Consider the following 63678-nt stretch of genomic DNA (forward strand, 5'->3'; position numbering starts at 1 on the left):
AAAAAATCATCGAACTTGACTGAGAATAACCCGTAACACTAATCTAGAGATGAAGAGAATATCGACACATAAATAGACTAAAAAAGATGAAGCCCTTTATAAAAAAAATGAAATAGATTGGAAATATGAATACCGTTGTTACCCATTTTGATATTTATTACTCGTATTTCCAAATTTACTATAGTTGCAGGTTGTTGCATATGTTAAGAAAGAACGAAAAATAAGTGAGTACTTGTATACTTGTAGCTCTTGGCATTATTTTTGGTGCTTTAAATTAGGACTCAGAGAAAATGTGTACAGCTTTCATGTTGACTCTTCTTTGGACTTTTGTCAAACTATTTAATGTTACATACTGGACTTTACAGTATGGTCTTCAGATCTCATCAACCTTACATATGCTTATGATTTTATTTATTTATTTTTTTATTTTTGAAATTAGCCACTAGATCAATACGATTTACAAATGGTTGGACGGATTTTATATAGACGTGCGTGTCGTACAGACTATCAATGTTAATCATTCGGCTAAGACCTCATTGTGACATTAATTAGCATTATATCGTGAATAACTTGTGACATTTTATTCTTTTATAAAATTGTTACTTAATATTTTTTTTAGGAAGGTGATCAATTGGGAATTATTATATATTTTAATTCTTTGAAGACATGAAGATAGCTAGCAGTTGTGATATATACTTACTCATCATATCAGAGTGCCTTCTATTTTAATCGGTATTTTAATATTTTATTTATTTAATTTTTTTGTTACAAAAGAGCTATCAAATAAATGGAAAATAAACAAATATGACAATATCTGTCAATGAAAAGCTAAAACAAAAATACAACTGATGACGTCGGGCACAACCAGCTAACCAGTGAGGCGGAGTAACCAGGGATCGGTATTTTAAGTTGTTATTTCTTGCATAACTTATAGTCAATTAGTCTAGTTAAATTAATGGAGGTAAAAGTATGTAAGAAGTAGTTTTCTGTTGGTGTAGGTTTTTGATTTTGCTAGCAAATCAATGTGAGCGAGGGCTGAGGGTATTGAGGATATATTTTGGGTAGATATATTTGTTTCTATCTTTTATATTGTTTCCTTATTTCTAGTAACCTAATTAAGGTAACACTAGGAATAAGAGTTGTATATATATGTTTTGCCCCAATTAATGAAGGTTAAGCCGTAAGTTTATACAATTCTACATGGTATCGGAGCAAGGTTAAATTTTTTTTTCTCTGTTTTCCTTTTCGTCAGTTCGACAATGCCAGGAGAAGATGGAACGCCTCCATTGCCTCCAACCAAAATTGAACCTAATTCACCGTTTTACCTTGGATCGCAAGATCGGCCAGGGGATTACATTACCTCACAACGTTTGAAACTTGACAATTTTCATGAGTGGTCTCATGCTGTACGAATTTCTTTGTCCTCCCGGAGGAAGTTCGGTTTTCCTAATGGTACCATCACCTCCTTCTCCCCGCCGTGCACGAAGGATGATTGGATTACAATTCATTGTATGCTCGTTTCTTGGCTCATGAACACCATCGACCCCGAGGTAAAATCAATGCTTTCTCAATATGATAATGCTAAGCAATTGTGGGATGATTTACATGAACAATTTTGCTTAGTTAATGGTCCAAGAATACAACAATTAAAATCGGATATTAATCGTTGTGAGCAAACAAAGAACATGATTGTGGCTGTGTATTATAGCAAATTGGCAGTGTTGTGGGATGAACTTGATAAATTGGAACCTTTAATTGCTTGCACTTGTGGAAAGTGTACATGTAATGTTGGCCGCCAGCATGCTGATCGGCGTGATGGAGATCGTCTCCAACAGTTTTTGCTCGGATTATATTCCGAGTACTATGCCCCTGTTCGATCCAATTTGCTTTCTCAGGACCCCTTTCCCTCCTTGCTTAGGGCGTTTCAGCAGGTGTCTCAAGAGGAAAAGGTACGGGGCATGTCTCGGCAGAAGGAGGATCCTCCTGCTCTCGGTTTTGCTGTGCGAACCGGTGCCGGAAGGGGTCGTGGTGGAGGCTCTGACCGTCCACTGCCGGTGTGTGAAAAGTGTAAGAAAGTGGGACATGAAACCTCGAGGTGCTGGTCTGACAGGGTAAAGTCGTATCCCCTAATCAAAAATAATTACCTAAATCACTAACTACAGTAGATAGGGAAGTAGGGTCGAACTCCACAGGGAAACAAGTCTTTTTAATTCTAATTAATTATTATAAACTAAATTATCCAAGTAACCAATATTTTTAGGTATGAATTCTATACTACGAAGAATAAGTTTAGGGAGAAAAGAATCAATAATAAGGAAACCTAGGGTCACAGGTTCACCAATAATTAATATTCCGGGATAGAACGAAGTAATTAATAATTAACAATGCACAGATAACATGATTAACAGGCTCTCGCAATTTATTAATCAACATAGATCTAACAGGCTCTCGCAATTTACTAGACCTAAGTTCCTATTAAAATTAGCCTTTAATATTAAACCAACATCTGCCCGATTCATCAATTCAATATTGCTAAACATTCACAATCAAATTACATCTGCTCGATTCATAATCTAATTGCAAAGAATTAAAACAATTCAATAGGAAATTATCATGCAATATCAATAATCAATAATAACAAACTATCCCTTCATATTAATTATGGATCCTCATAAACCCTAGAATTAAACTACCCAGACATAATTAAATCTAAACTAAACAAAGTAATTAAAGGAGACATGATAAAGAGCAAGAATTAAGAGAAAGAGAATAGTAGTATTAAAGTAACAAGGAAACAAAATAATAAAATTGATAGAGTAGAGATAGAAAGAAAAAAAACTAAAAGAAACTAAATTAATCTAAAAAACTAAAACTAAGAAAAACTTCCGTAAAAATTAAAGAACTAAAATCATAGAAATCTTCCCCCCACTCCCCCCTAATACTCTATCCTTTTTATAAGGAAAAATAACCCAAAAGCTGTGTGAATCTCAAGGCCACTAAAGTCAGAAGCCGACTTAAGGAAAGCTGGAGTAAGGTCCAAGGAATTCGAGCCCATCAGCTTAAACGTGCCTCATCTAACCCAGCCAGTTGCTGCCCGATTGGGCCCATCCGTTTATCACGCCCAACAGGTTTCAACTTGGGCTTTTAGAGTTTATTAGCCCATTTTTCTTCACTTGCTTGGTCCGTAATAATAACTTGTATAATCTTGTAAAATCTTGGACCTCTTCATATATCGAGCCCTTAATCACCGAACTAAATTTCTTTAACTCGGTCTTGGGCATTAAATATACGGTCATAAAATACGCTCCGATTCTAATATCTTCGTAGTGGTTCAATTAGCTCGGAAATTATCATAATTTTGCAAATTCCTACAAAATAATACCAACTCTACAAAAACACTAGAAAACGTATATTAGTAATAAAAATAGCTCCGTAGAGCTCAAATAAGCACAAATATGACCGTGGGACGGGGAATAAAAATATATATAAAATAGACTTATCATGGTCCGATAAAATTTGCAATTTTTGTAAAAAACGTGGGCATGAAGAATCTCGTTGCTATGACAAGCATGGGTGGCCGGAAGGGGCTGCTAGCAGTCAGGGGGAGCAGCCTCCTGCTGGCCGTGGTCGTGGAGGTCCGGTGAAGGCTAACGCGGTGGTTGGTGTTGGTTCAAGCTCGGATGACTCGACCACTTTTGCTTCGGGTCGCTTATTCACAAGTGAACAGTGGAAAACGATTACGGGATTGATGGGTAATGCAACAATTTCCGATAATCGGTTGAGTGGTAAGTTTGATGATACCTCTTGGATTATTGACACAGGAGCTACTCATCATGTGACCGGAGAAAAACATTGGCTTTTTGATACTAAGAGCTTTGAATGTCCGGTTGGATTGCCTAATGGAGAGACGGTGTCGGCATCTCTTATTGGCTCTGTTTGTTTATCGGACAAGATTACTCTCACCGGAGTACTCTATGTTCCTAATTTGAGTTGTAACTAGATTTCTGTTTCGCAACTCAATGATGATCTTAATTGTACTGTCCAATTTAACTCTTATATTTGTGCTATACAGGACCAAACGAAGGAGCTGATTGGAACGGGAACTAGGAGGGACGGATTGTTTTACTTTAGCAAAACGGACTTGGCGCATCATGTGAGCGTTGCAAATTCAGAGTTGGAGTTGTGGCATCGTCGTATGGGTCATCCTTCCGAGAAAGTAGTTAAGTTACTTCCCATAGTTAGTAATAAAGCTTGTTTAGATAAAGGATGTGAAGTATGTATGCGTGCTAAGCATCCTAGAGATAGTTTTTCTTTGAGTGATAATAAAGCATCTAGGATTTTTGAGAAAATTCACTGTGATTTGTGGGGCCCGTATAGACATGTTTCCTCATGCGGAGCTCGTTATTTTTTGACAATAGTTGATGATTATTCTAGAGCCGTTTGGATTTATTTATTGAATGATAAAACAGAGGTTTTCCGTATGTTTTTGATATTTGTAGCTATGGTGGAAAGACAATTTTCTCAAACCATAAAAATTGTGCAAAGTGATAATGGCACTGAGTTTAACTGTTTGCGTGATTTTTTTTATACTACGGGTATTATCTTCCAAACTTCTTGTGTGGGCACTCCGCAACAAAACGGGAGGGTTGAGAGAAAACATAAGCATATTCTGTCTGTTGGGAGAGCTTTGAGATTTCAAGCCAAATTACCTATTTATTTTTGGGGTGAGTGTGTCCTTGCCGCGGCTCATCTAATTAACCGTACTCCCACCCCCTTGCTACAAAATAAAACCCCATTCGAAATCCTATTTGATAAGCCCCCTAAGTTTGATGCCATTCGTACTTTTGGGTGTTTATGTTTTGCACATAATCAGAAAACTAATGGGGATAAGTTTGCAAGTAGAAGTCGGAAGTGTGTTTTTGTGGGCTATCCTTTTGGGTAGAAAGGGTGGCGCTTGTATGATCTTGAATCTAAGGTTTTTTTTGTGTCTCGGGATGTTAAGTTCATTGAAAATGTATTTCCGTTTGCTACTCCGGATGATGTGAATATAGCGCCTCAAAACTTTGATTCGGGATGTGAGGTTCATGATGATTTTATTGAGTTTGAGGATTCTAATGATGTTATGGTGGCATATGGGCATAATGGTGAGGTTGACAGAGGCACAGGCTTAAACCCACAGGTGAAACCCGCGGGCGCGGGGGTGCAGAATGCCCAGCAGCACCATGATTCTGCCTCCCTGTAGGTGGAAGCTGCGGACGCGGGGTTGCAGGCTGCCCAGCAGCATAAAGTTTCTGCCTCCCCGCAGGAGGAAGCCGCGGGCGCGGGTTTGGATGCCGCGGGCGCGGGGTACACAGATCAGCCCGAGTCTGATTCTGCCTCCCCGCAGGAGGAAGCCGTGGGCGCGGGCGCGGGTTTGGATGCCGCGGGCGCGGGGTACACAGATCAGCCCCCGTCTGATTCTGCTGCTAGCCTTCGATGCGACAATAACAGTGATACAGGGGCAACAGCTCCACAGCTCTTGGGGCGTGGTTTTCGAGAAAAAATACCGAATGTCCGACACCGAGATTATGTGACTCACTCCGTTTTTGCTAACAATCCGGCTTCCTCCACTCCGTTCTCCAACACTCCTTCAGGTACTCCTTATCCTCTAGCACATTATATAAATTGTGACAAGTTTTCTGTGAATTATTGTAAGTTTCTGGCAGCTATTGTTGGTGGTCATGATCCGAAATCATTTAAAGAGGCCATGAAGCATGAAGGTTGGAGGAAATCTATGCAAGAGGAAATAAGGGCTTTGGAAGATAACGGTACATGGACCTTAGTGCATCTTCCTCCCAGTAAACGTGCACTAGGGAGTCAATGGGTATTTAAGACAAAATATTTGTCTAACGGTGATATTGAACGACTTAAATCCCGTTTAGTTGTTTTTGGTAATCATCAACAGGAAGACATAGATTATGGTGAAACGTTTGCTCCAATTGCAAAGATGACAACGGTTCGGGCTTTTCTTGCAATTGCAGCTTCAAAAAATTGGGAACTACATCAGATGGATGTGCATAATGCTTTATTGCATGGTGATCTTGATGAGGAGGTATAAATGAAATTACCTCCCGGGTTTGAAAGTGAAGATCCTACATTAGTGTGTCGATTGGACAAGTCCTTGTATGGGTTGAAGCAAGCACCGAGGTGTTGGTTTGCAAAGCTAACTCAGGCTTTGAAAGGGTATGGCTTCATTCAATCTTACTCTGATTATTCTCTTTTCACGTATACTAAAGGCAAAGTTCAAATTAATGTCTTGGTATATGTTGATGATCTTATAATTTCTGGTAATCATTCTGTTGCACTAGTTGGTTTCAAGGCTTATCTCAGTGATTGTTTCAAGATGAAGGACCTAGGTCCTTTGAAATATTTTTTGGGCATAGAGGTTGCTCGTAGTGCTTCAGGATTATTTTTATGCCAACGTAAATCTTCGTTGGATATTATTTCTGAGGCAGGTTTGTTAGGGGCAAAGCCGAGTGGTTTTCCCATGGAGCAAAACCACAAGCTCGGTCGTGCTACAGGTGCGCTTCTAGGGGATCTGGAAGCATATCGTAGGTTGGTTGGTCGTTTGATTTACCTAGGGGTAACTAGACCAGATCTAGCATACTCCGTTCATATTTTGTCTCAGTTTATGAAGGAGTCGCGCATTGAGCATTGGGAAGCAGCTCTCCGTGTTGTTCGTTATTTGAAAGGCACCCCGGGTCAGGGTATCTTGTTGAGTGCTACTAGTGATCTCACTCTGGAGGGTTGGTGTGATTCAGACTGGGCGGCTTGTCCACTGACTCGTCGCTCTGTCACAAGTTGGTTGGTGTTTTTGGGTCATTCACCCATCTCATGGAAGACTAAAAAGCAACCAACTGTGGCGACATCTTCTTGTGATGCCGAGTACAGGTCTATGTATGCTGCTACTTGTGAGCTAAAATGGCTTAAGGGGTTGTTGCTAAGTTTGGGTGTGCAACATCCTAAGGCAGTCAAATTGTTTTGTGATAGTCAATTTGCTTTGCACATAGCGAAGAATCCAGTCTTTCATGAAAGGACAAAACATATCGAAGTCGATTGTCACTTTATTCGAGATGCAATTATAGACGGCTTGATTTCTCCTTCGTATGTTCCTACGACTACTCAATTGGCCGACATCTTCACGAAGTCTCTTGGGAAGTCACAATTTGCCAGTATTTTGTCCAAGTTGGGCACTTATGATCCTAGTGCTCCAACTTGAGGGGGGGTATTGAGGATATATTTTGGGTAGATATATTTGTTTCTATCTTTTATATTGTTTCCTTATTTCTAGTAACCTAATTAAGGTAACACTAGGAATAAGAGTTGTATATATATGTTTTGCCCCAATTAATGAAGGTTAAGCCGTAAGTTTATACAATTCTACAAAGGGGTATATATGTACGTCCAAGTGTCCAACCCTTATAGGAAGTTCAATTATTTTCCAGAAGTTTACTAAGGCTCTATCCATGATGTAACGTTAGTTTTGCAATCAAATTAAGTAGAATAATTATTTTGTCAAAAAAAAAAAAAGTAGAATGATTATCCTTATATAGTTTAATTGTTCTATAATATTTAGTACTCCTTGCTAGTATCATTTTAAAGGTTTTTTTAATTATTAAAATCTTGGTTATGCGTTGGATTAATTATATTACTATTATGCTTAGGATTTTATTAATAATTGTGTAGTATCATGTTTAAGATGCTTTGATTTGCCTGTTAAGTTGCTTCCTATATCATTGTGTACGTTTATTTGTTATTATGATCACCCATGTTTTAATCAGGATTTATAATTATATTGAAATCACGCTTAATAAGTTACCAAGTAATCATTTTGCTAAATTCAATTGATCATGATTTAGTAATATTTTTTTTGTGCATTACTAATAAGCTGACTAATTAGCATAGTTAATTAGTTTGGGGCAAATTAAACCTTTAGTTTGTTTGTACTATAAGAATCTAGTAAAGGCTAACACGGGCGGAATTGTATTTCGTGACCATATGGAATTATCAATACCCGTATCCTCCTGTTGTATTTGGTGACCATATGGAATTATCAATAATTCAATCTCAAGAATTGTGAATGGATATAACCTTCATAGGTCATCAATTGTTGCCTTTCAATTTGTCCCATTTTGTGGTTGTGTTAAATGATCCACGAAAAGTTTACAAAGTTCGTTCTTTAAAAACTTGTAGTGGCTCCGTACTTTATTGCCCCTTATCGTATTATGTTAATTCCAACTTCTTATGTAGTCAACTAAGCATATTCACGTGTGCTAAACTTGTTAGTGGCTTCGTACTTTAATATCCCTTATCATATTATGTCACTTCCAACTTCTTATGTTGTCAATTAAACATATTCACGTGTGCTAAGGTAATCACACTTCATATGACGCCTACAATATTAATAAAAAAAAAAGTTACCAAAATTATTTGATTTGGAAAATACACATTAATGTGAATCTGACGAAATTTTAATTAATATGTCTTTTAGATTAGTTGTAACACTAAGGGCCTGTTCTCTTACGTTGAAATTCAGTTCAGTTCCTAATTTTCTTTCTCTTATAAAATATTCGGTTCAGTTTAGCTCATTGCAGTTCAGTTCAGTTCAGTTCAGCTGAGTTCAGTCAATGAGAATAGGCCCTAAGTTTAACATATAGATAGCTTAAGAAAAAGTATTGGGTGAGAAGACAAGAACCAAAATGATAACTTCCCTACCTTATAAAAAGTACAAAAGAACTCTTATGAATAGTGCGATGGCTTTTTTACCCCTAAAATTGTTTATTTACCCGTATATCCTTTTATGTCATATTAACTCTAATGCTTCCGTATTTATTTCTCTTATCTTCTTTAGTCACTACTACAAAAATGGGCAAAGGAACCTATAATAAAAGACCTGTTGGTTAATACAACGGGTCTCTTTAATATAAGGGATCTAATATTAGTGGAAACGGGTCTCTTATGTATCAAAGGGCCGACAATAGTTTTGGGAAGATGGAGGGAAAAAAAAAAGAGACCCGTGGTTTGACCTAACAGGTCTCTTATGTGTGCATGGGCCCACCAGTCAAACCAACTTTTTTTTTGGGTTGAGAACAAAACCCTACTTCTCTTCTTATTCCCCTATTCGGTCTTCCTTCCCTTCCAACTTCCATCCTTCTCCTCTCTTTTAAACCCCCCTTTCTCTCTCCTTCCTCCTTTACTTCCCTACTCTCTTTCTCTCCTCCATTAAAGCGAAGGAGCCCTCCATTAAAGCACCTACCGAGCTAGGCCACATGAAGAAGAGGAAGAGAAAAATTAAAGGAGAAGGAGGAGGAGAAAATTGCTGATTTTAATGGCAAAACTATTTAACGTGAAAATAATCCTCTTCAAAGGGTGGGGGAATAGTCTGGATATAACCTACTTTGTTACTATTTTCTTTAAAACAAACAAACACACACACACACACACACAAACCCACTGAATTTAATTACCTAATCATCTAATTAGACATTTTTCTTTTGAATGTTTTTCCGTTAAATTTTTAGTTGTAACATTTTAACTTTCACACTTGTCAATACATAATTTCAATCTCTTGTATCTCTAATTATAGACATATAAATAATCTAAAGATTAAATATTTAAAACATATATATAAATCGAAATGAATCTAATAAGATCCCACATGACTATTTTGCCTAACAAAAAAAGTCAAAAAAATAAAGATCAATTAATTATTTAAAAAAATGAAAAATTGTTATGAAAATATTGTGTGGATATCCATTATCCTTATATCAAGTTTATTGTTATCTAAGCAAACCCGATTTATAATAAAAAGTATGGTTGGTGTGACCGTGGTGGTATATAGTTCGTTATTGTAAGCGAGAGAGAGAAATTAAATAACCAAAAATTAGTGAAATATGAAATAATGAAGAATCCTTATGAAATAAATAATATCACAACTAATTTGAAATAAATGAAATATGAAATATGGTAATTTAAGAAATGGAGGGAGTAGTATTTTTTTTTTCTTAAGGGTTAGTGAATGAATAAGGCCCTGTTCTCTTCACCTTAAAAAAAATAATACGTAGTATTAAGTAAAAATAATTTCAGTTCAGTGAAAATAAGTCCAGTTTAGAAAAATTCAATTTTCTTAAAGAAGAATCATAATAGAAAATCAATAAAAATAATTTCAGTTCAGCAAAAATAATTTCAGTTCAGTAAATTAATTTAAGTTCAATAAAAATAATTTAAATTCAGCAAATATAATTTTGTTTCAGTAAAAATAATTCCATTTCATTTAAAATAAGGTGAAAAGAACGCAACCTAAGGCTAATCTAGTAAAATTCGTGTTAAAGCTTATTTCAAAAATAATTATATTAGATCTGACCAAATAAAGTTAGGGAAAAAATACATTTGCAAATTATTAATTATCTTTAATCTTATAGTACAAAAAAAATAATACAGTATATATATGACAAATTATTATTTGAAAACCTCTTTCAAAAAAAAAAATTATTATTTGAAGACATTTATATGAATCTATATATTGACATGACAAGAATTTGATACGAGTATAACGAAAAACAGAGTTAGAAAGTTATATGGAGAATTCAGTATTGCATATATGCATACACTGATATACACTGGACTAGGTGTCTAGGTGTTGATTGATTGGGCCTTCATTCCTTAACACTTAGCCATTATACTTTTCCTTTATTTTTAAAATTTACCTTTTTGGTTTTTTTAGTTGCATAATTTTTGTAATTGTGTAATCTTGGACAATTTTTCAAGTAGAGAGAGAGAGCTCATAAAAAAGGGGAGATGATGTGAAAATTTATTAACTAAAAGGAAAAGTGATGCATTAAAATTGAAGCTTCTATTTTTTTAAAAGTGATGCATCTAATAAAAAACGAAGAAAGTGATTCATTTACAATAACAATATACAAAAATATGAGTTCATATATGCAAATTGTAACCACTTAAAGTTGGTATTTTGCAATTGCAGCCCAAAATTTCTTATAAATTGTAAATTGCAATCCAATTCAATTTTTTCATCCGTTTACGTGTCGAAAAATATTCGGTTAAGGTTTTAGGGGCCATTTTATTTCTAAAAATTGAGCTCGGAATTAGCAAAAAAATAACGTAAGTGCCTCGTTTTTATAGCTAAAAATAGCTGCCCACAAATCGATATATATATTTTTTATGCAAAATGAGGAGCTTAAGTTATTTTTTTTTGCTAATTCCGAGCTCAATTCGGACCCTTAAGAGCTAAAATATCCCTAAAACATTAATCGACTCGTTTTCGACACGTAAATCGATGAAAAAGTTGGATCGGGCTGCAGTTTACAATTTATAAGAATTTTTGTGCTGCAATTTGCACTTTTTTTTAAATGACTACAATTTACAAAATACAAACTTTAAATGGCTACAATAAGCAAATTTTCCTTTTTTTCTTCCCTTCTCATCTTAATAAAATGAGAAAAAAAAAAAGAACAATGAATCAACTTTGAGTACATAACATCTATGTACACCCGGGTGTATATAAAAAATTTTGCGACTTTATTGGGGTTAAATATTTGCTTAGCGCCATTTTCAATTTAAGGGACCCACCTCTATGACTCTTTCTTAAGTGAAGTTAATTAGGTTAATTGACTTGAAATTCTTTATGATTAGTACCAAGTGGTGATCAGACTAATTGATTAGTGTCTAAACGTATGTTTTACACTATATATGTAAACACTGTCTAAACACTCCAACATTATGGAGTAAAAATCATTTTTATTATTAAAGATATTGTTTTTTTTCAAGCAATCACTAAAAAGAATGAGTAACTTGCGGCTTCAATTTACAAACTTAATTAGATTAAAAATGTGGGCATTAGTTGACTTAATAAGGTACATAATTGATATTTAGTCAATTATTATACATACCCTAAATTCCAGGGGTAACGACAAAAGGAATATAGGAAATTTGCAAGTCGTTGAATTCTGCCTGAATGAATGCAACAAACACGTCTTTGTGAATTATCTAATTACATTAATTAGCCAAATAATTGTGTTTACAAGGTATTGGTATCATATGGACATGCCCATTTTACACCCCTTTCTAAGGGTGCACATATATCTCAATGCATCCGGGTATATGTACGAATTTGTACCCACCTCGAGAAAAAATTAAATAAGAAGTAATTCGTATATGCATATTCTACTGTACTTTAGGAGAAACTCGTAATGACATTCCTTGAGAAGGGAGAGGGAGCGGATCCATAACAATAGGTTCATTTGGTTGAACTAAAGACCAATTATAATTAGTCACAGCCAAATGCACGAAGATGAGAATATTCATCTTAGCCAATTGATAGCCCGCACACACCCTTGGACCTCCTCCAAATGCAACAAATATATAAGGTGATATGGGCTCTTCGAATCTGTTTGGATCAAATTTCATGGGATCTTTAAAATAATCTTCACTGAAATGCGTCCCGTAAGCTGTCCACAATACCTACATTATATCAAGAGCAAAAGTTTTAGTTTCACTTTTCATAACTATACTTATTAAACATGTCAAATAGTTGGGTCGAGTCAAATTGGGTTACAGTCTTTGTTATCTCAAAAATTGATTAGTCAAATTGGTTACATTAAAATTGGATGTGGTATAGATCGATTTTTCGATCTCATTTGGCTCAAATTAGGTTTTAGATACATGAATTATTTTGAGATCAATCAAGTTTGAGGTCCTGAAATCGTGTTTAAGATCCTAAAATTTCAAATGGAGTTATACACTACTTAATACGCGATAATAATATGAAGGTTGTAAATGAATACATTGTTTTGTTTGGTTAGCAAGAACAAACCTTCCATCCTTGAGGAATTGTGAATCCATCGAAATCTATATCCGAAGTGGCTCTTCTAAAAGACCCGAAAATTGGAGGGAAAAGGCGTACGCTTTCACGGGCTACTTGCCATGTATAATTCATCTTCATAACATCCTCCATTGTCAAATCTTCACCTTCCTTTGTTTTGTTGGTGCTAATATTAGAATGCTCTGCCATTGAGAAGAGTACAAAATGTTAATAACTTAAATCATTTGATGAGTAATGAGACTTCTTGACATATGACAACTTTATCGTTATACAATAATCATAAAGCGCACAGAAAAACATAAATTGATAACCAATGGTGTTCATCAATTGAACCACTATATAAATCTTTTATTTTTACTTTTACGTAATTCAGGGTGATTAAAAATGTTGTATACAATGCATGTAGTAACTCGCTATGTTAAAATATAGTGACATACCTTGAAGCAAAGAGGAATAGCAACTTTGGTGTTGAGCCAACATCTTGAAAGTCATAGCAATTGCAAAGGAGGAAGTATCATGAGCAGCAAAGATGAGCAGAACAATGTTATCAACAACTTCAACCTCTGTGATTTCGCCTCGAATCATGGCACTCACTAGTCTCGACAGCAACGTTCGTGTTTCTTCAGCTGCAGCACCTCCTGCTGCTTGTTCTTCTTCTATGACTTTCCTCTTTTGCCTCACTAATTTAACCAATATCTTCTCAATCTCAGCCCTTGCTCGTTTCGCTCTCCAAAAACTCGTTCCTGGAAGATTCACAAGGGGTGAAAAAATCCCTTCTAGGACCTTCTCAAAGCACTCGAAAAGCTCCTCCTCCGCTTCCATCTCCAACTGACACTCACACATTATTCTGAAGGACAGAAATTTCGCAGTTTTATATAATGAAATAATCCTTTCTTCTTGAGGCTTATCACCCCAATTCTTCTCCAAATGATCCTTGACAACTTTACAAATCTTAGGAACTAAACCTTCTAGTCCCTTGTTACTTAAACAACTAGTCAAAATCGATCGAACAACACGGTGTTGTTCTCCTGACTTCTCCATAATAGAGTTCTTTCCCATGAGCTGAACTGATGATGCAGGCCAAGAACTGACAACGAGCTTAAACTCGTTCGACAGGAAAAACCTGTTGGCTTCGGCGCCATTTACTATGACAGTCGGACTCCCCATCAACCTCGTCTTGAAGGTCTTTCCGTGAGCTTTGATCCTTGGAGCAATGAAGTCCTCGAAAAGTCTGTTCTTTTGTAAGGCTCTGTAGAAATCCAGAGTCTCGCCGATCCAGGGGATCCCCATCTCCCCTGGTGGCATCAGTTTCTCATAAGCCCTTGCTTTTCTACGATGCTTTCGTAGCATAAACAGAACTAGAATGCCAATCAATGATGCTAGAAATGTATGCAGAAGGCCTGTTACGGCGAAATTGATATAGTCAGCCATATAATCAGGAACTGGTGCAATATTATGTTTGTAAGAGTTTCAGGATTAGTATATCAAAGGTTCTGTTTTCAGCTGTTTGTTACTAATATACTGTAATATAAACTATTGCATAAAAAATACAGCTAGATAACAGAGATCTGGAATTTATACAAGTATATAACTTTATAAAATCAATCACCTTGTTAAGAAGTCAACTAGAGTTGCCACTACTTTGCTCACCAAAGATCCAACAAATGGAATCAAAGTGGAAAAAAATAACGGTATTTAGGATGTAAGGCATTACGTAGTGCTTAGTTTTTATATAGTTTCTTGATTCTAGTTGGTTGTTCGTTATGAAAGAGAATAGAATTTGACGTTGCAAAACATGCGTTTGCACAATTGCACTAAACTATGTATATAATTAATTGCTACTTCATTTTCAAATGATAATAATGATCATATTCATTCTCTACTCCATAGATTATTAATTGATAGAGTTAGGCACATGCCGGGTTGTGCAATTAAGCCAATGTGTCGTGCCAGTAGGTATTGTGTTAAAGGACCAATTCTGCTAATTAAAAGCTTAAGCTAATGGTTGAGGTCAGAAATATGTTTTATACTCTATCACACCCCCTCACACGAGAGCCCATTGGGCGTGAAGTGTGGATGCAGCATGGGCCCTCCGCAAATAATTTCACTTGAAAGTAGAGGGTGGATGAGATTTGAATCTGTGACCTTTGTGTCACGTTGGTTTAATTTTGTCGTTTTAATACCATGTCACATGACCAACTTAACCAAAAACTTAAGCTGACGGTTGATGCCTCGAAATATGTTTTACACTGTATCATCTTGCACTCAAGTGAGTCGTCCATGCATGGTTTGGTTCACATATTGTGTCATTTCGGGTCGTGTTGTATCAATGAGATTATTTCCTTATTAAAATGAACATGGAATTTTCTTGCAAAATTACATGTAAATTATTCACTCTCGCAACTTGTGACAGCTTATCAAACATGTCATTAGCGTTCGTTAAGATCTAGGATTAGGCCATCGAAAAAAGGAGATCAAGACAATCAATGCATAATTCGAGTAAAGTTTCACTCAATCACCCTAACATGATATGATAATAGGAAGAGTATGTAGCCCATTAATCATACATGCATGCTTGCTTTTTTGTCACAAATCATAATATTGTGGGAAACACCTCTACGTGACAACGGCCTCCACCACCACAAGAGACTTGTTTCCACCACAGTACATTCACAACATCTAGTTAATGCACCATGTCTTCGAATCATGCTAAGCAACAAACAAATCTTTTCGCTTCGTTGCTTGCAAGAAGGGTATGTGCTACATACCACTCCTCTATCACATGTTTTTGCTTTAACTAGGGTCACCCTGCCTTTATAGAGCACTATACAAATGTACAACGTACACCTCTAGAGACGATCAAATTCAAGTTAAGTGAGGTTTCATCGTAAAATTAAACCATGCATATTAGTTGTTAAAGTACTAGCCATAGACAATAAGCCAATTCATGATTATGTATCAAGCAAAAGTAATGTAAACATCATTCACAGATATTGCATATTACAGTTCAACCATTAATTTAAACAAAAAGGCATTTTAATTTGAACATTTGTTTTACACTCGTTAATATTCGATTAATTGCGAGTGATCATAGTAAGTGTTATTAGCTGTCTAGCTAGATTTGCCAGCTTTGAACGAGGTGGTTTTGTATGTAAGAGAGTCAAATAGATGTTAGTGATTGCAATTAATTTAAAGTTTGTGTCATTAAGAGTATATTCCATAGTTTAGAACAACCAATCCTAAAACTCGTTGGAGTATATCTTTTGTAATTGTCTTGTTTACCATGGAAAAATTACAAAAAGGTTAAATCATCGTTACATTTTTCCATATAACACATTTATATTCCTTCTCGAGCCTTTGGGTATTCCGTATTCGAGGAATTGAGAGTGATCATGAATTCTTTTACACTTCTCCCTTAATTACTTCCAACTTCATACGAGTGACCCTTTTATTCTTTTATAGATTAACGATGTCACATTGTCACTTTATAGTACAGATCAGAGCTGTTAAAAACTGATTTGAATGACCCATCTAGCCTGAACCAATTTGAACAAAACCTGATTCAGATTTCGATTTGTATGAATACAATAATTTAACATGACTTAAATTTGATATTGACTTAACACGATCTTATCGAATCCGACAAAATTATCTAGATTGACACCTAAGCTCTAACCACACTAGTGATGTGATACATAAAAGGTCATGTATATCAAGGGGGTCGATAGTTGTGAGTCCATAATTTATGCACACTATATGACTTGGTGAGCGAAGTAACCCTTCATGCAAGCTAAGGATCGCACGATTATTCTCCACATAATTTACAGTTGCTTAAAGTCCTATTATGTCTACCTCATTTAATTTCCTTTTTATTTAGAATATATAATAAGAAGTTCAAATTGAATAAATTGATATCACTTGAAAAAAATAAACTTTTGATAAAGATTATTAAATAAGGGTTATATAAATTCAATTTATAACTAAATAAGTTCAAACATTTTCAATCAAGTTATGATGATTTCATGTAAATGAAAGTTAAGGTGAATATATATAATGCACTCTTTCTTCGTCATACTTTAATTGTTAAATTATTGTAGTAAGCTAAGTATTCCTTGAGAAAAAATAACTGTTGACGGAGGTAGTATAATAAATTCAAATTGAATAAATTGATATCACTTGGGAAAAAAATAAACTTTTGATACAGATTATTAAATAAGGGTTATATAAATTCAATTTATAATTAAATAAGTTCAAACATTGTCAATCGAGTTTAGATAATTTTATATAATTAAAAATTAAGGTGGATATAACACACTCTTTCTTGAGCATACTTTAATTGTTAAATTATTGTACTAAGCTAAGTATTCCTTAACATATGGCAGTTAAGGTGGCTTAACGAATGAGATAACTTCACATTTTTCATCCGTAATCACATGCTAAAGATGGGATCCCACTTCTCCCTCTTCCACAAATAATATATAGTCAATTATATGTACATATATATGTATGGTTGAAGTTAGTTGGTTTTAGTCATATTTTTGGATTTTTAAAAAAAAAATTCTAGAAACATTAGAAATTTTATTCCCTTTCCTTGGAATCGAAGAACATATTAACTAATCATAGTTGACTTGTCTGCCAACTAGCTAGCTTAGCTACAATTATGTAAACTTAAATCTTATAATTCCTTCTATTATTGGAAAGTCTATGGTAATCCTTGATTCGTGGGCAACCACTCGTTTTATTTTGTATTTTTATGACGTTTTAATTTATATGTTAGTAACATTTTATTAATACGTGCAATGTTCGGGTTGTTTATTGAATTTTAAGATAAATTTTTAATTTATATGTCAAATTTTAAATATATCATTGATACAAAATTAGTTAGGAATTGATGTGCTTTTGCAACGATTTGCTATCTAGTAGTCATGTAATGACTAATAATAATGTTGGTGGAAATGTTTGATTTAATTCAATACATTAAAAATAAAAAAATTAGCAAACAAAATAAATATTCAAAGCCCATTTAGTTAACACGAGCCCAAAACTTTGGGTAAGGGTTAAACATTTCTTGACTCGTAACATGAAATGACCCAATCCGAGAAGATTCATGACTCGACCCTAGCTAATTGATAGGTCTACATAATAATAAAATTCTATTGGATTGTGAAGTATATTATTTTATGGATTAATATATATTATAAATGGATGTTTTACGCTTTAAACTACTTCCTTCGCTCAAAAAAATATAATGATATTAAAAATAAATTTTTATGATAATTTTTTAGAATTATAATCTAATAATTTTTTTAAATAAAATTATAATTCAATTTGTACATATGAAAATGTTGGTATTTTATCGAAAATAAAACTCTAAATTAACAATTTTATCCTAAAATTTTATCCAAACAGAATTCTAAACTAATTTTTTTTTATCTTATGAAGTCTATTTAAATCAATCTAACGTGGCGCGACACTTGGCGAAAAGTTAGAATGTCAAATGGCACTGCGTCGTGACCTGGTTAAAAGTTTAGCTTTATATATTAGTTACTAGTTTTCTGCCCGTGCGATGCCCGGATTGTTTATTAAATTTAAAGATATATTTTAATCTATATGTCAAATTTTAAAACATATCATTGATACAAAATTAGTTAGGAATTGACGTGTTTTTGTGACGATTTAAACTTGTAGACATGTAATGACAAATAATAATAATATTGGTGATTTTTTTTTTGACCTTGTCTGAAATGACTCGTGACCCGACCTGATTGACAGGTCTACACACAGTAATAAAATTATATTAGATTGTGAAGTATATTATTTTAATTGATTAGAATATATTATAAATCATGGATGTGGTACATTTTGAACTAATTCCTTTGCTCCAAAAAAATATTATGATACAAAAAATAAATTTATATGATAATTTATGACAGTAATAATCTATTTTTTTTAATAAAATTATAATTCAATTTGTACATATGAAATATTGGTACTTTATCAAAAAAAAAAAACTCTAAATTAACAATTTTATCCTAAAATTCTATCCAAATTTGATTGAAAAAAAAATTCTAAACTATCTTTTTTATCCTACAAATTGAATTCTATATAATTCTATCCTACGTGGCACGACACTTGGCGAAAAGTTGGAACGCTAAGTGTCACTATCTCGTCGCCTGGCTAAAAGTTTAGCTTTATATTTTCTATCCAAATTTGATTGAAAATAAATTTCTAAACTACCTTTTTTATCCTACAAATTGAATTCTATATAATTCTATCCTACGTGGCACGACACTTGGCGAAAAGTTGGAACGCCAAGTGTCGCTGTCTCGTCGCCTGGCTAAAAGTTTAGCTTTATATATTAGTTATATGATGATATGATATGATATGATTTCTTTAGAATTTTATTCATAGAAAATTGTAAAAATAATATACGAGCAAGAACATTGTGAGAATTCATACATATGGAGTGAAATAAGTACCTATTGAACGCATCATAATTTGGTGGATCATCACCATGTATGTATTGACATTATTGAATTATGTATTTTGTGCAACAAAGGCCTTGACATATATAGCTCATACGCAAAATTTGTTTCTGAGTGTAAAAGGGATAGAGAAAGATAAAATGCACGTGAATATTTAGTGTGGAGGGACATTAAATTTAAAATTTAAAATAAATAAATAAAATTCTTGTACGAAGATTTGAACATTAGACATTCAACTCAAACTCCCACACTTTATCTCTATGGTTAATGAATTACCACTATGACAAAGCTATTATTATTTCTTACATTGAAATTGTATTACCTATAAATTTACACTATTACATAAATAATTTTTTTTTTTTTAAAAAAAACAATTTTTGGTGGGGTCGGTGCCAAACAGGCCCCTTAATAGAAGAGGTGATAAAAATCTAGGCTAGGCCGGGCTTTACTAATAAAACTCATGTCCAAACCCGACCCTTTAAAAAGTATCTGGCTTGTCGGGCCTAAATGGGCTTTTTAGCCGGATTGAGATTTTTTAAAAACTAAAATCGTGTTTTTTAGCTTGCCCAAACCCGCCCGTTTTTTAGGCGGATCAGGTTGAGCTTGCGGGTTGGGCCATAGTTGATCACACGTACTTAATAGATCAGCCCTTGCATGTGATGAGGAGAGAGATAAGAGAAACACTAACTTTAAAAGAAAGGAAAATTTGCGAGAAAAGACCTTTTACAGTAAGTTGTTTGTGTGTGTGTGTGTGTATATATATATATATATATATATCGAAAACCACCACCACCTTGCCTAAATCCCACATCGACCCCTAACAACCACCTCCACCTCACTCAAATAATCCTACATCGAACCCCCTGAATGTAACACCCTAGAAATTCCTTTCTTTCAAAATACATGTTTTGTCCTGTTTAAAAATTTAAATAGGAATATCTAAGATATTACCGCCACCGTGAAAACGGCTAAGGCAACCATCAAAGACACACAGCGGAAGACTAACTTCAAAACCGTTCAAAACAAGTCAACTTGAAAAGTCAACCAACGAAAGTAAAGTCAAAACCAAAGTCAAACGAAGTAAAATAATACCATCCTACAACTTGGAACCATTGTAGGCCCTTATTAAAACCAAACCGACTTTAAAACTTTTGCGTTAGTCATGCATGATAATAATATCATAAATAATTAAAGCGTTAAACACATCATATACTTATAGAAACTAGCATGATTCGCTCTTCACCCATGCCCATTCATGAATATGCTTCATCACCTGAAAACCTCCTCTCTACTTGTCCCCACTACTCGCCATTAGAAAATGGGTCGTCGTAGGGCCAAAGTAAAGACATAGCCAAACACACAAACACACACAATCAGGAAAGCTGAGTACATAAGCGTAATTAAACACACTAACATGCTTTCACCTATCAACATACACTTATCTCATTGCACCTGTTTACAAGCACACACAACAATCAACAAGACACAATGACTAGACACTATTAATTCATTTAGCGTTGATTACGCATCGAACGGGTTTCCTCCTCCTAACCTCCCCCAAATAAATTGAGGTTAACTGACACGGGAGCTAACCGTGCCAGCGACAAAACCACTCAAAGGTGGCGGAATTCCCGCGCATAATAATAAATAAAAAGGAATGTACAGCGTCCTGTATTCCATTAGAAGTTATGGTTAAATATGAAACCCCATAACTCCCCCCATTGTTCATACTCAAGGTATATACGTTCCAAGAGTTTTGGTGCGTAATCTCTTTCACTTTACGTTATTTACCTTTTATTGGACTTGGTGATGACTCTCAAAGCATCAGAAAACAATCAACAATAATTATTCAATCAACCGAACATACCAAATTAATTCTTGAACACTTAGTGACCACACATTATTTAATGTTGAACCCTTTTTAATTCTACCTCAGTGTCAAAGACACCTTAAACGCATAATGCGCCAAAAATCCTATCCCTCGGTGTTAAAAACACCTTAAGTGCACAAAGGCACCAACATACAATTTATTCCTTGTGTACATAGACACTTATATAGCTCCTTCCTCATGCTTAAAGCATCAATAAAAATTATTTGAACCATAATAAAATTCCTTTTCAATATTCCTAACATAATTAAACATGTAGTTTAATTAATCATGCCTTCTAACATGCCATAAATAAAAATGTGGTTCAAACACAAAATGCCCAAAATATAATTTTCCAATCCATAACCATCACAAATAATTCATGCTTCACAATTCAATCACAAACACCATAAATTCACAATTCACAATTCAATCAAACCTAGCATGATTCTACATCACCAAAATATGCTAAGTACGCGTACGTACCTCAAATAAGCTCTTAAAATAACCGAGTACTCTACAACAATTCTCGAACCAAGTCTCCTACATAAAGGGACAATAATACTATATTAATTACCCTTGTATACACAATTTCCAGCAACTTAAACTCACTTTAAATAACTTATAATAATATGAAAATTATTTTAAAAACCCCTAATTAAACTCATTTTTAATGGATAATCACACCCTTTTATTAAAAATCACAATTATACTACTTTAAATAAAATTCCAACATTTTAAACTAATCAAAAATCCTTTAAAACTTCATCAAAATACATCTTTATACTTAAATTATCCATAGAAACATTAAATTATCTCTTACCCCTTTTAAACTCAAAGATAAAATTTAAAGTATAAAAAAAAACTTCGTTAAAAATCAAAAACTGCTCGAAAATCGTATTTAGAGGCTGAATTTGGCCACGAGAGGGTGGTACTCACTACCAAAGGTAGTGAGTATTTCTTAAAACGTTGTTTCCACTCGAAAAATACTACTTTTTTTTATCAAAATCGGAGGAGTTTAGAACCTGATCGGGATTAAAACGGGATTAATATTAACGAACGGAAATCTAATAATTAAAACATGAATTTACGTGTTCAAAATAATCTAGAATTAAGTTAAACTAATAAGTAGTTATAATCACCAAAAATTTCAAAACATCATTACTATAAAAGCCCTAAATCAATTATTCATAAAAACCCTAAAATCATGATTTTCAATAATTAAAAACCCTAGGTTATAAAATTTACAAAATCTGAAAATTATAAAGTTTAATCATCAAAATACAATTTGATACTAATTAAATTAATTTCAAACAATAAAATTAAAACCCATAAATCAATAATTATAATTACACAAATTAATAAAACAAAGGAGAGAGAAAATAAGACTAACCTTTTTGCGTGGAAAATTTTTGGGGATTCATGGGATATTTATAGAGTAGAAAGTGTAGGGTTAAATTTGGGCTTATAAAAATGTGGGCTTGAGTTATGGGATAGGGCTTAAGTTATGGGTTTTGGAATGGGTTATTCCAATAAGAGTATGTAGGAATAATTTACATTGCCCAATAATTAATAAACGTTTGGCCCAAAACATATTTTACTTTTAAACTTTATATTTAAAATACTTTATCCCTTTAAAATATTTAATTAAAATACTTGAGCCCTTGACAATACATTTTATTAATATTTAAATACTTTATAAAAATACATAAAAATACGGGGTATTACACTGAAATCCATCTATACCGGGTTGAAATCTCACCCCCCGACCTCAAAAATCACCTCCAGTCCTCCACCTCGCTAAAATCCCACATCGACCTTCGAAAACCACCTCTGCCACGCCAAAATCCATCAAAAGGTCCCATATCACAATGTTTTTTAAAAAAAATTAAGGTCTATCTCACAATTTTTTTGAAGTAAGGTCCTAATCTGCCACTTTTTTATTTAAGGTCCTTTCTCACAAATAAGTCATTTTAAAAGGTCATTTCTCGCAAATTATCCTAAAAGAAAAGAAAACATTTTCTCAACATAATGTGTAGTATCCATTTTTGGTAAGTGCACATAATATGAAACTGAGGTAGTATATCATACAACTTTGAGTTCAAATATGTAGTTCCTCTATTTTTGTAGTTGACACCATTTGACTATTATACTATTCACAAACTGTACTTTGACTAAATTTTGTGATTTTATAGCTACAATAAACCATAGTCAGCAAGTGAGATCTTGCTTGAATTCTCTCAATGTATTTTTATTAATAGCATTTTTTTTATAAAATTTTGACATTTGCTAACAGGGAAAACACCTCGCTTCACATTTGTTACCGGTTTAATTTTTTTTTTTTTTACTTTGTTACCACCTAAATTAGAGTTTGTTAAAAATTACTACCACTTAACGGAATCCGTTAGGATTTCCGTTAAATTTATTAAAAAAAAAAAAATTAAAAAAACAAGAACAAGCCACCCTTAAAACACCTTAGCCACCCTCCCCCTCCTGCCGCTGGCGTTACCCTCCCCATGGTCCTCCACCTCGCCACCAAAAAACTCCACAAAAACCGCTCTTCCTCCTTCTTCTTCACCCACATTCTCCACTCTCGTTACCCACAAGCTTAATTGAATTAGGGTTTTTGGCTGGGATCGAGGCGGGTTTTCGAGGAGAGGGGGCTGCAAACGGGGATGGGATTGCGACACCTACGCCGACTGTCGTTGGGGGTTGCAAATTTGGGTTCGATTGCTGTGTGTTGATTGCTGGGGTTCGAACGGGGCTGGGGTTGCGAACTTGGGTTCGATTGTTGTGTGTTGTGGCAGCTGGCGGTGGCTGGGGTGTTGGTGCCGATTGGTGGTGATGCAAGGGAACAGGGGAAAGGGGCAGCGAAATGGTTGGTAATTGATGGTAGTTCTCTGTGGTTCTGCTGCTGATTGCCGGTTGTTGATGGTGGTTTGAACGGTTGTGCGAAGTGGTGGTTAATTGTGGCTGGTTATGATGGTGGTTCTGTGAGTCTTGGAAGGAGTAGGGGATCGGAGTTGTTTGCTTGGGTGGCTGGAGTCGCGGGCAGGGGTTTGGGCAGCTGGTGGGTGGGGAAGGAGTGGTGGCTGGACGGTGGTTGGGTGGTGGTTGCGGTGGGTTTGATGTTGAACAGTGGCGGTGGATTGGGAAGCTGATGGGTGGGAAGGAGTGGTGGCTGGACGGTGGTTGGGTAGTGGTAACGGAAATACTAACGGTGTAAGACAAGTGGTAGTGATTTTTAACAAACTCTGATTTAAGTGGTTGCAAAGAAAAAAAAAAAAAAAAAAAAACCCGATAGCAAATGTGAAGCGAGGTGTTTTCCCTGGTAGCAAATATCAAAATTTCCATTTTTTAATATAATTTTACAATGGAGATAGTAGTCGTTAAAATGGTGCGTTGAAAAGCGTGATAAAAGAAAGATGTCAACTAAATAAAAATGTAGATAATATGTTCTTTGTATTTGAATAAGATGATGGTTAGTTGAGGCTAAAAATACGTTTTATACTGTATCACGTCCCTTCACATGAGAGCCCGTTGGGCTTGTAGTGTGGATGTAGCATGAGCCATCTCCATACCCATACGAAATATCCCACTTAAATTGAGGGGTGGATGAAATTTGAACCTGTAAACTCAACCAAAGATTTAAGTTGATGCTAGAACTCCAGCAATATGTTTTATAATACAACACAAAAGGATTAAAGTGTCAAAAGTCAACTTTGATCATGTAAGAATGATAACTACTCATTTGTCTATCTAAAATTGCCACATTTTTAAAATTGTTTTTTGAGTTTGCTCCATGGTCATGAGGAGTCGTGCTTTACCCTTATGTTCATTACTTTAACTGTTATTTTAATTTCTTAGTTTTCGTTGGGACAATCTTTAAGAAACGAAGTATATAGTAGATTACAGGGTAGTGAATGATAGAAGTTGATGTTGAAATGGATGTGTATGAATATATGATAGATGTGTAGCCGTCTAAATCTAATTAAACTTAACATGCTTTTGTTTGTTCCCTACCTTTTGGCCAACTAGGTTGTCGGCCTTTTTAATTCATATTCTTCATCCTAAATTATCGGATATTAAGAGGAGAATGTGAATTTGTCAACCACATCACCAACTTAATATATAAAGACAACAAAACAAAAGGTGTCAAACATGAAGAAAATGACTAGTTAATTATTTTTTTATCATTATTATTATTGTTATTATTATTTTTTTGACATTGAGGAAAAGGACTATTTTTTTGCTGGGGAGCTATAGATTTCCAAAGAATCCAAACAAATGGCCGTCTCAAACGCCGTTGCGTTGATTACTTGTGGTCTTCTGGATATTAAAAGCCCTCCGATTTTGTTTATTTGTTTTTTTTTCCAAGCATTCACACTCATACCCTCTAATGATGTTTAGTCGTATGATAAATCTTGCATAAATTTTTAATTAAGGCGGACTTTCACTGAATTATTGTAAGATGGGTTAAATTACCTTAATGTATTATGCCTCAAAAAAAAAAAAAAGAAAAAAAAAAAAAAAAAAAAAAAAAACTTTATGGACTACAAAAAATTACAATCTTTCTAGCATATTTTTACTCTTTAAAAACATTTATAATGTAGTACGGATTATTAGATTAATTATATTAGCTTTTATAGTATGTACCATTAGAAATTACACATTAAAATACAATCAAACTAAAAACTCATTACGAATTAAAAGTTATCATTTGTTTTTCTTATTTTACACTGGAGAAAGTTGGTTTTGAGTTATAATCACTTTTATTTCTTCTTTTAGAAATTATTGAATTAAGAATTATTAAATTGGATTATTACATTCCCTCAAAAAAAAAAAAAAAAAAAAAAAAATTGGATTACTACATTAGATTTTTCTCAATTAAAAATTATAATGTAAGATGGAATGTTTGTTTGGTACAAAAATTATAATTGCCGTAATATATCGCATAAGTACTTGTACAGTTGTACACTTGTACCTTCTATGTTCTATCATTTTTTATACATAAGGTTTTTTTTTTTTTTTTTTATATGTATATATATATTTTAAATGGTAATACTATTTTTTTTTTCCTTGTTTCTATTAAAGTCATTCAATGAACATATTGCAGATACCAAAAAAAAACATGGGAAAGTTTAGTTGTGTGATTGATTTTCCATATCAATATAAAAAAATCATTTTTACCAATATGGAAAATATATCGGATATATTTCATATCGGCTAGAATAATAATGACCATATATATCTTTTTTTTCAAATACTTATCAAATAGATCACCTTTATCCTATTGATACATCATAAAAGCAGTAAACAATTTTTGCTGAAGTTGACAATTATACATCATATTTAATTGTGCTACTATTAATCATTTTTAGTACGTGTCTAGGTAAAGTTTGATAGGAGGAAAACTAAATATATCAAATAACAAAGATCGTTTTCAATTTAATAAATTAATAACAAAGATGTCCATTTCCTTGACCAGTGTATCTAGACAGTTGTCTCTATTTTTCAACCACTAATAAAATTTATAAATAAAAACAAAAACAAAAAAGAAAAAGAAAAAATAATTGTATTTATCAAACATAGGAACCTTTGATTACAGATCATTATTATGCACAAAAGGCAGAACATCTTCTGCTAACAAAATCTTTAGCCAAAGATTAAAATTAATATCAATTATCAATATCCAATTTTGATTGTACAATTTGTCAAAAATTTTATTGTACAAACTTCATAAAAAAAAGGCTCAAATATTTCTTGCAAAGTTTGACAATGAATGAACCATTTCTCCCTCAAGATGTAAGGGTGTCTCAAGATACAAGCTCGCCTCGAGCCAGGCAACCATTCCCATCGGCCTACATTGATCGCGGCTCACCAAGGTCGTCGCAATCTCTAAGATCACTTCTTCTTTTCAATGATGCAACCCACCCCCTCCTCGCAGCACCACGAGTTAACTCCATCAGAAGAAAATTATTAGATCGTCAATCCACAACTAGACTTCTGAAGGATGACAGCACATTTCCGTGTCCTCCGCCTATTACAAGTCCCTTAGACAAAGATCTTATTATCAACTTTGACAGGTCATGTTCTGCTCCTCCTCTGTTCACTGATGAAAAAGGGCTCGTGCCACTCGAGTCCTTCGATCACAGGCATCGAACAAAGAAGGCTTCACGTATACTGCAGCTAGCTTTGGTTGGGTTGATGCTATATATATCTGTTGGGGTGACAGTATTCACGTTAACCCACGACACGTTTAAAGGTCATAGGACAGATAATAAGCTTGTGGATGCCCTGTATTTTACAGTAGTAACTCTGTCTACCATAGGATATGGTGACATAATACCGGCTTCTAATTTTACTAAGCTCTTCACATGTATATTCATTCTAGTCGGGTTTGGGTTTATCGATGTTCTGCTGAATGGTTTGGTCACTTATGTTCTTGAATCACAGGAGGAAGTTTTCCTCGACGATACCAAGTTTAACAAGATTATAAGAGACTATGTGATTGACAAAAAGAAAGGTAGAATGAGGATAAGGATTAAGGTTTGTTTGGCTTTGGGTGCTGTTTTTGTTTTCCTTACTATTGGGACGATTACAGTGCATGTTTTCGAAAAGCTGAATTGGGTAGACAGTTTTTACCTGTCTGTAACATCTGTTACAACAGTGGGTTATGGAGACCATGCCTTTAAGACTGTAGGAGGGAGATGCTTCGCGATTATCTGGCTACTAGCTAGTACATTGGCAGTTGCTAAGGCGTTCTTGTATCTGACTGAGTATAGGCTCGAGAAGAGGAATAGAAGGATGGCGAAAGATGTACTTAAGAAAAGAATGACTCTTGGAGATCTGATGGAGGCTGATATAGACCATGATGGAAGTATCAGGTAATTTTACTTCAGAATTCTTCTTTAGACTAACTACAATCAGTACTGTTTTTTCTTTAGTCTTTTAACATTCTGATTCTAGGTCATTATTTTATACTTGTGTACGAGCTTAACAAACGCAGCAAAGAAATAACTAAGATGCAAAGAGTTTTAAAGTGTTATAAGAAGTGCCTAAGATTTATGCTACACATTACAGTAAGAAGAGATGGTAAGGGGTTTTCGGAATGGATTGGTTGAATGAAATTATTATAGGATAATTACAACTAGAAAATCATAGCTATAACATGATTAAATCTTACGATAGGGGTAGAATGACTGTCAGCTAGAGCAGCATGTTCAAAGATTTCTAGCCAAATCCCTTCAGTTAGCAAGCAGCAAAGCAAGTCAAGTTCTGTGGCATAGCTGAGGTCTGTAAATCCTGAACAAGGTTCACCAGTTTCAACTAACAGAAAATGATGGCAAACGCGAAACAAGGTCATGTTGTACAGCATGCAATGCTATGCCATGAAAACGACTAATCGTATAATGGTACACCATGAAAGATTATTTCGTATACCCCATGAGGAGAAAATAATTAAAACAAGTCCCTACTACTTTTTCGTCTAACAAGATAGGACAACTTGCAAGAGTTACTACTATAGAGTATAGATGCGTTACTAAATGTTTGGAAAGGATTGAAAATGTGCCTACTTACATTAAAAATTTCTAGACCCGCCACTACTTCTAACAGTTATTTTGGTGTTTGCAGTAAAGCTGAGTATGTTATATTCAAGCTTAAAGAGATGGGAAAAATAACAGACAGTGACGTAGAAGAGATCTGCAAAGAATTTAATGCTCTAGACTACACCCACAGCCGAAGAATTGCAATCACTGATCTCGCAGGGGGTGACTTAGTATCAAGCTCTGAAGATGAACATGGTGAGGGAAGCCATGGCAAAACATGAAATTGCTTCCTGCTTTTAGGGCCTCGTCTTGCTTTCTCATTTGGGGTTAAAGCACTAGCATGCATTTCCAATGGCATATTGATTGTGTAATACATGAAATTGTTTCTGGGTGAGGTTTAGCATCGTGAGTCGTGAGAGATGATGAAGGGATAGTTTCCTGCTCAAGTGATTTTCACGATTTTGTCCCATCAAAAAAGAAAATATGTTTGTTAATATATGATGCAATACAATACAATACTTTCTCCTCAAAACTTCAGACTTCAGGTGCAATAGCAGAAGTAAATGCAAAATGTTGCAGTAAATTGTGCATACTTTAATAATTACCACTCAAACTTGAGGATGACGGTCCATTTTCACTTGAGGGGCAAAAGCTAAAATGTTTTCTATATGTACAGAATATCAAAAAATATATTGGACAAGCATGATATTGCTGAAAATTTGAAATAAGTCGTGAAATGAAAAAAGAATTCTAACAAGCTTAGTCCAGAGTAGCAATAATCAAGAAAATTCTAAACGAAAACAATACGACCATATATAAGAATGGAGATGTTTATTATATTGCAGTAAGCCAGTAACCCTTACAGATTTGTAAGGTGCGTGATTGAAGTGCAAAATTTTCGAAACATTTTCACCTACTCTCAGTGAAGACTACAACCATGAATTATACGAGAAAACATACAAGTAGAATCCAGCACTTCAGGCTTGATGGAAAATCCAAGAGATATCATTGAAATATTAATTTATCTCGACCACAGCCCTTTGTAAGCAAGGAAAATGGCGCATCAAGAGTTGGCAGGCTTAGAGATGCCACAATTTAGAGAGGGAATTCTTCATTCTGCCAACCCTCCTCAGGCAAAAAATCTAACTAAATCAGAGACCGACCTGTAGACCACAAATGCATGTATTAGGCAAACTCACAATTTGAAATAGAATAGCATAGCAAGAATTAAAAAATTGAATTAAACACAATTATTCTTAAAAAAGTGTATCCATTCAATTATCCTAGCACCAATTCACCCAAATCCCAAACAACTGATTATAATTATCATAATCATACCCGGCAACCATAATGGCGACCTAATATTCTAACTTAATAGAGTAAATAAAAAAAGAAAAGTGAAAAAAAGATTTAGGAGAAAACACACTTGCCCACACTAAAAATCCTTGACAAACATTATGATTAGAATATCCGCCTTTTCCCTATAAATCAAATCATTCACATACAGAATTTGGAGGACGAAAACTCCAAAATTCCAGCAACATATAGAGTTAAGATATATAAACCCTTGATGTTTATGACATGCAAAGAGAGAATCATCATTTGTAACAAGTCATATGAAAATCTATAAATAGGAAAATAAGTAAATCAATACCAAAGTAGATCTAACAGAGAATAACTCAAAGCATAAATTATTAAATTTATACTTGAAATTTTTTTAACTTGGCTCCAACTCCATAGGTTTCAACATCTCCACAAAGTTTTCATGAATAGAAGACTTTACATGCAACAATGGTAAATGAGATCAACAATTTGATAACCCTCAAATGTCAAAATTTAACCAAAACCAGTCAAAAGAAACAGATAGAATATTTACATCATAGGCAATTCCAAAAGCAACCCTTGAAAAGAGAGCTCTTACATAACTGGAGGCTACCATGACTTAAAGTATAAAGCAAAGTTTAAACAAGCTAAAAACAAATTGAAAGTACGGGCTTAGGCACTTAGCACCAGAAAACAGTTGATTGATGCCCCAACAAGAATACTGAAAACTTTTTAGAGAAGAGGAAACAAAAGAGTTTTTAATAACCCCAAAATAAAATATCAACAAAAATAAATCATCAGTAATGCTACAAATATATAGCTCCCTCATACACAATGATCAGATAGTCATATGGCTTAATCCATATAGAAAGCTTCCAAACCAAGTACTCCAACACAACCTCCCAAGTAAAATCCACCATCAGACTCTAATATATCCCCATCATACTTCAAACAAAACCCAGATTGTGGGTCAGATTTACATTGTGCTAAAAGCACCAATTTTCTTTTCTCAAGAAAAAGAAACACAATTATCAGATTTATCACCAAAGTTAAAGATTCAAGTATTGGGGATTTGGGCTATGTTCCTTTTGGCCAGTGTGCACTGTGTACAGTGTGTTCACAACTCAAAACCATTGGCAGGTAGTGTAGAGACAAAATGTAAACAGAGGTGTAAAAAAGTAATTAATGCAATAATCATAATCCAAGAAACAAATGAATGCCCATATGAATCTTTAGCACATTAAGGCATTGAAACAATGATATATACCATGCCAAGCAAAAATAAGAGACTTTCCGCATCACAAATTCTGTATTTTGTATTGTATTAAGGCAGTACGGAGAATATCATAGAAGTTGCTCTCATATCAATTCATTCTCTTATAACTAACATTAAACTCCTGTACCCCACAAACAGTTGCTCCCTTTCATTTCCAAATCTCTGCTCCTATAAATTACTTACACAGTCTAATTGACGTCTTACAGAAATAGATAGGCTATAACCTATATTGGCTATTTATCCTTCCCGCTTTTTATAAACCATCATACCTACATAACATTTATATACTTAGGAGGTTAGCCACTCAACCCATTAATCATTACATACAATATGTACCATCTGAATAAACCCAAATCCATTGCTTGATATAGTTAAGTATTCTATTTCTATTCCCAATTCAGCAGGCAAGTTTTCAAGTTCAATCCACCGTCTTTCAAAAATCTAAAACGGATTAACAATATACCAGAGAAAGGTATATATTATCCACAAACATTAAGACCAGCTCTAAATTGATTAATTTTAACCCATCTGAAATATATAATTGCATATACTCACAAGAACTGATAGGGCAATGGATAGATAACACAAAACTACTACAAGACATAAGAGTAGTTTTATAAAACTATATTGTATCCTGGATAACGGGAGGCTGGAGCAATGTACCTATAACAAATGAGTACTGTTTAGTAATTTTACCACACAAGTTTTAGTTCATATTTAATTATTTATTGTATTGATTCATATCTTACCAATTTTTTCACAAATGGAGCATATATACTGTCATCACTAGAATTTTAATTACTTTTTTCCTTTGACTCATATGGGGGTAAGAGATTGGAAAATTGGAACAGAAAAAACAACTGGTTGAGTTGATAGTACTTGCACCATATATAGATAATATCATAATACAGGATACAATAAAGATGTATTTAGGGAAACAAACACATAAGAGGCTTATATGGAGTAAACATACAATGTCACATCCACCCATTTTCTATAAGGTGCTCTTACTGAAAAATTCCTGTTTTTTCACCTGGATATTCCTTTAGCCTTATCTAAACACATTAGAACTTAATTTTGCTCACCTACCACCTATATTTATTAATAATAAAATGAACTTGGTTGCCATTATCTAGACCTTTTCAAGCTTAATGGTACTTGCCTTACTCCCTTTGTTGCAAATTAGTTTACCTTCCTCAAAATGGTAAAATGTTTTAAGAAAAAATATGCATGGGCGGGCAAATTTAAAGATAACATCTCTAAAAAAAAAGGTAAATGCATAGGGCATAACAAAACTGCTCCTCCACTCCATATTTCTCAGTCTACACCCCCACCTTTTTAACAGATATTTTCTGAAAAAATTGCAAATTTGTTACCCCTTGTTTAAATGAAAACAGTGGTAGTCCTTTCTAACTCCTATTTCCAACTCATCACAACACCCACCTTCTCCAGCAACAATCTCAAGAATATGCAAATCTGCTCCCTTTCTCCAGAAAATTACGCTAGCTACCTTGTCTTATCCCTTAATTTATATCAACTTTTCCAATAAAGCCATCACCCCCCTCCCACCCCCTACCCACCAACCATTGAAAGAGAACTTCCACCTTTTGAAAGTTACACTGATCGAGCCAACAAAATCATTTTTTTTCCTGCTTTATTTCTGCTTATAACATAGCACCACCCCACCACAAATCCTCACAATGGATAAAATCCCAGTTACTAGTTGTCCCCAAAAGCTTTCAACCCTTTTCCCCTGTTAAATGTTTGGGAACAAAAAAAGGCAGCAAGGAAATGAGGAATGTTGCAGGCAGCAGTGATGACATGCTGGTGAAAATTCCAATGGAACAAATAAAAGAGGAGAGGAGTGAGTGAGTGTGTGTGTGTGTGTGTGTGTGTGTGTTGGGGGGGGGGGGGGGGGGGGGGGCTGCATGATGACATATTGGGCCTGGCAGCTCTTGCAGAGTGATTTGATGTCTGGTGAAGAGGGGAACGGAAGTAGAGAGACAGTTGAGGATTGATGGTGCTCATGCTCAAAAGAAATAAAAGGAGGAGAGAGAGAAAGGGGGTTAGGATTGCAGGCTGAAAGATAGAGGGAGGGTTAGGTTGCGGGCAGAGAGAGAGAGAGGCGAGAAGTTGACAGACAGAAATATTTGCATTGATAGTTTAATCTTGCAAGTAACATTACTTAAATATGTTAAGGTTAGGTGATATGGAATAACAAAAGTTGGTTAAGTGGACACTAATTAGAATGGAGCATTAGTCAAATCCATTTTCTCATCAATACCCAGTTAACTGAAGGATGTATAAGCTAGATTGCCAGAATATGAATTTTCCAAATTTTTAAGAATCAAAGTTAGGAATTCTCTAAGCTCAAAATTTTTAAGTACTAAATCAACCCTTATACAATACAGATATGTGCACCTCAGAACACTAGAACAGTAAGTATATCCCCCAAAAAAGGTGGAAGAAAGTAGAAATCAGCGCTTAATGATGAGTAAAAGTTTCCATTTCAGCTCTAGGTCAAATTCTTCCAACCATGAGTATTTGAAGGAACGAGACCAAGTACTTCAGACCTTTGGAAACCTTAAACCAGCTCAACATAAAAGACCAAGCAAAACTTTTAAGTCTTAAAAGCTAAGTAGAAAAATGAATCCAACATTGTGTGGTACATCTCATGGTACATTTGTGAACCTCAAAACCCATGACCAATGAATGACCTTAACAACAATCTCAAAGAAATTATCAATTACAAGCTAGTGCCTATGCTCCCATCTTCACAAGATTTTCTAACTCTTAACCACCAAAGTCAGAATACAAAGATTAAAGCCCATTAATTAAACATGAGCAAAGGAAGCATATTTTTCCAGCATTAACTACTCTCCAGCCACACCTGTCTTCAAAAGAGAAACCAGTCACAGAGTTGCCACTAAACACTAGCATCGCCAATCCCATATATATGTCCAAATTCGTTTAACAAACCCAAAAACAAACTTCTACACTATCAGTTCAAAGAGAACAATAGCTAATAAGTAATAACGCCAATTACCCGATAACATAAACCAAGGATCTAATGGAGAACTAAGCTACATTAGTACTGCAATCAACCAATTACTGCAGAAATTCATACTCTAATTGCTTAAAATGACATTCTTTCCAATCAACAATGTACCTAAAGTACTCTTAAAATAAACCCAACAACAAAACCACCTTTAACCCTCCCAAAAACACATAAAACAACCCAAATTCAACAACAAAAAAATACATATAACAATCACAATCAATACAAAGCTTCACCAATATAATGAATTTCAACAAAGATGATATTATTTATCAATTCTTACCTCACTCCATGATCACTTTCGCGCCAATCGCCTTCATCTTCTCAATAATCTTTTCCGCATCCTCCTTCGAAACCCCGGTCTTCAACACCGCCGGAGCCTTCTCCACCAGCTCTTTAGCCTCCTTCAAACCATAATCAGTAAAACTCCTAACCTCCTTAATAATCTTAATCTTCGCCCCGGCCTCGAACCCGGCTTCCAACTTCAAATCAAACACAGTCTTCTCCTTCTTCTCCTCCTCCACCGGCGCCGCCGCAGCACCGCCGCCAGCGCCACCCATTCCTCGGAGACTGAACCCCATTCCCGGCATCATCAACGAAACAATCGGCAAATCTTTCACCTCCAATTTCTTCCCAAGCAAACTCGTCAAGTCTGCCACTTCTAGCAATGTCAAATTCGAGATTTCGTTGGCGATTGAGGTGATCTTCGCCGCCGGTAGCGGTGGTTTTGGGGCCGATTCGGTAGCCGGAGTGGTGCTGTAATTGCGCGAGGAGATTGCATTTGATGATTGGATAAACCCTAGAAAATCGAGATTAGGGTTTTGGCGAAGAGTTGAGAACTTGGGTGAAATGAATCGTAAATACTTCATTTTTGAGAACGAGTTGAGAAAAATAGTGTTCAGAGTTGGGAAGAGAGATTAAAAGATTGATAAACCCTTCCGATTCGATTTTTCTTTTTTTTTTTTTTTTAACTATGGTATTCCGTGTATGGTTTGCGACAACGTTGACCCGTCTTTGACCATTATTATCTTTGATTACATATTGATGAAAATTATCGAGTACAACAAAATTAGTGTACACTGTATAAAACAATGCATATTGTAATTAATTAGTGTATATTTGCAAAATGAAAAAAGTAGGTAGAATTTGATAGTATTTGCTTTTGATGATCATTGTCTTTATTTTATGGCGTTTTTCATGTGAATTGAAGTTTGTATATTAGGCAAATTATACACTTTTTAATGGGTCTGTGTCAGATAATATAAACACCTTCATTAGAGTGATTTCCATTGATCAATATTTATAGGGTTACAATGAGAAACCTAATCATATTAGGTAACTATAAGATATGTACAGATATCAAAGATAATCTTATACAAAATATATCCTAAACCTAGGATGAGAATATTCTATGGATATTCTCTATCACACCCCCGCAGTCAGAGCGGGAGAAAATCGGATGCTCAGACTGGATCTGAATCACGCATCGAACGGTAAGGATAGTATAGTAACCCATGATCAAAAGAGAAGTAGTAGACGTGTGCTAGTGATGACGATGAGAAGCAACAACCACGACCTACGTATAGTAGAGATATGCGCTTTTAGGCCGAAGGAGAAGAGTCACGCATATACTTGGGCCAAGTTGCAGATCCAGAGAAGAATAAGTTAAGGGATCAAACCATCATCGGAGAGAAGACACTACACTACTACGTGAAATCACAGTTGAAGAAAAACAAATAAAATTGCGCAAGAAAAGATTAAATCCCACCGCTTGAAATTAATCAATTCTCAAAAGAGAAACCAGGTAGCAAGAATTAATACTCCACAAAGATTCCAAGTGCTGCAACAATAAAAGGAGCTAACTTGATAGCAAAAGAGATGTGCAAAAGTTGACCTTATTGTGATATACCACCACCAAAACAAAATCTATGTGATTATGTGTAAAAAATAAAACCAATAAGGCAATATAAGAATCATTGTTGGTCATGGGGAGGTGGAAATAGAGTGCGGCACATGGAGTAGGTTGGCAGATGTGGTTACTGCCAGTAGTGGGAGGCGGTAGTGTATGCGATTGCCAACAACAACGATGGAGGAGGCTTTCGCGATTGCTACGTAGGAGGCGCAAGGTTACATAAAGATTCTAAAAAAAACTTTGAGAAAAGAAAAAAAATCTATATGTGTGTTTGCGGAAGCATAAAAAACTTTGTATATCCCGCTGGTGGGTTTAATTTTCTAACCCCACCGGCAGGGTGAGAATTTTTGTATATGATCCCAAGATCTAACCTAAGCTGTGATACCATGTCAGATAATATAAACTCCTTCATTAGAGTGATTTCCATTGATCAACATTTATAGGGTTACAATGAGAAACCTAATCATATTAGGTAACTATAAGATATGTACAGATATCAAAGATAATCTTATACAAAATATATCCTAAACCTAGGATGAGAATATTCTATGGATATTCTCTATCAGTCTGAATACTATGATAACTTGCAAGAAAATATCATTGAGACGGGACAATTACCTAATGTTAACAAAGCTTTGTTCCTCGTGTGAATAAAAAAAAAACCCTAATGTTAACAGACTCATGCTATACATCATATAATGTTGTTAGTATAAGTAATTTTACAGGTATCATCTCTTATCCACCTCTAATGTTTGTGCATGTGTCTATGAATGCTTGATAAAAAATTAAAAATTTCTAATTATGGGTTTAGGAGCCTTTGATCATATGGCTAGTGATATAAGATTAATTTTTGAGGTGAGAAATATCAAGAAGCATGTAAGAGTTGGAATATGATATGGTACAATGAGAAGTGTACAAGAAATTACAAATATGAAGTTGAATCCTCACCTAACTCTTAGACTAAATTGATGGAACAAACAAAATTGAAAGTAATCAATATTGTTTAAGACCACAGTAACTAATGTATCCACCCAAAATCCCCACACAACCTCGCATGCCCCAATCCTTTTGCGAAGTGCTCTCTCAAACCTTTCCTGCTCCCTTTTCTCAATCTTTGACCGTTAACGGCTAGTAGACAAGGCTCTGACGCAAATTTGAAAGGGATTCTCGATTGTTTGAAGTTGCTAAGGAAATATATCAACACCATGAATATGAAATTAACTTAAGCGTACATTTAAGCAAAGATGGTGTTTTCAAAAGTCTCCTTCTACTAAGCTCCCATATTGAACTTAACAAGGTACATGCACGTGATACTCAATAATAATCCTTCACCTTCTGGTATAATACCTTATACTTACTAAAGGAGGGCAAAGGGTGGATAAAATTTGAAATCTCATCACATATCTTTCTAGCAAGTTCAATCTCTTACCCTTGTACTCCTTGATGGTTGTAACATGATCCTCCTTTCACCTACTTTCATTCTTTTGCTCAATTGAAGAATTGATCCTCCAAGAAGCCATCCTTATATCAATCACATTCTTATAGGCATATGTTCTAGCTTGTTATTGATAATTTGAATATAACATTGGCAACAAAGCTCGTTATTATCAACCCGCAACACTATTATTTAAATATATGACCAAAAGAGTATTAAGATTATGACTACTCTTTCTTAGAGCACCCACAATGAGGACTAAAATCCTCATCCTCAATATTTTTGTATGAATTTAGAGGATGAGGGTTCTTGTGGAAGTTTTCATAATGTTCCCCAATTAAGGAGGATGAAGGTGCATCCTTTAAAGATGGAGGATGAAGGAGCATTGGCTGAAGAGCCAAAATTTGGGTGGGTGACACATGGATAGAGATTGCATATTTTTAAAAAAAAACATCGACATGCACCAATTATTGTTAAGACACATGACAATGCTTTTTTAGCTGAATTTGTTTATGCATCTGTAAAAAGTAGGAGAGAGAAAAGAAGGATGAGAAAGAAGATCCTTGACTGATTGTGGGGGAAAATAGAAGATGAAAAATAGTTAAAGGATGAAGGTAATGGAAAGTGTGGTATATAAAATAGAAAGTGAGGTATCAAAAGAAAAATAAAAGATAGAGTAAAATTAATTAATTTGCAACAAAATATTGTCTATCTACAAGGTTGTGGTTGCTAAATATATCCTGAAATTAATCGATCCAATCTTCATTTCCTTGAACTTGATACAATTGTATTACTAGCTCCTCGATAATGCCAAGGATACTGAAAGATTTGGGGAATATTTTCCTTGGCTTTCTCATTGCTATTGACAGTAAATATATACAAGAGATTAGCACTATCCTAGGCTACAAACTAGGAAACTAATTACATCAAAACCGTGTAACAGTAGTGTCAGATAATATAAACTCCTTGATTAGAGTGATTTCCATTGATCAATATTTATAGGGTTACAATGAGAAACCTAATCATATTAGGTAACTATAAGATATGTACAGATATCAAAGATAATCTTATACAAAATATATCCTAAACTTAGGATAAGAATATTCTATGGATATTCTCTATCACACCCCCGCAGTCAGAGCGGGAGAAAATCGGATGCTCAGATTGGATCTGAATCACGCATCGAACGGTAAGGATAGTATAGTAACCCATGATCAAACGAGAAGTAGTAGACGTGTGCTGGTGATGACGATGAGAAGCAACAACCACGACCTACGTGTAGTAGAGATATGCGCTTTTAGGCCGAAGGAGAAGAGTCACGCATATACTTGGGCTAAGTTGCAGATCCAGAGAAGAAGAAGCTAAGGGATCAGACCATCATCGGGGAGAAGACACTACACTACTACGTGAAATCACAATTGAAGAAAAACAAATAAAATTGCGCAAGAAAAGATTAAATCCCACCGCTTGAAATTAATCAATTCTCAAAAGAGAAACCAGGTAGCAAGAAGTAATACTCCACAAAGATTCCAAGTGCTGCAACAATAAAAGGAGCTAACTTGATAGCAAAAGAGATGTGCAAAAGTTGACCTTATTGTGATATACCACCACCAAAACAAAATCTATGTGATTATGTGTTTTAAAAAAACAATGAGGCAATGTAAGAATCATTGTTGGTCATGGGGAGGTGGAAATAGAGTACGGCACATGGAGTAAGTTGGCAGATGTGGTTACTGCCAGTAGTGGGAGGCGGTAGTGTATGCGATTGCCAACAATGATGGAGGAGGCTTTCGCGATTGCTACTGTTGGTGGGAGGCGCAAGGTTACATAAAGATTCTAAAAAAAAACTTTGAGAAAAGAAAAAAAAATATATATGTGTGTTTGCGGAAGCATAAAAAACTTTGTATATCCCGCCGGTGGGTTTAATTTTCTAACCCACCGGCGGGGTGAGAATTTTTGTATATAATACCAAGATCTAACCTAAACTGTGATACCATGTCAGATAATATAAACTCCTTGATTAGAGTGATTTCCATTGATCAATATTTATAGGGTTACAATGAGAAACCTAATCATATTAGGTAACTATAAGATATGTACAGATATCAAAGATAATCTTATACAAAATATATCCTAAACTTAGGATAAGAATATTCTATGGATATTCTCTATCAAGTAGCAATAAACTAGGAGGATAATTCTTAGAGAAATTATCTCCGTTGACTAAGTACAAATATATACAATATATTTAACACACCCCCACAGTCGAAGCGGGAGGGCGAAGGATGCTAAGACTGTTCCGAAATTCCTCAAATAAAACCCGCGGAAGACCTTTAGTGAAGATATCCGCGATCTGATATCGTGAAGGCACATGTAGTACTCGAACTTCCCCTCGTGCAACCTTCTCTCGAACAAAATGAATATCCAGTTCTATGTGTTTTGTTCGTTGATGTTGAACTGGATTTCCTGACAAATAAATAGCACTAACATTGTCACAATAAACAAGAGTAGCCTTTTTAATCGGACAATGTAACTCCAAGAGAAGATTCCGAATCCAGCATGACTCGGAGACAACATTCGCCACCCCACGATATTCGGCCTCTGCACTAGACTTGGACAATGTGGGTTGGCGTTTAGATGACCAAGATATGAGATTATCTCCCAAGAAAACACAATAACCAGACGTTGAACGTCTTGTATCAGGGCATCCACCCCAATCTGCATCAGTATATGCAACCAGAGAAGAAATAGAGGATGGATATAAATGTAGTCCAAAATCAAGAGTGCCCTATACATACCGAATAATCCGTTTGAGAGCAGACATATGATCAACCCTCGGGTCATGCATATGAAGACAAACCTGCTGAACGGCTTAAGAAATATCCGGCCTGGTGAATGTAAGATATTGTAGAGCCCCCGCAAGGCTCCTATACAGAGTCGGATCATCAAAATTAGCACTAGTAGTAGCGCCAACTTTTGGCTTTGTGTCAACCGGAGTCTGAGACGGTTTACACGATGACATCCCTGCACGGTCAATTATTTCCTCGGCATATTTACGTTGTGAGAGAAACAAACCACCCTTATGTCTAGACACAGCAATACCCAAAAAATAATTCAGAGGACCAAGGTCCTTCATGGCAAACTCAGAGTTAAGACGAGCCATGATAGAACATCGGAGAGCATCAGAAGAAGCTGTCAAAATAATATCATCAACATACAATAAAAGATAAGCCATGTCGGACCCATTACGATAGATAAATAAAGAATTATCCATCCTGTTGTTAGTAAAACCAAGAGGCAACATATAATCAGCAAATCGCTTGTACCAAGCCCGGGGCGCCTGCTTAAGTCCATAAAGAGACTTACGCAAGAGACAAACATAATCCGGATGAGTCCGATCTCTGTATCCAACAGGTTGATGCATATAGACAGTTTCCTGCAGCTCACCATGTAAGAAAGCATTTTTAACATCCAACTGATGAATAGACCATGCTTTTGACAATGAAAGACTAAGAACAGTGCGGATCGTAGCTGGTTTGACAACCGGACTAAATGTGTAACACCCAAATAATTCTCCCTTTTCCAAACCACTCACTTTAAATAAAAATAGAGGAGAACCATTGGCATGTTACCGCCACGTGTTAAAACGTTAAGGCTTTATCAAAGTATTGCAGCGGAAATCCAACTTAAATATTAAAATAATATAATTTAGAAACCCAATAAGTCAAAGCTTACAAATTGGAACCATAAAGGCCCTTATTTAAAACCAAACCAATAATCAAAGTCCCAAAACATAATTAAAGTAGTAAAACATAAATAAGTTCAACACAAAGAACGAATACTCTCAATCACACCAATCCCTTGACAATGCGTATGTCAAATCACCGAACTTCACATCATCAAGCTAACCTGTGCAATACTGCTCCCCAATAATACAAGTGTAATAATTGGATCATCACAGGGTCATTGAAAGGCGAAGGCCATGACCAAAAGAAAACACACAAAAGCACGCAATCAGCAAAGCTGAGTACATACAAGCTACAACGCACAAAACCTAGCATGCTCAATTAATTAAAATAAATAAACATATAACACAAATTAATTAATTAAGACACCACACTTAAACAATTCAGTTGACTTAACATACTTCTGACCATTTCCAAACACTCGACTCTTTATATTAAATATAATTAATTTAGTTTGGAGTAAGCAATAGACGAGGTTGTCCAATCCACCAAATTATTTTGGTCCCAAATGACCATTTAAAATAAAAGTTTAGCGCGATGCAAGAATGGGCGCGACTCCATTCTCACAAAGTTAGTCTAGGATCCCATCTAACTTTCATTATAAAATAAAAATGTAAATACCAAAAGAGAAGAGGGTATGTTGATCAAACAAGCCTCGGAAAGCCACGGGCTACCACCGTGTACCCCAACCCATAATTGTCAATACTCTAGAAGTACACGCTTTCTAGAGTTTTACTGCTCATCCATGTTTCACTTTACGTGATTACAATTTTAATTAATAGCCGACTCAATCAAACAGACCATATATAAAAATCATACATCAATTTACTTTTAATCTTATTTAGGACAATGGTGATCACATCACAAATTGACCTTTAATTTCATAAACTTCCAAATTATCCAAATTGTTGAACATAGTCAACCCACCTAGCCATTTCGGCTTAATCCACTTTTACTCAACATACTAACAAGTCATGCTTGATTAATAAATTCAATAAATAACAATCTTGTGGAATAATTAATAAATTCATTCCACTTAAACCATTCAATTCCAATCCTTTAATAATCCAAATGTGGTTAACAAACCAATCCAATAAAAATTATGCTTGTATCAACATTCCATACAAACAATTAATCCAATATGATTCAACATGTTTGCATCCATAATTCCATACAAACATAATCAATTCACCAAAACATGTCTCATAAACATAAGCACATGAATTAATTAAATGTATAACCAAACAATTTTCATCCAAGTGTTCTCTAATCATGAAACTAAGTTCTTTTCTTTAGTACCTAAACATGATACTACTTACAACGAAGTAGACATGTACGTACCTCGTGTAAACAATTCGGTTGGCCGCTTAAAAACTAGAAATCACCTTCAATAAACTCCTCTCCTAAACCAAACAATAACATCTCAATCAATACCCAATCAATCAAATTTACAGCAACACTAACTTACTTTAAAACCTTCAAAATCCAAATCAAACAACACTTTAAAACCCTCCCTTTAGTTAAAATTAAAGGCTTATATATAGTTCTTTAAATTTTCTTCATAAAAACCTTAAAATACACTCTTATACATGAAATTACAACAAGTTTAAAGTTTAATAAAAATCTTAAAATTATTTAAAAACCTCTAATAATCTCCTTTTTAATGGGTGATTAAACCCTCTTTATAAAACATCAAAAGTAGTACTTAGGAACTATTTCCAGCACTTAAAACTTCAATAAAAAAAATATATTTATGCTTAATTAACTTTAAACATAATTAATTTTATTAATCAAACTCAAGGATAATATTTTAAGTATAAAAAAACTTCGTTAAAATAAAAAACTGCCCGAAAATCACATTTAGAGGCTGAATTTGGCCACGAGAGGGTGGTTCTCACTACTGAGTCTTTCTTAAAACATTGTTTCCACATGGAAAACACTACTTTTTTGTCAAAATCGGATGAGTTTAGAACCCGATCGGGATTAAAACGGGATTAATATTAATGAACGGAAATCTTAAAATTAAAACACGAATTTAAGTGTTCAAAACAATCTAGAATTAAGTTAAACTAATTAGTACTTATAATCACCAAAATTTCAAAACATCATTACTATAAAAGCCCTAAATCAATTGTTCATAAAAACCCTAAAATCATGATTTTCAATAATTATAAACCCTAGGTTATAAAATTTACAAAATCTGAAAATTATGACACTTATAAAATCTGAAATTATAAAGTTTAATCATCAAAATACAATTTGATACTAATTAAATTAATTTCAAACAATACAATCAAAACCCATAAATCAATAATTATAATTACACAAATTAATAAAACTAAGGAGAAAGAAAATAAGACTAACCTTTTTGTATGGGAAATTTTTTGGGGATTCATGGGGTATTTATAGGAGAGAATTGTAGGGTAAATAAGAAGATTGGGCCTCATAAAAATAATGGGTCGATTAAGTAAACAAATGGGTTAGGCTTGTGTGATTGGACATAAATTGTAGAATAAAGGTGCATAAAATAATTTGTTCAAATAAATTTCGACCCAGATTAATAATTTGAAACTTTTGAAATTAAATTATGAAAAATAACAAATAAATATTATAAATAAAATAAATTTTCATTTATAAAATATTTAAAAATACGAGGGATTACAAAATGTCTCGCCACAATCAATGCCAACCTGTTGAGTTTCACCATCACCTACAAGACGGGCTTTATGCCTCTCAAAATCACCATTAGCCTTGACTTTATGAGTAAAAATCCACATAGAACGAATAACATTCACATTAGGTGGACGGGGTACCAACTCCCACATCTTATTTTTAATAAGAGCATCAAATTCATCATCCATGACCATTTTCCAATTCGGATCACGAAGTGCATCAATGGGATTTTGAGGTAAAGGAGACCGGTCAACCGTAGTATACAAGTTTGCATATTTCGGATTGGGTTTAAAAATCCCATGTTGACTACGTGTGATAACTCTAGGCTGGGAAGAAGAAATGGGCTGAGAATTTGTGGGGAATGGGGCCTGCTGTGATTGGGCTGAAGGTGAAGAAGAGACTGGGCTTTGTGTAGTAAGAGGCCCAGAGAGAGAAGGAGATGGAGATGAAGGAGACACGGGCTGGTCTGCCACGCCTGCCCCAGCCACCAAGGCACCCCCCGTACCGGCGTCTACTAGTAACCCGGCGGGGCTGGCAGTTGGTGGTGCAACACCACGCTGCCGGACGCCAGTTTGGGTGGCAGGTGGTGGTTGGTTATGGCGTGGAGAAGGAGAAGAGTTGGGGCTTTGCTGCTGGGCCGTGTGTGGAATGAGCCCAGTAGGAGAATTGGGTTGGACCGAAACAGGAGCAGTAGATTGTTGCAAATGGTGGATGACATATGATGATCAAGAAAGTCATACGTGTGTGAAGTTGGAGTATGCACACTAGCAAAAGGAAATGTATTTTCATCAAACAAAACATGACGACAAATAATGATTTTCCTTGAAGACATATCATAACATTTGTAACCACGATGGTTAGTAGGGTACCCAAGAAACACACACGGAGTTGACCTTGGTTGCAATTTATTAATAGTGGGGGATGGAATAAGAGGGAAACACAAACACCCAAAAACCCGGAGATGATCATAAGAGGGAAGTCTTTGATAAAGAACTTCAAGAGGAGACTTATTATGCAATAATTTACTAGGAAGGACATTAAGAAGATATGTCGCCATTTGAAGAGCATGATGCCAAAATGATGGAGGGAGAAAAGCATGAGCTAAGAGAGTACGAGTGACATTGTTAATAGACCGAATTTTACGTTCGGCTTTCCCATTTTGAGAAGAAGTATGAGGACAAGACAAACGGAATGACATGCCATGTTTTGTACAAAAATCCCAAAAAGAATTGTTATCAAATTCACGCCCATTATCACATTGCACATTTTTTATATTACGTTCAAATTGAGTCGAAATATGGGCTTTAAAGGCTAAGAAAATGTCATAAACATCAGATTTTCTACCTATCGGAAAAGTCCATAAATACTTTGAGAAATCATCAAGAAACAAAACATAATATCGATGTCCCGCAGAACTCAAAACAGGAGATGTCCAAAGATCACTATGTAAAATATCAAATGGCATAGTAGTGCTAGAAGAGGAAGAGATAAATGGCAACTTAATTTGTTTCCCAAAAACACAAGAGCTACAAATACTTGAACTAGAGTGTTTATTACAATCAATGCCTTTATTTTTCCTAAGCAAGTCTAAAATAGGTGCTCCCGGATGACCCAAACGGTCATGCCATATTTGAGGTGAAATAACAGCAAAAGAGGAAGGTTGATTGTTGTAAGAAGGTGAAAATGGATAAAGATCGCCATGACTATCACATCTCATGATTGGCCTCCCCGTCCGAAATTCCTTCACAGAAAACCCAAAAGGATCAAACTCAACTGACACGGAATTATCTTCAGTAAATTTTCTAACAGAAATTAGATTCTTAATCAGTTTAGGAGCATGAAGGACATTTTTAAGAGACAAAGATTGACACGGGGAAGGCAATTTAGTGTGACCATAGCCAAGAATCGGAATTGAATGACCATTACCAACAATAATAGTATTATTAGGATGATTGCTCAAATTAGAATAAGACGAGAGTTTACCAGTAGAAGACGTCATATGAGAGGTAGCACCGGTATCCATGTACCACGATGGGTCGGGCATTTGAAGCGAAATCGTGTGCATAGCGGCCTCGATATCCGTGGGTGTGTAAGAACCGAGCTGCCCCTGCTGTGGATTGGACGCCCCTGCTTGCTGGAAATGGGCCTGCTGAGGTCTGGGCCCAAGTAACCCGGCCTGACGAGGCTGCAGTGGTGCAGGGGGCCTGGCCCATCCTTGCATTGGGTAGGGGCAAGGAGGGATGGGCCAGCCTTGATTGTACCAGCCCCATGGAGCTGATCCCGCAGGCTGCTGTTGCTGCCATTGTGACGGGTGCTGCTGTCCACCGTGGCTGCCGGACTGCTGGTCCCGGCCACCACCCTTGTTGCCGGCGGAGTTCCGGCCACCACCTATACCCGTATTTTTCCGGCCACCGGTGTTGTTTCGCCGGCCAGAATTATGCTTGCCTTTATTGTGACCCTGTTTATCTCCATGGCTTGGACCACCATCACCCGCGACCACTATAGCCGACTCAGTGGCTGCTTCTTTTGCTAACCCGGCTTCTTCTAAAGTGAGCATTGATCGAGCTTTGTAAAAAGGAGGTAGAGGATTACTTTGGCGAATCAACGTACCCACACCTCGGTACGGCCGAGTAAGACCTCCAACCAATTGTAAAACCATTCTACTATCGGACACCGGAGCCCCAACATTCTTCAATTGATCCGCAAGGGATTTGAGACGTTGACAACAAGATGAAACATTTGGGAAATCCTCCATAGAAGTGGTGGAGAATTCTTGTTCCAAAGCCACGGCACGAGAATGTTCATTATCTTGGAATATGTCACGCAACCTATCCCAAGCTTCCATAGCCGTAGAGTCGGGCTCAATAATGGTGTTCAACAAATCACGAGAAATAGTAGAATAAATCCACGAAAGAACCGTGGCACCCAAGGTTGCCCACAATTCCTTTTCCGCATCCGTAGATGGAGGAGGTTGCTCCTTGCCCTTGGCCGGAGACAAACATAGCCAAGAATCGGAATTGAATGACCATAGAGACAAACATAATCCGGATGAGTCCGATCTCTGTATCCAACAGGTTGATGCATATAGACAGTAAATACATACAAGAGATTAGCACTATCCTAGGCTACAAACTAGGAAACTAATTACATCAAAACCGTGTAACAGTAGCAATAAACTAGGAGGATAATTCTTAGAGAAATTATCTCCGTTGACTAAGTACAAATATATACAATATATTTAACAGATACAATTTGATTTAACAGAAATCTACACATATACTATCATCAAATAACAAAATTGAAACTTATCAATATTTCTGCTTTGCCCCTTAAATTCTCATAACAAACCGTAATATTGAATCATAAACCAAACCTACCCGCTAAACCATAATATACCATTGGTTTGCGATTTGGTGCGGTTTAGATTAAACTCCGTACATCCCAATTCATGATTAGTTGAATAACGACCATCATAATCCCCAAAACCAACCATTTTGGTATATTAACCCCACACATCCACAAGACCCAACTACCAACTCCGATCTTGTAACACCCCCGATTTAATAACTAATAATAAACAATAAATAAAGGAAAAGTAGACAACCTTTAATAAAATTGCGGAAGCATACTCCTAAATCGGAGGTATTACCGCCATACTCGACAATCTGTCAAGTGTTAAGGCTTACAAAATCCCAATAATTACAACCCAATAAACTAGGTGAGCTATTTATACAACTTTATAAAATCGTTATAGCATACTAATCGATCACTTGAGCTCCTTTAGCTACGATCACTTGATCAACCTGTTTAGACAAACTTGATTGCTCACCATTAAGGACAAATTCCAAAATAGATCGTCGCAGGGCCACCATAAGAAAAAGACATGGTCGCAAACACAAGTAGCACAACAAAACAAACAAACACACACGTCAGCAAAAGCTGAGTAATTACCACATATCAGAATATAGAGTATAATATAATAATTAACATTTATATATCAATTAAACAATGTAGTTCGAAACTACATTACACATTGTACTCTGAAAATAACCTTTGTCAAATAAACCTCGAATAATGATACAAACCTTTACTCAACTCTCTATCCCATAAGTGTGCCATGCTCATTGTTCTATCCCTAGCCTTGGACATGGGTAATTTGAATAAAACGAACATGTATAAAAACTTGAATACTCCCAATAACCAGAAAACACCTTGAACCAGACCACATACGAGTCAATTCCCACTGGAGGGGACCATAGAAAAATAAATAAAAATAAAGATTGTACCTTATTCTTAACTCATGATTATTACCCTCTTACCAACAAGCCAAGTACTAAGTTATATAACGCCGAGCCTCAACCCAAGAACAAAAAAATAATTCTCAACCATTTGATCTCATACATCGATCAAATAACCATTCACATGATAATAAATAATATCTCAATATTGGCACAGGTTCCCAATTCATATATGACGACATATTCGGTTCATAAAATATCTCAACTCTTATAGAACTAATACTAGTACCCAAAATTAATCAAATCTCCACCCAAAAATAATACTCTGCATTAACAACCCAAAAACCTTGATAAAACAATACTCCCCTATAACAACAACATTAAAACCCTAGAAATAGTACAATCAATTATATACAACAAAAGTAATATGATATTCAAATCAAATCAAATCATACAATATCATAATAATTAATCATATATACAAGGAGTACCATTAATAAATCATATCACACATAATAATAATAATACCAAATATAATACAAACATCTCTAAAATTTAGTGTGATTACCTTGTAGATCAAAGTACTTGATTGCACAACCAAACTTTGTGAACCAAATTGAAAGTATTAGCAAAATAAATGTTTTCCAAAAATATGGGTGAATAAAATGAATCAAAGCATAACACAAATATGAATAAGGATAAAGATGGGTTTGCATTATCAAACTTGCACATAGTAATCAAAATAAAACGGCAGCCCTTTTTTTTTTTTTTTTTTTTTTTTAATAAAGTTAAATATTTATTTATACACATAAAAATCTAATTTATCATATAAAGATTCCAAAGAAAAAGTAGGATTTTATAGTTTGACAAATTTTATTAAATCATAAAATATATGGGTATTACAATGCCGGTGTTCAAAACGACCGAAAAAGAAAAGTGGAGCGAGTGTTTAAAAACGAAGGGAGTATATCCTAAGTTTAAGCGATCCAAACTTCATTTTCCTTGGACTTGATACAATTGTATTACTAGCTTCTCAATAATGCCAATGATACAATTTGATCTAACTTATCAAAATTTTTATCAATATTTTTGTTTTGCTCCTTAATTTCTCAAAAAAAAAAAAAAAAAAAAAAAAAAAAAAAAATATTGAATCATAAATAAAACCTACCCACTAAACCATAAAATACGATTAATTTGCGATTTGGTGCGGTTTAGATTAAACTCGGTAAATCCCAATTCATGATTAGTTGAATAACGACCATCCTAATCCCCAAAACCAACCATTTTAGTAGATTAACATTAACCCCACACATCCACAAGACCCAACCACCAACTTCCGATCATGCCGGTGTTCAAAACCCCCTTCAATGGCTACTCCGTCAAATTCAGCCCTTTCTACGAACACCGCTTAGCCGTCGCAACCTCCCAAAACTTCGGCATCCTCGGCAATGGCCGCCTCCACATCCTCGACCTCTCCCCCACCCCATCTCCCACCCCCATCTCCGAACTCACCTTCTTCGACACCGCCGACGGCATCTACGACGTCGCCTGGTCCGAATCCCACGACAACCTCCTCGTCGCCGCCGTTGCCGACGGCTCCCTCAAGCTCTACGACCTCTCTTTATCTCCCCAACAAAACCCTTCTCGCTCTCTCCCTGAACACACCCGTGAAGTTCATTCCGTCGATTGGAACCCAACTCGCCGTGATTCCTTCATCTCCGGTTCTTGGGATGATACAATCAAGCTTTGGACCGTCGATCGCCCCACCAGTGTCCGCACCTTTAAAGAACATGCTTACTGTGTTTACTCCGTTGCTTGGAATCCCCGGCATGCCGATGTTTTCGCCTCGGCTTCTGGGGATTGCACGGTTCGGGTTTGGGATGTTCGTGAGCCGGGTTCTACTATGATCATTCCTGGTCATGAACATGAGATTTTGTCTTGTGATTGGAACAAGTATGATGAGTGTTTGCTGGCTACTGGGTCTGTTGATAAGACGGTTCGGGTTTGGGATGTGAGGAGTTACAGGACTCCCATTGCTGTTCTTGCTGGTCATGGGTATGCTGTAAGGAAGGTTAAGTGTTCGCCGCATCACCGGAATATGGTTATGAGTTGTTCATATGATATGACTGTTTGTATGTGGGATTTTATGGTGGAAGATGCTTTGATTGGGAAGTATGATCAGCATACTGAATTCGCGGTTGGGATTGATATGAGTGTTCTTGTTGAAGGGTTGTTGGCTAGTACTGGTTGGGATGAGATGGTTTATGTTTGGCAACATGGAACTGATCCAAGAGCCACTTAGCATTGTTTTTTATGGGGGTTTTTGAAAGAGGAGGTATGTTGTACTTGCTTGTGCTGAGTTGTTTATGTCTAAATGTTGATATATTTAGTGTTTAATAAGATGATGTAACACAGCTTTTTTTTGGATGTAATTGGAATGAGTTGATTATGCATTCACCCTTCTTGGGTTGTCCAATGACCTTTATTTACATTTAATGCTTTGTATATGGATGCCAATAGAAAAGTAAGCCATGATGTTCCGATAATGGTAGCTTTATAAATTGCTAATAGTGATGAGTAATTGTTTATGTGATGTTGGTAATCTTTATTGTTATGCTGAATTGCTGAGTAGCTTTATTAGTTTGACTTGTTGTACATTAGGAACTAGTTTGGACACTCTTCAATCTTCATCCTTGCCATATTTCTCTACAATTTAAGAGTGCACTCATTGTGCATTATTAAGATTCAGGGATTTGGCTTTATCACTGTATTTTGTTGGGAATATCCCTATTTAAGGATTCAAGGGTTTATAGAATATTGTTATGCTGAATCACTGTATTTACTTTTGCCCCTCTCTTAAAGGAAAATGGGAAATCCATTATATTGCAAATTACTTAGAGCTGGATCATTAATAGTAAATTGTATATTGACCATTTCATCTCGCAAACCTGGTACTTCTGTCCATATCTAACAGAAGAATTCAAGGCTTATTTGGGCAGTGGATGTAACATTGTGTGTTTTTTCTTCTGTGTTGGGGTTGAAGAGATGTAATTGTGTGGATTTGGAAAGTGGAAGGAAGGTAGCTGTTGTTAGCTCAATTGAAAGCAGGGGAAGGGTGTTGTGAAAGGGCCATATATGATGCTGCATTGCAATAATCAGGTTGGCTAATTGAAAGGCTTTTCGTTTAGTTGTGAGAGTAACACGTATGACATCAAAGTGATTGTCAGGTAAAGGAAGATATCTTAAAGGTTTATTGTTAATCATCAGATGGAGACGAGGAGCTTAATGGAATTGTGAATATGGAGTTTAAAATTGTTCAGAGCCTTCTAATTCAAAGCCAATTTGAGGTCTCAATCCCCTTTCTTCTCCAAGTTTCTTTGCTTGATGAGTTGATGTTATAATGTTATTGTACTAGGTATTTTCATTCATTTATATATATTATAAGTTAGAGCCTACTATGGAGTATTATATTTCTTAACCTATGTAGAATTTGGGTGGCTTAATTAACTTAAAAATGGTGATTTAGTGAAATAGTTCCTTTGCTAACTTACATGAAAGACACATTGGAAAGTTAAGCTTTGAACTTATCATACATCCTTGCAATACTAAGCTGTTGAACTTATTTGCTGGTTCTTGGTTACTGTTTTTTCCCTCAAAATTCTGGAATTATATTGATTATATTTGCTTGGTTTTGACTGAGACTGTTGGCCCTGATCATCATTTTATTTGTTTATTTTCCTGGTTTTGTTTTGTGAGACTTCACCTGTTTTATTACTCCCTAGTTCCCACTAGTTTTCTTATTTGTTGATGTACTGTTGGGAAACTTTACTGTTAGGCAGAGTTGCTGAGGTATATGTTTGACTTGCCTTACCTTTGGATTTGTACAGACATTCTACATCCCTGCCATATTTTTTCTCAATTTTAGAGTTTGCACACATAGTGGATTTAGGGATTTGGCTTTATCACTGTATTTTGTTGAGAACATCCCTAGTTGAGATGGCAGTTTTAATAAACCCACCTGAACCAAACAAAAGCTAAAATAAAATAACCCACTTAAGGAGTACCAGGGGCTGCTGGAGGCTGTTAAATGCTTGTAAGCTGTAAGAAATGCTGACTGGTTATTAGGGACCTATTTTAGCACCACTATCACACGGTATTAATCCTTGGTCTAGGTGTCTGACGTCCAGTTCACATAGATTTGGCCCACACTATTGCATTGATTACAAAAGGATGAAATTTAATCTTTGAAGTTCGGTTACCATATCTGGCCATTTGTATATTTTGTCAGGTGTAATATAGGTTTAAGAAGATGTTTGATAATATCCATCTTAGTCAAAGGTCTAGAAAATGATAGTTTGAAGTTTCTTTCAAGTGCATTCATCAGCACATTATAAAGGCAATCCAAAAAGGCTTCCAATTTGAATTAAAACAAGGAGGGGTGTTGTAAAAGGGCCATTAGGCTGCGTTGCTATATTTAGGTCAGTTAAGGTTTTTCAGTTAGCTGTAAGAGTAACATGTGTGAGTGTATGACATCGGAGAGATTGTCAGGTAAAGGAAGATAGCTTAAAGGTATATTTTTAATTGTCAGGAAAGAGGACAGGAACTTAATGTAATTGTGGATATGGAGCTTGTAAGATGTTCAGTATTTTCTATTTTAAAACCAACTTTAGGTCTCAATCATCTTTCTTCTCCTAGTTTCTGTGCTTGATATTTATCATACTTGGTGTTTTCAATCATTCATTCGTATATTAAGAAGTAAGAACCTACAAGTATGTTTCTTGACCTATGAAGAGAATGGGTAAGCTTAATTGACTTAAATGATGATTGGTGAAATAGTTTCTTTGCTGACTTACATGAAAGCCTCCTTGGGTAGTTTAGCTTTCAACTTATCATACATCCTTGCAAACACATACTGGGTCGATAGACTTGTCAGCTGATTCTTGGTTATCAAGTTTTGATTTATTATTTTTTCAAACTCTTGGGTATTATATTGATTTTATTTGCTTGGTTTTGACCAAGACTGTAAACCCTGATCATCTTTTGTTTATTTTTCTGGTTTCGTTTGTGAGGCATCTCCTGTATTATTACTCTCCAGTCTTCAATAGTTTTCTAATATGTGTGGGAAAGTTTAATAAATTGAAGATAAGAATGGGATGGAAGGAGTAGTATAACTAGTACTCCACACTTTGTATCTATTTATAATTAGCTTGGTCTTGCTGAGTGGTTTATGTGGTACTGTGGTTGTTTATTACCAGATAATTTCAATTAAAGGAAGAAGTTTCTGGATATTGAATTTGTTTAATTCAGGTAATGTACATGACTTTTGAAGTTCATCTTATTAGCTAGTTAGCTACTTATGCAAGTATGCAACTAAGGTATTATGAATTTCTTGGCATTAAGCTTATCTCTAGATGACTCACAGCCACTCTTATCTTCTTTCTTTGAATTTGGTGGATAGTCAACTTGAACAGGTACCACATTAGAACCACAGGTCCACAGTACTCTTTTTTCGTTGAATGGCAGAACTAGAAACTTATTCCTCGCTAAAGGTTGTGTTTTCATAGTAGTTGCTTCTCCATTGTTGAACAGCTGCTTGCTGGAGCTGTCTTCCATTGGGGAAACTTCTATTTAGCGAGTGACTATCCGTTGTTCAAGCCAGCTCCAGCCCATGTTTGGTTCAATGCCTTCAGAATTTGTATGCTATTTCTTTGAGCAGATTTTTAACTGAATGAATGTCACCAGATCAAATTGTTCTTGTCGAAGAATAAACTGTCAGAGCTTGTTCAGATACAGGACATGTGTTATTTCCTCTGTATCCCTACACCCAATCTCCTCTTAATCTTTAAATATTCTTAATCTTCATGCATCTCCTTGATGTATAGATTAGTATGAGATGAGGGGGAGCAATCAGCAATCGTGCATAGCAATACATTTTTTTTAAAGGCAGTGTACCTGCTGATAGAAGGCCTATGCCAATGCCCGCTGTCATGTTCATGTCATTGCTCTATTTTGTTCTGATACCTTGTTTTTTTGTTCTGATGTGCTATCAACCCAATCTTCCTGTTTATTCTGGTTTTCTGAGTACAATACTAAGCAAGATTTTCAGTGCTTAATATAGAAGGCAATATTAGAAACCATTTTGGATTAGTAAAACATAGGTATGCACTATGCAGCTGGGTTAAAACAAATATCGTGTGACCTCTGGTTTATAAACCTGAAGCTCGGTTAAAACAGGAGGATATTCTTGAATTGAAATGAGTCCAATCAAATTTCTGGTTTGAACTTCAATGGATACAGCCAAGGGTTCCTCATTCCCTGCTTGGACTCTTCATTCTGCTGCCAAAGTTATTCTGAAAATTGCAGCCCCCTTTGAGTGTGCAAGTACAAAACACGTACAACTGTACAAGTAACCAAACATCAAATTCAATTATGTTAAATACCATAGACTTGATCAACGATTACTAATATGTCATAATTTTCATAGTTAGAGGATGATCATCCTAATATGACCATTTTCTGGAAGCATCTGGGGACATTATTGGGTGCTCTGAATTCAAGAAGCTGAATCTTTTGGCTAAATAAAACTTATATACACTTGGCTGCAAGTTGGATCTAACAGTTTTTTTTTTTTTTTCCTTCTAAATCTTAATGTATGAGCAAAAGAAAAATATCATATTCCATTGTTATTATCTATGTTACTCGGACTCTTCATTCCACAGTTCCACCTCACGTACCCGTTTCGGACCCTCGACATTCGGACATAGGGACACTTGGACACTTCATTTTAGTTCAAAATCATGAGAAAAATTTTAAAAAATAACTAGGTTGGACATGTGTCCATTTTGGACATGACATGAGTACCTGAGTCCAAGTAATAGGTTATTATTTACCTTGTAAATTTACATTTTTGCCTTTTCCCACTAATTATTAACTAGTTACAAGGATAAGGCAAAAACATAAAGATAAAAAGAATATTTTAAAGCCAAAAGTAAGAAGATACAAAAACAGAAGTACAAAGTTGAGCATTCTTAGACCATAGTGATATACTCCTTCGTCCCTATTTCTTGAGTTGATATAACAGGTTGTTTATCAAATGACAAATTTATATATATATATGACCATAATTTTGCGGGGGATGTCCAGTTAATCTTTTTTTATTGCTTTAGTTTGTCAATCTATTTCGCCAACTCAGTAGTTGGTGTTAGATTGTGATGAGTTAGCTGCGCGCATGGACATGTAAGCAAATGATTTGTAAACGCCGCTACTTATATCCACCATTGAGGCTACCACCAACACCACCATCTTCATCATAAACGACACCACTATCTTCTTCCATTAATCTATCCACCGACACCACCACCTCCAGCGGCTGAATTAAACGAAAATCCTAGGAATCAAAGGTGAAATTAAGGGCTTGATTAACCCCAAAGGTTAGGGGTGACCAAGAACATGATGTTAGTGAACGATGGGTGGAGTGATAAAGGTGGAGGTGGTCAGAAAGATGAATGAAGGTAAGTAAACGAAAGGAAATGGGTTCGCTTCGTCTAATGACGTGTACCGCAGAGTCAACCGACACGTGGGCATTTTAACATGTCATACAGCTAAAATGACCAAGTGATCCCCAATTTTAATGATGAAAATACCAAAGGTACCCCTAGATTAACGTTTTAAAACAATCAAAGAGATTAACAAGAAATTTCCCTAATTTTTTTTTTTTTTTTTTTCTGTTTATTTACAAGTTTGCCCTTGATAAATGATAAACATAGGCTGTAATCCGTAGTTGAAAAAAGCCTAAGTGAGGAAGGGAGGAGATTAGAGAGAGAGAAGCGATGATGATAGCAATGTGCTCAGCTTCACCCGTCAACACTGACCATTTACGCTCTCAACTCGATCAACTTCACTCCGAAGCTCACATTACTCGAAGAAAAGGTCGCACCTTTCTTCCTCAATTTTACATTTTTCGATTTTATTTATACCTTCTTCAATTTCGTTTTTGGAACTATTTTCATTTCTTGTTGATTCATGTCTCTTAATCGTTTGTTGGATTTCTATGTTAGCAACCCAATTTATGAGATTTCATTTTTTTTTTCTTACAGATTTAAACCCTTAATTTTGTGGTTTTCATCTTATATTTGATGATTGTCATAATTAATTGTTACTGTATTTTTTTTTTTAAGTTTCTATTTTTGTGGGAGATGCTGATGATGGATTATTAAGCTTTTAATGAATGTGTATTTGGGAGAGCTCTTTTGTTGTGCTAACAATTTTGTGATGGATTTTGTTAGTGGGTAGAGATTTTAGGCATATTTGTAGCTTTGTACTGGTAATTCCTTTGACTAAGGTACTTGCTAGAAATTGATTTTAATGAGATGAATTAGGAATGAAAATGTAACGAAATTTAATGAAGAAATGAATTTAATAGCACGAGTCCCATTATGTGGGTCTAGTACATTCAGCGGTGTTGAGTGAGGAGCTTTTGATCTTTGCTGCTGCAATTCTTTACACAATCTTTAGTGATGATATGTTCAGGCACAAGAGATAACAAGATCCTTTTGATGACTATTAACGGAGTGGAAATTAAGGGTCTGTTCTCATTGACTGAAATGAGCTAAGCTGAACTGAACTTATTAGAGCTGAACTGAACTGGAATTAATAAATAAGGATTGTTTTGGATCCATTCATGTCATCTTAGTTTCAATTTTTGGATACAGTGGGAGATGCTACATGCTTTTGATGGGATAGTGACCATTTTTCCATTAAGTATTGCAATTCTAAGGGTTTATTGCTGTATAAAGATCTCATCAAACATTATCATTTTTATGTTGGCTTTGCTTTTAGCTTAATGAAACAATGATGACTGCATTTATGCCATAACGAAACCTGTTCAAAAAAATGGTGAAAGCTTTTATGAAATGAGAATAAGAAAATGCTCTTTTTTTTTTCTTAATAAATGTTTCAGCATAGTTATTTATGAATCTAGGAGTGCAATTAGTTAATAACAAAACATGACATACAGTGACAAGGATCTGTTAGAGTTTGTTCAGCTAATAATGCAAGATTCAGGCTTCTACGGCTGTCAGAAGCAGCTGAAAACTTATGCCGGCAAGCAGCTGTAAGTGTACGCAAGGGAAAAGATGATGATGCTAGGGAGCTTCTTTTCCAGAAGAAGAAAATTATGTCAGCTTTAGAGAAGTCAAAAGGTCGTGTAGAATTGCTTGACAAGCTTGCAGCAAAACTTAATGAGGTACGGAAATAGAACAAGTGACTTATGTAGTTTGTCTTTTGGTGTCTTAATATTTTAAACTTACTTGCAGTCTATGATGATTTGGTTGAAGTTGGTTAAGTAGTCATTACTCAAGTAAAATATTCTTGGATCCACTAGAGCTAATTTGGAATAATGCCTCTATGTCTGCTTTTGCGTTCTGAAAAGTTCTTATCACCTGCATTTATGGCAGGCCAACTTTTGAGAAGCAGTGCAAAGTAAAGTTGTCTGATTGGTCGCAATTGTCTATGACTTTCCTTCACTTTATGACTGCTTAGGATTTTCTCCTTTAGTAGCTGTTTAGGGCTATCTCACGTGATCCTAATGGCTCTTTCTGGTTTCTTGTTTTAAAAATGTAGCCCTCTGTGTTCCCATACCAATGACAGTTTTATCGCTTTATAGGCAATATCTATCAAAGAAGCGCAATTAGTCAGAAATGTAGCATCAGATCTTGATATTAAGGGAGATGATGCTAAAAGTCCTGTACATATTGTTTCTCCGACACAAGATAACAGGACGACTTCAGATAATGACAGCCATACCACCTTCAACCGATCTGAATTTAGTGAAGACCAAGAACTTGGTCTCGATATGGACAGGGAAGGAGATATTTTGTCTTATGGTCAGGCAGAAGAATTTCCCGGAAGCTTCAGCAGTGAAAATGAAGCAAACATGCTTAGTAGCTTCAGAGGTCCATCATCTTTTATTGATTTTTTGGAGGATCTTGACCAACAATTAAACAATATTGAAATTGACTTGGCCTTGGTACTAGTTAATGAGGAGATACCCAATAACACTAAATTGCAACAGTTGAAAATTCTTGAAAACATTCGCAGTGCTAGAAGGAGGTATCTTTTTATTCTTATTGAATTCATCTCATAGTTCCCTTTTGTCTTTCGAGGCTTTATTGTTCATAGATTATCTTAAATCTGTTATATTGTCGTCTTTGCAGGATACGCAATCATGTCAAGGAAATCACGGCGACTAGGTAGATGCATGCTTGTTTCCAGAGGAGATGTCCCTCACAAGAGGTTAGTGGAACTTACCCTTCTAAGAAATAGCATAAAAAAACATTAGCTACTTTTAGGTATATCCTCAAATCAGTAAGACCCTTGTTTGGGCTAGAGAGTACCAACCGTTTGCTTGCATATACCTTATGGAGGCAATTTATCCATCGTAAATGAGATACATTTTGGTTTAAGGATTTAAACAGAGGGCTGTAAGGTGAAATAACGTTGAGTTGTGAGCATTCAAACATTACCATGGTGATGGCTTCTACCATCCCTATGTACCCCTCTTTCCCTCTCTCTCTCTCTCTCTCTCTCTCTCAATGCACTGAAGTATGAAGCTGTATCATGCTGTGCCCATTTCTTTTGCCCATCTTCTGCTTATTATTAAGTTCGTAGTGCATGAAGTATCTGTGTCATCAGCTTTTCTCATCAATTCAACATTCTTTTATCAGGCCGGTTTTCACAAATATTGGAAAGACTGTTAAAGGGAGTGTTTGTTTATGGGTAACTTGAAAGAGATCATATCCATGGCTCTACAGCAACTCAAGGACCAGAAGCCAGACATGTAGCAGTACTGTAAGTCATGATAGAGGTTCAAATCAAATTCGAAGTCCAGAAATGAATATCAAAGAAGAGAAAGTCTTGTACTAAGTAGGGTAAAAAGAGCAAGGCCACGTCATGCACCCTAGTGGCTGCTAAGCAGTTCAAAGTTGCAGTGACCAAATTGACTTAGAGAAAGTATCGTGTTCACAGATTGTGCTTATATGAAGTTGTGAACATACTGCAATTATAGTACTAATTCATGCTATGAACCCGCCTAAGGATTGAACATAGCATGTTTATAGGGCAGAACTCCGTATCTACACTTTGCCACTTTGTTTCATCGTCTTTGTCTGGATCTTCATCTTTCAAATGTCTAAGCATTAATTTACTTCACTCTTGTATGACTTCTGATAACAAAAAGGATAGCATCCTTACTCCTTAGTTCCTGGTCTACAATTGTTCAAATCTTTGTACTTGCAGGGTTTTTGTTGTCTCTGATAGTTGTGAGAGCAACCCAGGCGACATTGTTTTCTTTATATGCATATTGAGTCAAATCAGGATATTCATGTTGTATTTTTTTTTTATCTTGTATGCGAGTGATTTGAATGCTCTATTTATACTCCCTCCGTTCCTTTATTACATGCCTGTATTCCTTTTTGGGGTGATCAAAATTAAGTGTCTGTTTCTATTTATAGGTTGTACTTTTTGCCAATATTATTCTTGTTTTGAAAATTTGTCATTATTTTTCTTATTCTTTTTTGTACTTTACATCAATTCTCAATACTTTCTCTCTCCTAATTCTCAACCACTTTTTCTTTCTCTGTATCTCTCTCTAACCCCACATGCATATTTGTACTCCCAATTTTTAGTTTTAAGGAATCTTTAACTTTCTTAATTCCCGTGCAAAATGAGAAATAGACATGTAATATAGGGACGGAGGGAGTATTAGTCATGACAAATGCTTTTTTGGTTGAAAGTTTGGGTTTTGCACTACTTAAAATTTATTTTAATCCTATCTTTTGTACTAACTTTGATCATAATTTTTGTAATAATATATTTTACAAACAATGTTAGAAATGGCAAACTGGACTATAACCATCACCTCCTCCCTCCTCTATCCCAACCTAACCCACTTACCCACCCCATCACACCATTAACAAAATGTTCTAGTATTATTTTTTCTGTAAAAGTTTTTCTTTTATAATGAGATATCTTTATTTATATGCACTTGTGCTCGTTATATAAATATGAATAGGTTTGATTTAGCTCACAATGATCCATGGATGACAAATTCCATTACAACAAAAATTAGATTTTGATTTAAATCCTCATTTTTTATAGTACTTGGTGTTGACACCGAAATTTTGTTAATTATTAGGTGTCAGATATATGTAAATAAGGAGATAATATAAAAAATTACTACCTCCGTTAAGTTTTATTTGCAACTTTGGGGGGTGAACATGGAACCCAAGTCAAAACTTCCAAATGGTAATTAATAAAATCTTATGCATGTGATAATATAGAGAGAGAAAGTGTGACGACCAAATTATCCCTTAAAAAAGGTGGGAGAGTTACCCGTATTTTTTTGGTGGGTTTCTTTTTCCCTCCTAAAAGTTTGGCTACTTTAAAATTTTCAAACTTTTCAGAAATTTAGGGGTTACAATTTTCCCTCCATTCAAAAAGCAAGGGATTACAAGATTTCCTCCATTACAAAAGCAGGGGCTCAATAAAAAGGAGCATATAAATACAAATACAGCCACCCCTTGCATTTAATTTCCCCTCTTCTTCTGTCCAGTCCTGAAAAAAATACAGACCATGTTTCTCCAAAAATTTAAGCTTTGCTGCCTATTTACAGGCCATTAGTTCAAACCACTAAGAAAAAAAAAAAGCCTTCAATACTCCATTGTAGCTTAGCAGCAATCTTCCCCTTCCGCACATTAGCAAAAAAATCCCTTTCTTCTACACCTATTATCTGAAAAACAAAAAAAAGAAAAAAAAAAAACAGAAATGGAAGAGGAATTTGATGATAGGTTTTTCAGCATGGATCAACTATTAGATGAAGAAATGCAACAAAATTCAGATTATGAAGCAGAATTAGAGTTTATGGCACAAGGCCAACATGAGCAAATTGTTCGAAAACAGAAGCCACAACTTACAATCGCAAAGAAAAGAGAGATTGTTGATGAAATGCTTAAACTTATGCATAATGGCAGCTTACCAAGGGGTGCTTTAGCCAGATTTGCAAGACATTATGGCATTCACAAGTCCACAACAACAAGATTATTTCAAGAAATCTGCAGGCAACTAGCGGAAGGGACTATTATCGATGTCAGGAGCAAGAAGTTAGGCAAGTGTGGCAGAAAAGCAAGGCAGTACAGTGAGGAATGGTTACAATCAGTCCCTTTATAGCTCAGAACAACTGAGAGAAGTTATGCTGCTGCACTTGGCATTTCTCATGTGACCCTCCACACATTGAAAAAAAAGGGCATTCTCAGAACACATACAAGTTCAAACAAGCCAAGACTGACATCGGATCACAAAATAGCAAGGCTTAGGTGGATCTGAATCACATACAACCAGCAACAACAACTACAAATCCAACATTTGAAGACATGAGCAATATGATTCATATTGATGAAAAGTGGTTTTACATAAACCCGGAGACAAGAAGATTTTATCTTTTGCCCAAGGAAGAAGATCCATATAGATGTCAACAGTCTAGAAGATTCAAGATAAAAGCTATGTTCATGGGCATCATTGGAAAGCCATTGTATGATGCACAAGGTCATTTGATTCATGATGGGAAATATGACATATTTCCCTTTGTGTTTCAACAAATGGCAAAGAAAAAAAAGTAAAAACAGAGATGCTGGAACACTTGAAACAAAGCCAATTCAGAACATAAACAGAGAAACAATTAGGGATATGTTGCTTAACAATGTGATACCAGCCATTGTAAACAAATGGCCTGCAAACATGCCGAAGGACGTGGTTATACAATGGGATAACGCCCGACCACATCAAATTCCACAAGATGAAGAATTCATTGCAGCAACTAGGCAAGGGGGATTCAACATCAGAATTGTATTCCAACCAGCACAATCTCCTGATTTAAATGTGCTGGATTTGGGTCTATTTAGGGTGATTCAATCTCTACAGTACCAATCATTTCCAAAAGACTTGGATGAAATGATAGTGAAGGTCAAAGAGGCTTATCATGCATTTTCAGCAATTGTAAACAAGTATACTTGGATAACATTGCAAACATGTATGGTTGAAATACTGAAAGTGGAGGGAGGTAACAAATACAAGATTCCACATATGGGGAAGCATAAACTACAAAGACTTGGGTTGTTACCAGAACAATTGGAGGTCAGCCAAGCCCTCATTAACCAAACAGTCAACTATATTAACACCATGTTCATCCAAACAGATCAGAACCACGAAAGGACTCAGAACCAAGAAGGTGATCAGTTAGAAGTGGATGCAGACTAAAGGGAGAATAGCCAACAACAGGGACTGCCACACATAACCAACATTTTGTTGATACAATGGATTTGTAAGTTATTTTTATTAACTTTGGTTATGTGTACTTTTGTGTCTAGGAAGTTTTTGTTTAAGGCAGTCATGTTAGAAGACATTTTGTCAAGGGACTAGAATTGTATCTTATTTTAAAGTTATTTGAAGTCTTCTAAGTAATGCACACATAATTTAAATGTGATATGAAGTCTTCTTACTATTATTTCTTTTTTTGCACATTTACAATCATGCACACATAAGTTGCAAATAAAAGTCATCAAAGGGTAACTAATCCATCAGAGGGTGTATTTTTATCATAAAAAAAAACCCAAACCATGTTACCTCAACAGTAAGTGCACAACACTTAAAACTGGAGCAAATCAAAGTTTGGACTAATTTTAATCAATTGAGTCCCTTCATCATTTGGATTAATAATGGGCATGACAATGTAAATTAGGGACTCATTCGAAAAAACAAAATAGGGACAGACTAGGCAAGAGGGAGGGACTCAAATCAGTATATAATTAAGCAAGGCAAGGCAACAGGGATTTACTGAATGTACTGCACAACAGTAAGGGACTGAAATCAGTCCATAATTAAGCAATGCAAGGCAACAGGGAGGTATTTAATGTATGTACTGCACAACAGCAAGGGACTCAAATCAGTCCATAATTAAGCAAGGCAAGGCAATAGGGAGGTATTTAATGTACATCACAACAGGAAGGGACTCAAATCATTCCACAATTAAGCAAAGCAAGGCAACAGGGAAGTACTCAATGTACTGCACAATAGGAAGGGACTGATATTAGTCCATAATTAAGCAAGGCAAGGCAATAGGGAGGTATTTAATGTACTGCACAACAGGAAGGGACTCAAATCAGTCCACATTTAAGCAAAGCAAGGC

The 63678-nt window shown here is 35.4% G+C and overlaps 2 protein-coding genes and 3 pseudogenes across 10 annotated transcripts; 3 read left to right on the forward strand and 2 right to left on the reverse strand.

The window, feature by feature from the left end:
- Positions 1–12042: 12042 nt before the first annotated feature.
- Positions 12043–14344, reverse strand: LOC145559384 (taxadiene 5-alpha hydroxylase-like). The gene is made up of 3 exons (XM_081620807.1): positions 13315–14344; positions 12869–13059; positions 12043–12516 (listed from the first exon to the last, which is right to left on the reverse strand). The coding sequence occupies exons 1-3, from the start codon at positions 14306–14308 to the stop codon at positions 12220–12222; spliced, it is 1482 nt and encodes a 493-aa protein (XP_081476933.1). The 5' UTR covers positions 14309–14344; the 3' UTR covers positions 12043–12219.
- A 12663-nt stretch (positions 14345–27007) lies between these two features.
- On the forward strand, positions 27008–29332 carry LOC145559286 (two-pore potassium channel 4 pseudogene; annotated as a pseudogene). The gene is made up of 2 exons (XR_014092688.1): positions 27008–28116; positions 28865–29332. The product of XR_014092688.1 is annotated as a two-pore potassium channel 4 pseudogene (transcript).
- A 235-nt stretch (positions 29333–29567) lies between these two features.
- On the reverse strand, positions 29568–35349 carry LOC145559385 (uncharacterized; annotated as a pseudogene). Its single transcript, XR_014092703.1, has 2 exons — positions 34720–35349; positions 29568–29942 (listed from the first exon to the last, which is right to left on the reverse strand). The product of XR_014092703.1 is annotated as an uncharacterized LOC145559385 (transcript).
- Positions 35350–49654: 14305 nt separating this feature from the next.
- LOC145559386 (peroxisome biogenesis protein 7 pseudogene) lies at positions 49655–54463 on the forward strand (annotated as a pseudogene). 3 transcript variants are annotated; one of them, XR_014092705.1, is made up of 3 exons: positions 49655–50775; positions 53696–53747; positions 54030–54463. The product of XR_014092705.1 is annotated as a peroxisome biogenesis protein 7 pseudogene, transcript variant X2 (transcript). The 3 variants fall into 3 exon arrangements; XR_014092704.1 differs by lacking the exon at positions 54030–54463 and adding an exon at positions 53899–54029; XR_014092706.1 differs by lacking the exon at positions 53696–53747.
- Positions 54464–55953: 1490 nt separating this feature from the next.
- LOC145558249 (uncharacterized) lies at positions 55954–59648 on the forward strand. 4 transcript variants are annotated; one of them, XM_081619421.1, is made up of 6 exons: positions 55954–56088; positions 56207–56369; positions 57485–57684; positions 58105–58550; positions 58655–58733; positions 59165–59648. In XM_081619421.1, the coding sequence occupies exons 2-5, from the start codon at positions 56270–56272 to the stop codon at positions 58692–58694; spliced, it is 786 nt and encodes a 261-aa protein (XP_081475547.1). In that variant the 5' UTR covers positions 55954–56088; positions 56207–56269; the 3' UTR covers positions 58695–58733; positions 59165–59648. The 4 variants fall into 4 exon arrangements, with proteins under 4 accessions (XP_081475547.1, XP_081475546.1, XP_081475548.1 ...); XM_081619420.1 differs by lacking the exon at positions 55954–56088 and having other exon boundaries at positions 56140–56369; XM_081619422.1 differs by lacking the exon at positions 55954–56088 and having other exon boundaries at positions 56177–56369; positions 57457–57684.
- Positions 59649–63678: the final 4030 nt, after the last annotated feature.

This window comes from Chenopodium album, chromosome 9, assembly GCF_948465745.1.
Source record: "Chenopodium album chromosome 9, dcCheAlbu1.1, whole genome shotgun sequence".
In the NCBI taxonomy this organism is placed as follows: domain Eukaryota; kingdom Viridiplantae; phylum Streptophyta; class Magnoliopsida; order Caryophyllales; family Amaranthaceae; genus Chenopodium; species Chenopodium album.

What these genes read in the sequence shown, in the direction of transcription:
- LOC145559384 (XM_081620807.1), bottom strand. Translation starts at nt 14,308, where the DNA reads ATGGCTGACTATATCAATTTCGCCGTAACAGGCCTTCTGCATACATTT. An exon ending in CTATTCCTCTTTGCTTCAAG is followed by an intron (nt 13,060 to 13,314) that starts GTATGTCACTAT and finishes TCTCAATGGCAG; the next exon opens with AGCATTCTAATATTAGCACC. An exon ending in CAATTCCTCAAGGATGGAAG is followed by an intron (nt 12,517 to 12,868) that starts GTTTGTTCTTGC and finishes GATATAATGTAG; the next exon opens with GTATTGTGGACAGCTTACGG.
- LOC145558249 (XM_081619421.1), top strand. Translation starts at nt 56,270, where the DNA reads ATGATGATAGCAATGTGCTCAGCTTCACCCGTCAACACTGACCATTTA. An exon ending in TTGCAGCAAAACTTAATGAG is followed by an intron (nt 57,685 to 58,104) that starts GTACGGAAATAG and finishes ATCGCTTTATAG; the next exon opens with GCAATATCTATCAAAGAAGC. An exon ending in ATTCGCAGTGCTAGAAGGAG is followed by an intron (nt 58,551 to 58,654) that starts GTATCTTTTTAT and finishes TCGTCTTTGCAG; the next exon opens with GATACGCAATCATGTCAAGG.